Below are 70740 nucleotides of genomic sequence, written 5' to 3' on the forward strand. Positions count from 1 at the left end.
TTAGTAATTTGGGGGATAAAATTACTTTATGCTCAACACCTTAAAACAGCCCTTTCAATCCAGGTTGCATCCAAAACCACCACAGAACTCTTTCAATGGATTATTGACTTGTTCCTCAGGAGATGGGTCTGTCACAGGAGTGGATGAGTGAGGTTCTGTGGCCTGCCATGTGCAGGAGGTCAGATGAGATGATCATGATGGTCCCTTCTGCCCTTAAAGTCTGAGCTTTGCTTAACAGCATTGTGTTACTTCCTTTCCAGGAATATTCCTGGGGCCTGTGGACAGACTGTCACTGAGCAATGACTGATCAGATAAGTATTATTCAGTCACTCACCTCTTACTCAGAAACTCTCTAATCCCAGCCTTGGTTCTCTGTAACATACTATTGATTCTTTAGAGGATCTTTCTGTTCTCTTCCCTTAGGTTCAGCTCAAGAGACCAGCTCATCAGTTGTCCCAGGAAATGACAATCAGTTTGACTAATGTGGAGGATTAGGCTGCCCATCATCTGCTGGGATATCTGATAGCTAGGAAGGGTTCAGGAATCTCAGAACCAGACATGAATCAGGTGAGTGGCTTCTCTTCTGAATGACCCTTGGGGTTTCAGGCCTGGCTGCTCTGGGTGAAGGTTGCAAACCAGTTTACTTTGTAGCTGCCCCGTCCTTGATGCTCCTGAGTTTGTCAATTGCTCAGAGCTGGGAGGGAGCAAGTTCCAGGTCCTCAAAGGTATTCAGGTGTCTAACCCAAAATCTGGAGGCCTGTTTTAGTTTGATCCCATGCATGTGCCTGCCTAATAGATGGAGAGGGGCCTTCTAGTTGGAAGGAGGTTGTCTGGCTGTGGGTTCCTCTCTCTATAAGTAGGTGTGCGCATGATGTGATTTTTGTGAAGCAACGGCTGGTTTTATAGTTTGTGCTCTCAGCCTAGGAGGGTTGTGAACGGCTGTCAAACAGTTGCATTTGTACTACCTGAAGTGAGTGGGGTCCAAGCTAGACGGTAGGTCTTGAGGGTTGGGGGCCCTGGTATGGAAAAAGTTACAAACCTGTCATGGTTATAACCATGCATCTCTCTATGTAATAAGAGCTCAGGAGCGAGTCTATTTGTGAGTGGGGATTGATCGGGGCCAGATTAAGGCATAAACATCCTGACTAGGGCCCTGGCTCCTGGAGTCATGTCAGGACCTGAGAGTGGTGTGTGTTGAAAATTGAGGAGAAAAGATTGGAACTGTGACTTTAAGCAATCAGAAGCATCTGCCTGTGTCTGCAGAGAGCCTGAGACCATTCTCTGAAATGTGGGGTGCTGCCCCATGCATCTCAATGAAGTGTTAATCCCAAAGTCTGCTGTTGTTGTGGAGGACATGTGTCAAAATCCCTGGAGTAAAGGACTCTCTGCATGTGGCAGGAGGGGAAGAGTGGATGTGTCCAGCTCTTGCGCCCCCCACCTAAGTGAAAACACTCGTCCTCAGGGTGGATTTGATTTAAATCTCACATTTATCTCCAGCCTTCTTCTCCTTGTCCAGATCTATTCCACCCCAACAATCTTCTGTTCATTGAACTTTTTGAAACTTTGCACCTTTTAGAGAGCGGTAAGGGATTGACTCTGTACACAAATTTGCAGAGGGACAATAGGTTTGGGGTCTGTTATTTCTTACCTCTGTATAGTTAACATTTTTGCTGTTAACAAGCATGTTGTCTCTGGAGAAACAAATCCACAGTTTGAGAAATGCAAAACTAAGCATCTCTGATAGTATCTTCTAGATTGATCACTGAGTCCCATTGGGTAGATGGAAAGATTAACCTAAATATTCTATACAGAAGCCTCTGAAACCTCATAAGATTGGATCCCTAATCATGAACTATTGGAACTCATTTACAAAACTTTTCTTAACCATTACATGAATATATTGTCATACTATAGAATTAGAATTTATAATCCCTATTTCATGAGAATATATCTTTGAGCTATAATCTATCTAAAGATCTGTTTTTCTGCCAAGCATTTGATCAAAAACTGTTTTTAAAAAACAACCCCCGCCCCTGAGTTTTATCCACTCTGCCCATCCTGCACCATCTCCTTTGCCCCTTCATTCCCCTGCATCTTGGGAAGAAGATGGTGCATAGACCTTGGAGTGGGAATCATGGATTCTGTGAACCCTACAATCAAGGGGAGATGCTGCGAAGAGGACTGTGGCCCAGGAAGGATGAGGCGGGGGCTTGAGTTGTTTCGTTTGGATTCTCACTCTACCCTGGAGGAGGGAGGCCACTTGTTGGCATGGCGACTGGAAAGCTACACTGAATTTACTACCCAACTGCTATGGGGAAACTGAGGTAAATTGAGGCACAGACTCACCGGATGCCAGGCCAGGTAAGGGCCACTAACACAACCCATTCTTTGGTAACTTGTGGCTGTTTGGAGTTTCTGAAAGTTTTATTCTGCTTTGGAAAGTGATGGTGTTTTTTGTTACCAAAAGCTATTTGTAACATCAAGCTGCAATTTCATATGTAGTTCAGGTTTATACCACACCATCCCTGTGGTGTCCAGTTGAGCTCTAGTGGTGTGACTAGCACCTGCAATGTGTAGTTTTGTGTTAGGATTTTGTATTGCTGCCCCACAGTAACTGAGTGTCCTCTATGTAAACCAGACTGTTTTCCTATGTCTCTATTTCTCTCCTCAGAAGGATAACTGCCTGTTTTACTTCAGTGTTTCTATACTGATGCTTTTCACAGTGGTATTTGGGCACCTTCCATGTAAAATCAATAGCTAAGTCCCTAGTGGTCTTCCTGGAGTCCCTGGCACGTCTTCCTTTTATAGGGTAAAAGCTCTGCTTGGAATAGGGTGTTTGGGGGCTGGTTGGCTAACTTGAGTCATCTTGCATTAGGGTAGATGGAGGTGTTAATGCTGAGAGCCATTCTTGTAATGGTGGAAAGGCTTTCTTGGAAAGGAAGGTTTGGCCCCATGTAAAATCATAAGTATTGTGAAATCCCTAGTGGTCTTCATGGAGTCTCCAGCACTTACCTTTTTGAGATAACCTGGGGTAGGTTGTTTTGGCTTGTTTGAACTGGTTGGTTGAAGTTCTGTTGAGTGTCACCCTTGTTACAGTGGAAAGATGTTTTTGAAAAGCTTTTCTGCATTTCCTGAAATGTGTGGTGGGTTTTTTTTTTCCCTTTTGGTTCATGGGTGTGTCCATACTGTGCTGTCTGTGTATATTATTGAGGGCAGGTTGAAAGTGGTGATTGTGCTGCTTTTTTACATCCTTTTGGTGCCTTGAGACAGAGCCTTCTTGGAGTTTTGGTCTTTGTACAGCTCTATCCTTGGGAGAGAAAGTTCTGCTGTGCTTAAGGAGCAAAGTTGAGTGGTATCTTAGAGGTCTCTTGGGCCCAGGCTGTTAAGTACCTTGAAGATGAGAGCTCAGATCTTGAACTTGGTGTGATGTCCTCTAGGATGCTAGTGTAGTGAGTTGAGAACATGTATCACATACTCAGTAGCCTGTGTTGCGCAAAGCCCCGCAGCTACGCTTCCTCACCAAGTTGTGGTTACTCAGGGCTGACGGTTAATGCACATGGCTACTGCTTATTCCACTCAGATCAGCTGGCTTGTTTAAAATACTGGGGAAACAAAGGCTCCCAATCCTGATCACGCTTTACTCACAGGAATCACATTAAGGATCTGCATAAAAGTAGATCACATGTGTCTGCACAAGTGGGGCCTAAATGCGAATGTAAAACTGTTGCCTGGTCCTCAGTTTGGATGGAGGAGAGATCTGGACAAACTTCTGATTCAGTGACTGTTATACATAACCAGAAAGCCTAGTCTTATGATTTTATCTGCTTCTACAACAGACACATTCTCACTATTGGCCATTTTATTTAAAAGTGACTGACTGCTTCTTGGCAGTGATTCCAGTATTTCCTGTTCTGTACTGTGTGTGTTCGTTCTCCTCCTTCCCCCCTCCCCCCCCCCCCCCCCCCCCGATCTTATCATACACAACCTCGACTGCTTTAGCTACCTCCCTATGCTTACAGCAGTACAATCCTTCCCCCAGCCTCGATGTGGTTACTGTGGTATCAAAGGCACTTCCCGTGCTGTAGCAGAAATCCAACCACAGGAATCATTTACAGACACAAATTTCACAAGAAGCGGCTCGGGGGGGGGGGGTCAGAGTGCAAGGCGCTTACAGAGTGAACATGTAAATGAACAGCTAGCTCAATTCTCAGAAACCCAACCCCCACGGTCACCTGCATTTCCTGTGCTGTGTGCTCTAAGCCTGAGTGCACTTTTGTGTGCACGAGGCCAGGCTTCACTGCCTCCTGGGGCACTCCACCCCTGTGCTGAGCAGCCTGGTGCAGAGGGGGTTGCTGAGGGGCTCTGTGATAAGGTGAGGGGTGATATTGGGGGCTCAGTCTGGGGTCCTGTAAGCAGAGTGACAGCTTTTACACAATACCAGCTCCCTCTCACACTATCTGTAGGAATTGGCTACATCAGAGTTTCACAGTAGCAGTTTTCTACCATCCATTACATACGAGTAACTGCTACAGGTAGCACATCCTAGACATAGCAGTTTCTTAGGCTACGTCTACACTAGAAAGTTCCAAGTGCTGCCACAGGAGTGCGGCCGCGCTTTGTGTGAGTGAGCAGCACTCCTGCTAATCCACCTTCAAAGCACTCAAACTTGCTGTGCTGGGGGGTTGGGGTGACTTTTCACACCCCAGAGCCAGCAAGCTAGAGCACTATCAAATGTAAGTGTAGACAGGCCCACACGCTGCAGCCATTCCAGTTCCCCACTGTGTGACTCTGCCCCTGCATCAGACTCCACTTCCTCAGCAGTGAAGGACGGTTCAAGGGGTGTGTACAGGGTGTCTCAGCCAATCCCCGTCCCATGACTGAACGCAATTCGCATGTGATTGAATCAACAAAAACAGAAGTTCGTGTCACTCTAGAAGTTGCTCTGCAGGAGAACAAAGCACTACCCTGGCTGCGCAGCCACCGACTGTGCACCACACAGTCCCCAGCCAGGCCCGGCTCCGCACCCCAGTCAGTAGTGCTGGAGCTGGGGACCCAGCAGGGCCGCAGCAGCCGACTGGTGAGTGTCTGATCCCTGGGGCCAGTGAGGAGAGGGGAGAGACCCAGTCCCATAGACCAGCAGGAGAAGGGGGATAGTGTGAGGAGGGGATGGGGGGGGGGAAGAGGGGTGGGACTTAGAGGCCTAGCCTAGGGTGCAGGGGAAATGGGGGAGAGAAGGCAGGGGGGGTAACAAGGGGAGGGCTGCATCATCCCAATACATGGGGGGGATCCCAGGGTAACTTCTGGCTGTTTTGCTTCTAGTGAGTAGTAGGAGAACCATATGTGGAATTGGGGGGTGGAGGGGGACAAGGACACAGGCCCCTGGGCTGCGTGTGGCTTGCAGGTTGTTGTGGCTGATCAGCTGAGTGCACTCTACCTGTCCTGAAATGGCATCCATTTCTCTCCGGACGGGTTTGCAATGCTCAGGGTCAGCCTGGCTCTCCTAGAGCTGTGTAAGTGTCCAGCTCGCCTGTGGCATGGGCTGGGGATAGATTCAGAGTAAATAACAGCACCCTTGGGTGAGTTAGGGCTTGTTTACATTAAAATGCTGCAGCACCACAGGAGAACGACCGCACTTCCCTGTCTCTTCACGGACAATCCCTGTCTGGTCTGCTCTTGCTGCAGACATGCCTCACCTCCTGCACCTCTGCCAGAGGAACAGCCCCCTTCATGGAGAAAAGCCACTGGACAGGAAGAGATCAGAGCTTGGAATTAAACCCAGTTTTCCTTCTGGGAAAGGGGGGGATTTAATCCAAAATTCACCCCATTAATTAATTAAGCCGTATGTAGCTATAGCCCTGTGCTTTAATGCTAGGGTGGGGGAGCCCTACTTTCCCCCACCAATGTTCCCTCTAATCTTTGACAGGCCGTGTGCACACAAAATTTCTTCTGTGCAAATTGTTGTGCGTGCAGTGTTTCGCCAAGTGCCTGGGGTTTAGGATCTGTGTGCACACACGCACAGCTTAGAGGGGACACTGTCCCCCACCGCCAAAACTGATGTAAGTGTAGCCTTGGAAGGATTAGATCTTTATTGGTAAATGTCAGTAGATGGGGACTTCACCCTGCCAGCGCATAGACACCCAGGGAAAATATTTCTGCCCATAATTGAAACTTACAGATAAGCAGCTGTTTGGTTTTTTCTTTGCCTGAGAACTCATTGGAGCTTGATTTAAGGCTATGGAGTGTCTATTTTGGCAAGTGATGTTGACTGTGTTTTAATGGTTTCTGAACTTTTTGAATCTCAATGTCTGTCATTAAATAATTGTGAACCCCCCACACCCATAACTGGCCATTTAAGTTATTTTATTGATTTAACAAAATCTCCATCCTGCTTGCTCCAGATACTCCCCCTGGGCCTTAGAACAAACAGATCAGAGCCACACTAGCCCTAGGAATGTAAACCTTGATTCCCTCCGAGTATGTTACACGTCCTCCACTGTGCTGATCCACAGATGATAAGTTGTTACTGTGGCCTCTCTCTCTATCACTTGGAAAAAAAATAAAAATTGATATTTAAAAAACTTAAGGTTTTTTTCTTCTACCTTCTGGTTTCTGAGCCTTTCAGGGTGGAATCGGGTCATATTTTCAAACTTTTCTCTGCCCCCACAAGGGCTGAACACTTAGCTTTGGTTTTTTTAAACAAAACCTGAGATGCTTCTCTACTTGCTTGACCTGGGCTTTTGACTTGTAACATCGAGAGTTGGCAACACGCTTTGTGACTTTCTAAATCCCCTAGAGGGCTGTGGAACATAATTATCTCTATTGCAGTGGTGCCTGGATGACTCATTGGAGGTTAAGGTCCTGCTATGCACTCACTCATCTTCCTTTAATTTTAATGGAACATCTGTCCGAATCTCAGTGTAACAGCTGTGCCCTCCCCCCCCCCCCACTATATACTGAAAAATGTTTGGAGGAGGCAGGGAGGATCTCCAGACCTGCATCTTTCTCTATTATGTTTCTTATTAGTGTAAAACCATCCCTACTCAACCCTCCCTCCCCTTTTTTATGGCATTTACCTGTCTGGTAATGAAATTTCTTTGAAATCTAATTTAATAGTCTCATAAAAGATTAGGGTAGGAAGAGACCTCAGGAGGTCATCTCGGCCAACCCCCTGCTCAAAACAGGACCAACCCAACTAAATCATCCCAGCCAGGGCTCTGTCAAGCTGAGCCTTGGAAACATCTAATGCTGGAGATTCTACCACCTCCCTAGGTAACCCATTCCAGTGCTTCACCACCCTCCTAGTGTGAAAGTTTCCTAATATCCAACCTAGACCTCTCCCACTGCAACTTGAGACCATTACTCCTTGTTCTGTCATCTGCCAGCACTGAGAACAGTCGAGCTCCATCCTCTTTGGAACCCCCTTGGGATGTCATGGAAGAAAAAACAGGAAGGAGCAGTGTGTTTCTCTCCCTAGCCCTCAGGTGAAGGGATTAAGGGCTCACTAGGGTCTGGAGAGCAAATAAACGATTTGATTACTACAGTAGTTGCTGGTTTGTACATTGCAGAGGGAGAGTTACTGATCCACTTTGTGCCTAAAAAGGCTGGTCCTCAGGAATCCAGAGTTCTTTTCCCAGGGCTGGGGGAGAGAAGAGTGGCCAGAGCACACATTTTAAACCCAGCTCTGGGAGAAAGCTGTAAAAGGTTAAAATGCAGGACTGTTGGGATGCCTGGGTTCTATTCCTAGGTCTGCTACTGACTGATTATGTGAACGCAGCAGGGTGTAGGTTACTGCCTCTGCCTTAATTTCATCCTCTGAGATGGATGCAAGCAGGCTCATCCTGCTCTGGAAAGCACCTTGGGATCTGTGGATAATTGGTTCTGTATAAGTGCAAAGAATTCATAATCCATTAGTGTTTGCAGAGTCCTTGGTATTCCTTAGATCAGGGGTCTCAAACGCAATTTATCTTAGGGCCAGTGCCAGTCCTCAAATCCTCCCAGCAGGCCAATAGTGTCACTGAAGCTGGTGTTCAGAAAAGAAAACATTTATATTTTTATTATTTCTAAGAAAAGCAAAATAAAAAATACAGCATACAACTTTATACAATTCTTTGCCTCCCAGCGTTTTTAGTGTTGGCCAGACACCTGGCAATGCTTCAGTTCTGTCAGTTTGTTGATGTTTGGCTGCTGACTGAGCAGTTGAAACCTTCAGGATTGCACAAAGGGTGTGCATCGGATAGTTGTGGTCCGTATTTTGACTTGTATTCATTGGGGGGGGGGGAGGCGAAGTGATGCTGCCTCCATCGCTGACTCTGCCCGGCAACTAATAAAGGTATCTCTGTCCCTCTCCCCCAGCCAATGGGAGCTGCAGGGGGCGGTGCCTGTAGTTGAGATTGCTGGCAGCGTGTCTGCCTGCGTTCTCCTCCGTGGGCTGTGGTGGGGAGGTTCTCCGGCCGCAGATGGCCCATGGGCCGGGACTTTGAGACCTTAGATGGAGGGGGTTGTGCTGTTTAATTCTGACACCTAGTGGAACTCGGCACTGAAGCAGAATGGTGATGCCTGAAGCAATGCAGACGTTTGCTGCATTACACTAGTAACTGACCATCAAGAAAAGCTGTGTGGAGAGGCAATAATGGGGGAATAACAAGGCTCCAGTATGGCTGGTGGGCTGTGCTGGCTGCCTGTAGGCCCTGGGAGTGGAGCTAGGGTTGCAGATGCCATGCAGAGCTCCACCTGTCCTTCAGGCAAGCTCCTGCTGCCAGTGTAACTGTTGGCTCAGTATTGCCCATGAGCTCATCCTACAGACTAACCAATGGAGCTTGCAGGGAAGGCATGAAAAGGAGAGTAAGGGCCACAGAGTACGGCAGCAGCAGCAGGGACTGAAGCAGCAGACTTCTGAATTTTAGTTTCCATTTAACTACTTCAGCATAAAAGGGACAAATGTTAGTGTCCTTCAACAGATCTCCACAGAACCAATACTTAACACACACACCCTCCTCAGTGCGACATGCCTCAAAACTAGGCCGCTGGGCGATTGCTTCCACCCCTCTGGCAGTGGAACTCTTCCGTTCTCAAGTCTCAAAGAAGCCGCCTATGATCCTCCTACCCCATGGGCAGCTTCTCTCAATGGATATCAAAGGGCATTAAACCCATCCTAGATGTTAAGGCCCATAGGCACCATTGTGTTAGTCTTGTTTGACCTTGTGCATAAACACAGACCTGAGAATTTTACCCAGTGACTTTAGCTTTCAATCTTACATGAGAATGGCATACTGGGTCAGACCAAAAGTCCGTCTAGTCCAGTATCCGGTCTTCCTTCAGTGGCCAGTGCCAGGTGCCCCAGAGGGAATAAACAGAACAGGGAATCAAGTGATCCATCCCCGGTCGCTCATTCCTAGCTTCTGGCAAATGGAGACTAGAGACACCATCTATGCCCATCCTGGCTAATAGCCATCGATGGACCTATCCTCCATGAATTTATCTAGTTCTTTTTTGAACCCTGTTATAGTCTTGGCCCTCACAGCATCCTCTGGCAAGGAGTTCCACAGGTTGACTGCATTGTGTGAATTTTTGTGGTTGTTGTAAAACTGCTGCCTATTGATTTCATTAGGTGACCCCTAATTCTTGTGTAGAAGTAGTAAACACTTTCTCTACACCAGTCATGATTTTATAGACCTCAATCATATCTCCCCTTAGTCATTTCTATTTCAAGCTGAAAAGTCCCAGTCTTATTAATCTCTATTCATAGGGAAGCCGTTCCATACCCCTAATCATTTTTGTTTCCCTTTTCTGAACCTTTTCCAATTCAATACATCTTTTTTGAGATGGGGCGACCACATCTGCACACAGCATTCAATATGTGGGCATCCCATGGATTTATATAGACTTGATTTTAAAGTGATGGAAAATCTGTTGCATCCCTTTGGAAACTGTTCTAACGGTTAACTCCCCTCACTTAATTTGCATCTTATTTCCAGTTTGTATTTTTCTAGCATCAATTCTTAGCCACTGCATCTTGTTCTGCCTTTATCTGCTGGATTCAGCAGCCCTCTAGCATTAGATGGTTTCTTCCCCTGTGGGGGAAGATGTTTTCTTTCCATGTATGGGCCTTGAGCAAGTGGCAGCAGACCAGGTTGGGGCAGGATTTGGGCCTTGTGGTTGGAGCAGGAATCCAAGCCAAGGGTCAGGACTGAAGTTTGAGCCGAGGGTCGGAACTGGATTACCAGGAGTTAGGGAAGGCAGGAGCAGGGATGTTTCTGAGACAGCAGCAAGGCTGGAACTGGATGGGAACAAGGCTGGGCGCAGGGCAGGATCTGAGCTGGAGCTGCAGAGGAGCAGGGCTTGCAGAGAGGAGGACAGGGAGCCAGAGTGTCTGTGGGCGTGTGCGCTGAGCTGCTGCGGCTAGGTTTAAGAACCAGCCACCTAGCTTCCTGTGCTCTCAGGCAGCCTGCCTGGCTTGTTGGGACATCAGAAGTACCAAGTAGGTGCAGCTGTGAGGGCCTTACTCCTGACAGAACCTCTCTCCCCTCGGTTGAGGGAGCTCTCCGGGTGCCCCTGGGCCTGGTTTCTTAGTGTGGTCTCTGAAATGCCTGCAACAGATGCAGGGCTTGGATGTAGGTTACTGGTTCTCAGGACCTCTTGTCTGGGCCATAATCCTCCCAGTCAACCAAGTATTGGAGCTGCCCTCTGACTCCTCAGGAGCCGATTTACTGACCCATGTACTCCTATGGCAAGGTTGGGGGCAGCCTGGCGATCCCCATCAGAATGATGGTTATACGGTTCTTTGGCTGCTTGTAAGTGTTCTTTGAGTTCCCAGTGTACCTGGTGGAGATGGGTCGTTAGATCTATGATGGAGGATACTGGGGAGTTTGTGGGGACATCCAGAAGAAAGTAATGGTGAAAATTGTAGTGTTCCCTCCCCCCCAATGGGGTTTGCTGGGTAGAGTCCCTTAATTCTTATGATGGGATTAGTTCGTGGTTCCTGAAGTATTGCTCTGGAGATAATCCTGGATGAGCACGGTAAGTTTTTATAAAACCTGTACATCCTACACTCAAGGCATCTCCACACTGACGCAGGACATTTTTTAGTCTGTTCAGATCTGGTGGTGTAGGGTGTTTTACCAGTACACCAGGTGATACCAACATACACTGAAGGGGTGTAGAGGGTCCATGAAATTTTAGGGACCTAGGCCATGTGAATGATTGCCCAAATGCCAATAATTGTCCACCCAAAGGGGCTGGATTTTCTGATTTATATGGTGCCAATGTAACATTAGGTGGAGAAGCAGGAATTGCATCCCTTGGTGGTTGTATCTCTCTCTGATGTAACTTGGAGATTACTACATCGCAGGCAGTAGCTACCAGTGTCACTTGTAACACCACATCTTTAGTCCTTGAACAATTACAGTTTCTAAAGGCAGTTCTTCTTTCCTATCGGGGCGGACACTAATAGAGGAGAGGCTATTTCCTACCCCTTTGCTCTGCTCATCTCATCCTTTACGTTACATGTCGCCGCCTCTGATGCTCAACTTCCTCTTTTTATTTGCAGACTGCTAGTATGGGCTGCACTGCTAACTTCCTCTTTTGACTCTCCCTCAGTGTGGCTCCTCGGTCTCCGTTTCCAGCTCTGCTACTAAAGATACTGTATTAACCTGAGCGAATTCTCTTACCCTACTTCTAGTAACTGACCCTGCAGATTTGTTTTGTCTCCATTGGTTCCATCATGCCAATAGGGAGGGGAACCGATTTTGTTCTAACACATTTTCTAACTTTTTTGATTTTTTTCCCAACACTTTGATTTATAATTGTGCAGCGATTTTAAGATGGCATCCAAAGTTTGCTGGGTTTTTCTGAGTAACTTTAATTTTTTTATTTAGCTGTTTCCTTTACCAGTTTAGCCTTCCTTTTTTCTGCTCTGTTTCTACATTAAATACATTACTCACAAAACCCCATGGGTTACAATGCTTGGAGATTATCTTGTTGTTCCTCGGATGTTCTAAACCTTTTTCGTGTTCCTGAATCTGTTTTCTAAAACCGTACTGCAGGAAACTTCAACAGACTTTACTTTTGCCCTTGCTCCACTCACCTTAACATGTAATATAGAACTCATTTGAATTCTAAAACTAGTTTATGTAATAAACTATAATGAACACTCTGCTGTTTTTACTCTGTAACTGAAGGCGTTCCTTCACAGAAACAGGAAACAATACCCCAAACCAGTTTTTTACACCTAGTTCAATAAGTCCCAAGTAAATGATAGAGGGGTGGGGGCACGTTCCCCTCTCTTCTCTTGATGGCTCATAGCTGATCAAGAGGTCTTCTTTTTTTCTCTGTCAGGACCTGCCAAACAGCTGGGGATACTGAGGCAGACAGATTAGAGGTGGAGCCCAGGAGAGTTGTGGGGACTGAAGAACTGTACAAGTTCTGAGTTAGAGGCCTTTTGGTGGCAATTAATACATAGATTTATCAACTCCCCCGCCACCACTACTGTGGGTCATCAGGCCCGATGCTGCTGCTTATATCTTATTGGTACCATTCGTTATAACTTCAACCTTTAACAAAGCCCCTTACATGCGTGTATCACTTTTTAAATAACGTTACTATTACTTTACTTATCTTGCAAGATTAAATTTAAAACCTCCAAGTTAAAACTTTAAGCCACAATACTGAACAGGCAACTTCTGGGACTGCTGCCAAGCTACAGTCACAGGAAGGCAAGTTCCTGTTTTTGCGTCAGTTAGCAAGACACAATTTTTGCTCTGTGTCAGAGGGGTAGTTGTTAGTCTGGAGCAGTAAAAAGCAACAGTCCTGTGGCACCTTATAGACTAACAGACATATTGGAACATAAGCTTTCGTGGGTGAATACCCACTTTGTTGGATGCATGTAGTGGAAATTTCCAGAGGCAGGTATAAATATGCAGGCAAGAATCAGTCTAGAGATAACGAGGTTAGTTCAATCAGGGAGGGTGAGGTGCTCTTCTAGCAGTTGAGGTGTGAACACCAAGGGAGGAGAAACGGCTTTTGTAGTTGGATAGCCATTCACAGTCTTTGTTTAATCCTGAGCTGATGGTGTCAAATTTGCAAATGAACTGAAGTTCAGCAGTTTCTCTTTGGAGTCTGGTCCTGAAGTTTGTTTTTTGTTTTGTTTTTGTTTTTGTTTTTCTTGCTGTAAGATGGCTACCTTTACATCCTGCTATTGTGTGGCCAGAGGTTGAAGTGTTCTCCTACAGGTTTTTGTATATTGCCATTCCTAATATCTGATTTGTGTCCATTTATCCTTTTATGTAGGGACTGTCCAGTTTGGCCGATGTACATAGCAGAGGGGCATTGCTGGCACATGATGGGGGTATATTACATTGGTGGATGTGCAGGTGAATGAACCGGTGATGTTGTGGCTGATCTGGTTAGGTCCTGTGATGGTGTTGCTGGTGTAGATATGTGGGCAGAGTTGGCATCGAGGTTTGTTGCATGGATTGGTTCCTGAGTGAGTCACTATGGTGGGGTATGTGGTTGCTGGCAAGAATATGCTTAAGGTTGGCAGGTTGTCTGTGGGCGAGGACTGGCCTGCCTCCCAAGGCCTGTGAAAGCGAGGGATCATTGTCCAGGATGGGTTGTAGATCACTGATGATTCTTGCTCTGTAACTTTAACTCTTTACTTATGCCTTAGATGAGATTTTCATGAGTCTAAGGATGCCTGGAATCCCTGAAAATTCCTGTCACACTCCTTGAGTCATCTGGCTGGTTCGCCAGTCTGTAGCCTGATTTAGGGTGTACTAATATTCAGTTTATTAATTTAATTATTATTTAATTAAATTAATAATTATTATTAATTTATCTACTATGACTACTAAGAGTAGTAGTCATAGTAGATAAAATAAAATGGAGTGAGTGAGTGAAAGTAAGAATAAAGTGGAGAATACTCTAGCGAGGTGGGCTACCTCTTTTATAGGGCAAGTGCCAGAAATTCTTTCTCTTATGCCCAAATTTTATTCCTTGCCCACAGACATGTTAGGGTACACTTACCCCATTGGCTAGTTTGTTTGTGCGTATGGATGACGTGTACATATGCACATACGTTTCCTTGTGGTGTACCTATTAAGTCTGTGGGTATAACATTGAAACCCCCCCATGCCATTTTTCCATTGTGTATTGGTCTAGATAAAGGTCCTAGACATGTGTGGATACTTATGTTTAGGTAACAAGATGTAGGTCAACTTTGCTTTCTGGGTAAAAGGTCTTAATATAGATATGCTAACTTTGCCTTAGCTTAACATACAAGATATGGCCTGTAGGCCTCTTGCATTACAGCCAAACTTACTTTAATATAAATCTATAAACCTATTACAATACATCAAATACTTAAATGATAAGAAATGATATATATACACACACACACACACACACACACACACACACACACACACACTATTTTTTTTTTTTATATATATATAATACAAAAAAAATGCGCAAGCAAGCTGGTTATTCCTATAGGCTACAGATGTCCTCTTTAGGCTGATGCAGAAATGCTAATGCTGAACAGCCTTGTTCCATTCAGTATCCGCTACCAAGCAGTGGAACTTCATAGCATATTTAGCAACAGACCGATATCCCTGCTGCAATGCCCAAAGGACTGCCTCGGCTGTATGCTCACTCCTAGGATCACTGAAGATCACTGTTGCATCTTCCAAACTCTTCATATACAGTAACTCCTCACTTAACACTGTAGTTATGTTCCTGAAAAATGTGACTTTAAGTGAAACGATGTTAAGCGAATCCAATTTCCACGTGAGAATTAATGTAAATAGGGGGGGTTGGGTTCCAGGGAAACTTTGTCTGGCAAAAAAAAGGCATTATATACATTTTAAACAATTTAAAACAAGCAATTGAATACTACGCTGGGGAGGGGGTAGTGTGCACGTGCTGTGTGTTTACAAACATACTGTACATACAGAACAGTACTCTAGTTGGGAGGTGCCCCCGCCTTACCCCACACAGGCACAGCCCACTGGCACTGGAGACACTGAGGCACGCAAGGAGGCAGAAGGTGCTGTAGGCTAGGAGAAGCATGTTGTGCAGCTCCGGCGGCAGCTTCCCCTACTCTGCAAGCACCAGGGGTGGGGGGCTCAACCCTCGGCCCGCCCGCTCCCCCCCTTCCCCCAAGCCCCCACCCTTAACCCGCCTCTTCTTCTTCCTCCCCTCCTCCCCCTTTACTCCGCAGCCGCTTCCTCGCTCCTCCCCCCTCCCTCCCCTCCTAAATGCTGCCAGCAGGAGGCAAGGGAGGGAGGGGGAGCCTGCACATCCCGAGTCCTCGCTCCTTCCCTCCCCCTCCCCCCCCGCCTGGGGCAATCAGCTGGCTTGCAGAGTTGGGGAGGGAAGGGGAGCCTGTGCGCCGAGTCCTCACTCTTCCCCTCTCCCTCCTGCCCCTGAAACGCTGCAAGCCGGCTGATTGCCGCGGGGGAGGAGGGGGAAGGCGCTGATCCGGGGGGGTCTGCTGGGCGGGAGGCGCTGGGGGGGGGCGCTTAAGGAGGCTGCCAGCTGTGGAGAAAGCAGGCAGCCAAACAACATAAAGCGGAGCATTGCACAACTTTAAATGAGCATGTTCCCTAATTGATCAGCAACAAAACAATGTTAACCAGGACGACTTAAAGTGAGGAGATACTGTACCTAAGGCCATGTCTACCCTACCAGCTTACGTTAACTCAAGTTACGTCGGCATGCAGTCACCGCAGTTGGTCTGTCACTTGTGCGCGTGCCTACTTGGCTCCCTGTGTCGGTGGTGAGTGTACTCACCAGGAGCGCTTGTATTAATTCAGAGTGCAGTGCACCATGGGTAGGAATCCCACTGTGCAACTTGCCACCGTCCACTGCACTGAACCTTGGGAAGTTTTGGCAATGCATGGTGGTTCCCAAATGGATCGCATGGGGAGCATGGGTCAACTTCCCATAATGCAGTGTTCAACATCCCATAATTGTATATGTATCCCATGATTTTTGCACCTTTTTTCCTAAATCCCACAAACCTGCGTGGCTGTCCTTGCTGCCTGCCTTATCTTTGACAGAAGCATGGAATCTGCACAGCTCTGCGCTGTTGTTATGGGCAGTTCTATGGACTCGTGCAAGCTGCCACGGCATGGTCCGAAGAAGAGGAAGTGCCTGTGGGAGAAGGAGGTTGGGCGGTCGTATGAGGGGGATATGGGGGAGAATAGAGGCAGAGACGTCTGTCACCCCACATTCTCCCCTCCCGAGGTGGACGAGGCTTTCTTCCGGCAACTAGCACAAGTTACTAGATCGCAGGCCCTGGTTCTCATGGGAGACTTTAATCACCCTGATATCTGTTGGGAGAGCAATACAGTGGTACACAGACAATCCAGGAAGTTTTTGGAAAGTGTAGGGAACAATTTCCTGGTGCAAGTGCTGGAGAAACCAACTAGGGGCAGAGCTCTTCTAGACCCTGCTGCTCACAAACCGGGAAGAATTAGTAGGGGAAGCAAAAGTGGATGGGAACCTGGGAGGCAGTGACCATGAGATGGTTGAGTTCAGGATCCTGACACAAGGAAGAAAGGAGAGCAGCAGAATACGGACCCTGGACTTTAGAAAAGCAGACTTTGACTCCCTCAGGGAACTGATGGGCAAGATCCCCTGGGAGAATAACATGAGGGGGAAAGGAGTCCAGGAGAGCTGGCTGTATTTTAAAGAATCCTTTTTGAGGTTGCAGGAAAAAAACATCCTGATGTGTAGAAAGAACAGTAAATATGGCAGGCGGCCAGCTTGGCTAAACGGTGAAATCCTTGCTGATCTTAAATGCAAAAAAGAAGCTTACAAGAAGTGGAAGATTGGACAAATGACCAGGGAGGAGTATAAAAATATTGCTCAGGCATGCAGGAGTGAAATCAGGAAGGCCAAATAACACTTGGAGTTGCAGCTAGCAAGAGATGTTACGAGTAACAAGAAGGGCTTCTTCAGGTATGTTAGCAACAAGAAGAAAGTCAAGGAAAGTGTGGGCCCCTTACTGAATGAGGGAGGCAACCTAGTGACCGAGGATATGGAAAAAGCTAATGTACTCAATGATTTTTTTTTTTTTTTTTTTTGGCCTCGGTCTTCACTAACAAGGTCAGCTCCCAGACTGCTGCACTGGGCAGCACAGTATGGGGAGAAGGTGACCAGCCCTCTGTGGAGAAAGAAGTGGTTCGGGACTACTTAGAAAAACTGGACGAGCACAAGTCCATGGGGCCAGATGCGCTGCATCAGAGGGTGCTAAAGGAGTTGGCGTATGTGATTTGCAGAGCCATTGGCAGTTATCTTTGAAAACTCATGGCGATCGGGGGAGGTCCCGGATGACAGGAAAAAGGCTAATGTAGTGCCCATCTTTAAAACAGGGAAGGAGGAGCATCCAGGGAACTACAGGCCAGTAAGCCTCACCTCAGTCCCTGGAAAAATCATGGAGCAGGTCCTCAAGGAATCAATTCTGAAGCACTTAGCGGAGAGGAAAGTTATCAGGAACAGTCAGCATGGATTCACCAAGGGCAAGTCATGCCTGACTAACCTAATTGCCTTCTATGAGGAGATAACTGGGTCTGTGGATGAGGGGAAAGCAGTGGATGTGTTATTCCTTGACTTTAGCAAAGCTTCTGATACAGTCTCCCACAGTATTCTTGCCAGCAAGTTAAAGCATGGGCTGGATGAATGGACTATAAGGTGGATAGAAAGCTGGCTAGATCGTCGGGCTCAACGGGTAGTGATCAACGGCTCCATGTCTAGTTGGCAGCCGGTTTCAAGCGGAGTGCCCCAAGGGTCGGTCCTGGGGCCGGTTTTGTTCAATATCTTCATTAATGATTTGGAGGATGGCGTGGACTGCACTCTCAGCAAGTTTGCAGATGACACTAAACTGGGAGGAGTGGTAGATACGCTGGAGGGTAGGGATAGGATACAGAGGGACCTAGACAAATTAGAGGATTGGGCCAAAAGAAACCTGTTGAGGTTCAACAAGGACAAGTGCAGAGTCCTGCACTTAGGACGGAAGAATCCCATTCATTGTTACAGACTAGGGACCGAGTGGCTAGGCAGCAGTTCTGCAGAAAAGGACCTAGGGGTTACGATGGACAAGAAGCTGGATATGAGTCAACAGTGTGCCCTTGTTGCCAAGAAGGCTAATGGCATTTTGGGCTGTATAAGTAGGCGCATTGCCAGCAGATCAAGGGACGTGATCGTTCCCCTCTATTCGACATTGGTGAGGCCTCACCTGGAGTATTGTGTCCCGTTTTGGGCCCCACACTACAAGAAGGATGTGGAAAAATTGGAAAGAGTCCAGCAGAGGGCAACAAAAATGAATAGGGGACTGGAGCACATGACTTATGAGGAGAGGCTCAGGGAACTGGGATTGTTTAGTCTGCAGAAGAGTGAGGGGGGATTTGATAGCAGCCTTCAACTAACCTGAAAGGGGGTTCCAAAGAGGATGGAGCTCGGCTGTTCTCAGTGGTGGCAGATGACAGAACAAGGAGCAATGGTCTCAAGTTGCAGTGGGGAAGGTCTAGGTTGGATATTAGGAAACACTATTTCACTAGGAGGGTGGTGAAGCACTGGAATGGGTTACCTAGGGAGGTGGTAGAATTTCCTTCCTTAGAGGTTTTAAGGTCAGGCTTGACCAAGCCCTGGCTGGGATCATTTAGTTGGGGTTGGTCCTGCTTTGAGCAGGGGGTTGAACTAGAACCTCCTGAGGTCCCTTCCAACCCTGATATTCTATGATTCTGTGCCAGGATCTGACCGGCCCCGCTCCTTGTAGCCCATGCATGGGGCTAAGACCCCGCTGCTTAGGCCGATGCACTGCACCAGTAGGTACATGTAGGAGGCAAACCAGGGATATTCTGCACATGCACAGCCGGGGTCTGCAGTGAGTGTGGTGCATTGTTTACTGTCAGGACATGCTATATGCACCCCCCCAGACACCCACACACACCCTGGTGTGTTTGGGTTGCAGGGCAATGATGCCCCCCTCTCCCCATGTGCTCTGGTGGGAAACACCTAGTGGTTGGGCATCACAGTCCCCTCCCTCCATCACTTGCCAGGATGCTGCCCCCTTATGATTCTCTGCTCACTCTCTTCCAAGAAGGGGGGGGGGGGGCAGAACTGAGGAGGGGGCTCTTCTCTCCCCCGAATAGGTGGGTAGATCCGGGGGTGGGGGAGAGAGTTTCCATAGCAGATCAGGTCTCTGAAGCCCTGGGGGGTTGAGGGGCCGATGGGGTTTAATCATCATGCCACCGCCTCTGGCAGGGGGTTGAGCTGCTGGGCAGGGAATGAGAAACCACAAATCACCCCCCCTCCACCTCCCACCCCTGACCTGTCCTGCTTGGTCCATCTCAGCTTCCAGATCAGCTGGAGAGTCCAGAGCAGGGAGAGGAGCCAGGGCCTGCAGCGGCGTCTATAGCCTGAGTGTCACTGAGACAATGGAGTCAGCAGCTCAGGACAGTGAGAGCCCACAGGCACTGCGGGGGAGTTTTAATAGCGGTGGACACCAGAAGAGTGGCGGGGAGCCAGGTAATGGGGCGTTGCTGCCTGGGAACAGGCTGGAGAGAGACACTGAGGCTGCCCCACGTGGGGCCATGTTCTCAGTGGTAGCAGCCAGTGCCCAACCCGCGTCTGTGGGCAGCAGGGGCTGGATCTCCCCCAGGGGCTCTCAGGGCACCGATCCCTGGCTCACAGCTGCTGTCTGGCCCACACAGCGGTGGCCGTGGGGCTGTGCAGGGGCCTTTTGGGCTGGGTGTGTCAGACCCCCTGTGACAGCCCTGGCCCATCTCTGCCTGGTTCATTCTCCCCCCTTCTGCTGTGTATGGCCAGTGTGAGACCCCAGTGTGCGGGGACAGGCGCGCTCGGCAGTGTGGGCCCAGCCAGCGCTCGGCAGAGGGGATGGGGGCAGATTGAGCTCCTGTCACCTGAACATGTGGGCCCTTTTTTCTGTGCCCCTGAGTTCACCAGGCCCCATGACAGCCTGGCTGGGGGTGTCCAGGGAGGGCACTGGGTTGAGGGGAAGGAGGGACTGTTCTGCCAGCCCCAGCCTGTCTGAGCCTCCGGGCTCCTCTCCCAGAGTGTCTGACAGGAGGAGCAATTGACAGAACGGTGCATGTTCTAGGGCAGCTCCAGCCCTGGTGCTGCCAGTGAGACGTGTCCTTGCGGCCCTGCCTGACGGGTCTTTGTGTTTCAGAACCTCGTCGTAACGGCAAGAAATGTAACTACTACAAGAAAACTACAGTCACCCTCGCAGTCGTGGTCTTGGGTCTCATAATCGCTGTTATTGTCCTGGCAGGTGAGTTCTCAGCCCTCCCTGCCCCCTCTCTGCACATCCCATTTCCCCTAGAGCCACCTCAGTCACCGTCTCTCCTCCTGGCCAGTCTGGCTTCTGCCCCTGGGACAAAGGATTCCTGGGGGATGTTCCTCCACGACCCTCCTCCTGCTCCCTCCCAGACCCCTGCACCTGGGCGCTCTCTGTGTCGGACGATCTGACTGACATTAGCTTCCTCCAGCCCCGCTCTGAGCACTTTGGGCCCAAGTCACTATTGCCGGGCCCCAGGCACAGTCGCTGGTACCCCCGTGCAGAGTGGGGGTGATTGACAGGAGAAGGTGCAGGGCAGCGATGAGCTGGGCCCTCTGCCTGCAGCATGTCGCCCTGAGGTACCAACCTGGCCTCCCTGCAGCTCCGGGTCGTGCCCAGGGCCGGGCTGGCAGGTGCTGGTGTGTCACTGAAATGAGCTGTAGAACGCAGCACAGACACCTCCATTAACGCCGTGTGAAACCCACCAGTTAGTGACCTCGGCAGTGCAGGGTCCCATAGCGCTATTGACTCCCCCACCTGCACAGACACCGTGTGCTAGTGCAGAGGGCGGCTGTTACTAGTGAACATGAGCCCGGATGTATCCCCGAATAGTCTGGGGGGGGGGGCCTGAGACCGTCAGGGGTGGGATTTATATATTGCCCTTGGATCTGATCACTGGGCCCCAGGAGGGTTTAGCAGTGGGCAGAGGGGGGTGAATCCAGGTCTGTCTGCATTAGGAATCCTCTGTGCCAATGTAACGACACTGATACAGTGCAAACTGCTAATGTAGATGCATTGCAGTGGTGCAGAAAGGGGCTTGCCCTGGAGCTGGGCACTGCAGTAAGTTACCACAGTGGGACATGCTGCTCCAGCACATCTGTGTAATGTGCAACTGCCTCCCCATCCTTCCACCAGTGCCAGCTGCCCTGCTACAGGCAGACCGAGAGTCCCAGCTCCCTGCTGGACTGGCCGGCTATTGCAATGGGCAGCATTGGCTCACCCAGCGTAAGGTGGGATCTGTGAGGTTGGGGTTCCACACCTGTGGGTCAAGGAGCCCCCAGAATGCAGTGGGGTCAGATGGTGGAGATGGCACCAGTCAGGGGCTCCTTGCTGTGCCCTGTCCGTCCTAGGCAATACTGGAAGGGGCCCACAGGCCTGGCAGCTTTTCTCTCATATCCAGCTCTGTACAGGATGTGAAATTGTGCCCCACCCAGCTGCAGTTACTCCCTGAAATGAGACCAGTCATATACAGAGCAGCACCTTATGCACTGACTGCCCTGCTCCGTTCCATGTGTGAGCACTAGTGCGTACGGCACACTGCACCATGACAACTCCAGGGAAATACATGCCTTGTGCATGACCTCCTTATTCTTGATCACCTCTGCCTCAGCTGCTAATGTTCTCCCAAACTTGTGTGTGTCCTAGCCCCAGGGGATGGCTAAGGCTGAGAGCAAGTAGCCGTGACCCGGGGGGGAGGGGGCGGTGAGAGTGGGGGAATCCCTAACTGACATGGTGTTTGTAACAGCTTATTACTCTTCCCCATAGTGACCCTGATAGCCCTGCCTCTGGTTATTCACCTTCTGCACTGACCTTGCCAATAGCTTTGTGGTGCGAGTTATGGGTGACCCCACTGCTGCTCCTCTCTCTGGCACTGAAAGGGTTACACTACAGTGAGAGCATCTAGTACTCCTGAGAATTCTGTGCCAAAAATAAAAATTCTGCACACAATATTTTAAAATTCTGCAAATTTTATTAGTCCATAAATAAATGTGGAGGCCTGGACATAGACTCAGCGGTGAGGATGCACCTGACCCTGTCACAGGGCAAGGGCTGGGCCTGCCCCAGAAACATCTCGGGGCCCTGCCCTTCTGCACCAGGTGTGGGTGAGCAGGCTCGGCCCAGCAGGATCCAAGTGTGGAGGAGCTTAGTGTGGAGCGATCCAGGGGTGGGGTGTTAAGATTCTATGTGGGACAATCTGGGTGTGAGTAGCTTGGTGGGGGTTCCAGGATGCAAGGTTTGTCAGGGTGTGGGTTAGGATTCAGGGGGCTTATTGAGGTTCCTGGTGGAGAGGTGATCTGGGTATGAGGTGGGTCTGGATGCACTGGGGTTGAGTGGACAGGAGAGCTGCTCCCTTAACAGTGATCCCCTCCCTGCCACAGCTGAGGAGCGATGGGGGCAAGAAGCGGGGTGGGAGGAAGGAGTGGTGCATCCTGCAGCCGGAGAGGTTTCTGGGGGTGGGTCTGACCCAGCCCTGGCCACTCCTTGCAGGGGAAGAGGAAGTTCCATCCTCCCCAGCCCAGCTGGGATTAGCAGCTGAGCCTGGTATAGGGTAGGAGCCACTGGTCAGGGCATCTCCAGCCCCACCCTCCCCAGTGATTTCTCTCTCCATTGGCTGCTCCGGGCACCCGAAACAATGCACCTGCGCTGCTGGGGAGGGGCATGTGACCACTTCTGCAGCTTCCCTTTGCCTTCCCGTCAAAAAGTCATTTTTCTGCAGGCAAAGAAATCTGCAGGGAACATAAATTCTGCGCACATGCAGTGATGCAGAATTCCCCTAGGATTAGTCTAGTGAGTTTCCTTCCAGCTGCTGTATTTGGAAGGAGAAATATCTCTACAGAAGAAGTGCATTAAGATGCAACTGGCCATTCAGTGTCACAGGCCCTTTCTATTGCTGGAGTTCTGGCGCCGCCTTGTGGCCATTTCATGTTCCTGACGTGAAGTTACTTCACTTCCCTCTCAGTTGTTCACCTGCCTTTTTATTGCTCTGTTGAACCTCTGGCTGTTTATCCTGTGCTTGGGATGAAATGCTCTGAGCTGTGTTAGTCCCCCCAGGCTGGGAGTGTAACGGGAATCCTTCCTGCCAGGCAAATGTATCACAACAAGCATCTCCATCGCCCTGCATCTGGCTGTGCTGGACGGGCCCGGGCAGCGGGTGTTCAGTCTTCTGAAGGGAAGGGAGTTTGTTCCCATCTTCATCTCAACCTGCTCCCCAGACGCAAAGCACAGAGCAGGGGGAGGGGGGCAGCGGCCCAGGATAGCAGAACTCCTCGGGGTAACAGACCTGGGAAATCCTGCTGAACTCAACTTCTTATCCAGTGTCACTCTTCTTCCCACTGCTGGCCCCTGGTAACTGTCCCCTCCCTCTGCAGCTCCCTGCCCCCTCTCCTCCCCCCCCGCTCTAACACTGAGCTTGGGCCTGGTTCTGTGCTTTAAATCACGAGCTGTTTGTCAGCTGCATCCCTATTGAACGTGAACCCGAGATGGTGGCCCAGTGAGACCAGGCTTAGATAATCCCTCTCTGGGGCTGGATTCCCAGTGTCCTCCTGGCTCCCGAGCCCCCTCCCAGCAGCTGCCAGGGGTCAGGGGAGTCTCAAAGCCTGGGATGTCGGGGCTCATTTCTTCCCACAGACGGGCAGGTCCCCTCTTACACCACGTGTTACTTTCTCATTTCAGTGTTGTCGTCTGAGCGTTCTTCAGCTGCTCTGGGCCCCTGGGGCCCTGCGTGCCCGGACGGCTGGATCGGATACCGAGGGAAATGCTACTATTTCTCCGAGGCCAAAGGGAACTGGAACCACAGCCAGAGCCACTGCTCCTCCCTCAGCGCCTCCCTGGCTGTGATCGACACCCTGCAGGACCTGGTGAGAGACTCTCACTGCAATGGCCTGGCCTTGGCACAGCAGCAGCTGCAGTAGGACCTGGGCTCTGTAAGGAGAGGTTTTCACACACAACCTGGCTTTGCCCCCCACACCCCATGCAGCTTAGACCCAGCAGCACCCAAGAGCTGCCCCAGCCCAGGGCAGATTGGGGTGAGGGGAGCTGGGTTGGGGGTGGGAGGGTTAATACTGAATTACCCAGAGCTGGGCAAGAGGGAGGAGAAAATCCCCAGCCACCCCCTGGAAACACTCAGAGCCCTTCCGTGTACACCTGGGATTCCCTGCCCAGAGCCTGGGGAGCAGCAGGGTCGGGGCTCTGACACCACCTCTCCCGCTGCTGTTTTTAGGATTTCATGCTGCGCTATAAAGGCAAATTTGACCACTGGATCGGCCTCTGGAGGGACCCGGGGCAGCCCTGGAAATGGGCCAATGGCACCGAATTCAACAACCTGTGAGTCTTTTTGACCCAGCTCTTCTGTGCGGTGTTACCGCTGCTCCTTATGCTGACACTCACCTGGAATCTCCCCCTGGGGCAGACTGGGTGGGTTGGGCCTGCAGGGGCCCATCCAAACCCAGCTGGGGGTGTGGGGGGAGCAGGAACTGGGGTTAAAATATCCCCCCGGCATAAATGTTCCATGGAGGCCAGTTGATCTTAGAACCTCTCCTGGCCCTGCTGTCCCGCTGCCCCCTTCTGCTAGGGGGCTGGGGGTGGGGCCTGCGGCTGGTGCAGGATGGGGAATCGTGAGGGGCTGTGAGTGCAGCAGCTCCCTGCACTGTGCGAGTGTCTCCCCCTGTCTGTGACTGATGGGAAACGCCCAACTCCTACCTGACACCAGCTCCCTGGCTTCTGTCTTGCAGGTTTCCGATAGGAGGAGGAGCAGGAGGAGGAGAAGGTGACTGCGTGTATCTGACTGAGAATAGTGTCAGCAGCTTGCGGTGCACTAGTGAGAGGTATTGGATCTGCACCAAACCTCATGCGTGTACAGAGGCGATGGGGGCTGCTAAGAGTATTGTGGAAATTAGCCCTGAAAAAACCTGACTGTGATCTCTGACCATCACATCAGACAAATTCCGGAATAACAGGGATTGCTCTGAGCACCAAGAAAATTATCTATGTAACCTTTTAAAATATTTGCTGGGGGTGCAGCTAGGGGCCCTGCTAATGCTTCTGGAGCGCTTGCCTGGGACCGCCCGAGCAGTGGCCGGTGTGGCTGGCCCCGGGGCTGCCCCAGCTGCTTACGTGGCCCTGGGGTCAGCCGCACCGTGCCGCTGCGGAAGTCACAGAAAGTCACATAATAATGACTTCCATGACCTCTCTGAAAGACTCGCAGTCTTACTCATGGAACACCTAGCGCCTGGTATGTAGGAGAGAGAGGAGAAATGTCTGTGTTCTCACTTCCTGGACCCCAGTGGGTAGAAGGAGCAGGGAGGGGGTAGGTGTGACTCACACAGACCAGGTGCCAGCTGATGCCAAAGTCCCCATGTCTCAGTGGGACACTGACAAATACCCAGCTGGGGTCAGGCTGGCTCACCTGTGTGTCAAAATACATCTTAACATTATAAGAATGTGCTTGGACTTTATTGAATGCTTGTGAGCTGCTGCAGCATTAATCTCACTTCTGACAGACGTATCCCACATTGTAAGTTTGTACTGGGCGCCTCTGACCATGTAACTCACCAGAGGGCAGAGGGGCATTAAGGAGTGTGAAGTGCTGATCTCCAGCAGCTCAGAGCATAAGGGAGGAGGTGGGATGCAAACCCTGAACAAGAAATAATTGTATCTCTATGCTACTTGGACTCCCTGTCATACTGTTTAAATATGGATAGTACTATAGTGAATGAAACAATGGATTCACACTACTGTGGCTCTTTTGGGTACAAATGTTGGTCGCTAATTTGGCTTCTGAATCATTGAGCATCACTGCTATAGATGTTTGTTACCTTGTGAAACTTAAGGTTCTAGCTTAGTTGTGTATATATGTAAATAACTCCTCTCCTTTTTGATACATTGTCCTATAATAAACTTGATACAAACATTGTCTTTGGTCTGATATCTAAGATGTAATTGACCTGGGTAAGTGCTTTTTGGATGGGGAGTAGCCTGAATACTGCTGTGATTCTGGCTGTAAGGAACCATCTGTCACAAAGGCAGGCTCAGCTGAGTACACAAGGGGACTCCATGGTTAGTCTGTTACAGTGCCTGAGTTTACACTAGATCAGTGGTTCTCAAACTCTTTTTCCCGCAGATCACTTGAAAATTGCTGAGGGTCTTGGTGGGCCACTTAATGATCTTTCCAAATATTGTTTGTACCATTAGCTAATTATTGTAAAGCGCTTTGGATAAAAGCACTATATTAAAAAAAAAAACTTAATTAAAATTTTTTTGTTCTACAAATAAAAGCACACAACTCATATTTTAATATCAGTAGTCTTAACCTTTCTAATGCGATGGATGTGCCTGCCGTGGCAGCCCTTGAGCTGGGGCTGGGAAGGAGGGGGGAGGGGCGGGGGGGGGTCTCTTCCCCTGCTGTGGCAGCCCCTGAGCTGGGGCTGGGAAGGAGGGCTGTCTCTCCCTGGAGCTGGGGAAAGTCGCCTCTTTCTCTGGCCACCGGAGCCCTGCACATCCCAAATTCCCCTCACCCCTCCGTCCCCTCCCACCTACCCTGTATTCTCTCCCCCCCCCCCGCCCCCCCCCCAAGGCCACTACCTCAACTTACATGTGCGTCTTCTCCAGGGTCCAGGCACCTAATTAGTGGAGCCAAACCTGTGTGGCTCCACTAATTAGGTGGCTGACCATTTTCTTGTGTGCGGCCATCCAGGCGCACACCTTAGAGGGAACTATCAGTGGACCACCTGAATGGAGCTCGTAGACCTCTGGTGATCCGTGGATCACAGTTTGAGAACCTCTGCACTAGATCGTTGGTTGGTGAAATCTGAGTCTAGAACTCTCAGCCAGTTTGGGGTTTGTGCCTGGTTCCCAGCAGTCTGCCCTGAGGTTGGCGCGCACTCTCAGCACTCTGCAGACAGCTGTATAGCAGGGCCTTGGCTCCAGTTCCCTCCTTACAGGACAGAGGAGCTGAGCCAGCCCAGAGAGGAGGTTTGGGGGCAAGGTGTATGTGACCCAGGGACCCCTTGATGCCAACTGGCAGAGAGTACAGGGGGTGCAGAGGGTTCACAGGGATCCCCTGACGCTGATGGTTACATAATAGTTCACCAAAAGGTGGCACGTGAGAGCCAGTAGCCCACTGGTGGTCATAATCATTGCAAGACGTGTGTATGGATAATACATAGGTAAGGAACTATCTATACTGACAATAAAAATGAGTACTTGTGGCACCTTAGAGACTAACAGATTTATTTGGGCATAAGCTTTCATGGGCTAAAACCCACTTCATCAGATGCATGGAATGGAAAATACAGTAGCAGGTATATCTACACAGTACATTAAAAGATGGGAGTTGCCTTACCAAGTGGGGGGCCAGTGCTAACGAGACAATTCAATTAAAGTGGAATGATGCCCTTAAGGTCTTGCAGTTAAGGCAGGTCACCAGGAGGTGATGTACCTCAACTGTTCTTTTCAGGCAGGTGGTAACTGAGGTTATCTCCCTGTCTAGTCAGCTGTGTACTGTGTGTACCTGTAGCTGGATGCCTATTTGCATAGTGAACCAGGTGCAAATTGAGAGAGTGTTTTTCCTGTAAATTCCCTCTTTTGTGGACTTTGCAAACAGCAGGGCTGTGTCCTGTTTAAGAACAAAGACAAGGGGTTGGCCTGGTCTATCCTGGTGTGCAGAGAGACACACTGGATCCCTCACCTGAGAGGCAAACTGACCGCACGTCTTGTGAAAGAAAGGTCACAGCCAGCCTGGCTGTGAAGCGCTGCAAGGATTTTGAGTGAGCTGTATGTGGTTAGACAGGAGAGTATCTTGTTAAACAAGTCTAGGCTCTAGAACACATGTTATGACTTTATTTTATATGTAACCGGTTCTTTCCAACACTTCTGCTTGACTCTCGGCTTTGTTGAACTGACGCGTGATTTCACTATGAGCATAAGTCAGCGGTGTGTGTTAAGCGGAGCAGAGATCTGAGGTGGAACTGGTAAGCTGGGAGGTGGGGGCGGAGGCATTCCTGTTCCCTTGGAAGCAGCAGATGTGTGATTACTGCCAGTGTCCAGGGGGATGGACGCTCCAGGGGGATGCTCAGAGGGCTTGAGGGCAGAGTGGGCCTATTGCTGACTGCAGTGACTGCAGGCCCAGCAGCGAGCGCGTTTGGCCTGTGGGATTGGGGAGCTGACCCCCGGCAGGCACAGACAAGGGTCCCTCAGGCAAAACGGAGGTCGTGACGAGGTGCCTCCCAGCCCTGGGTACCCTGGGAAGCAGCCCAGGGAGTAACTTACTGCAGGTTTGGGGCAGTTATAAATTATACCCCAAGGCCCCAGCCCAGGGAGAAGGACCGAGGGGAGGAACTGACAGCGAGGGGCACCTGAGTTCCGGCACCTCCCGGGGTTCTGCTCTGCCCCCGGCTTAGAGCTCTGCCTAAAGCCACAATCCAGCCCCGTGAGCCTAAATGCAGGATACTGCATGTTACAGAGATGCAAATACAGAGCCTCCGCTCCACTGTTTATATCACAGCAGCTTCTTTCTGGCAGATCCATTTGAACTCAGCACCACACGTCTCAGACTGAATCCGGCTGTCTCCTATCGAGCCACAGCTGTTCCCTTCAGCAGAGACTGAGACTGAGAAGCTGCAGAATTAAAGAGAGTCAGTGTCATTATGTTCGCCGTAGCGAGGAAGGGCCCAGAGGTGAGTCTTTCCTCCTCCTCCCCCTAATGGGAAGTTTGTCTCTGATGTTGTCCTTCATCTCTGTAACTTTCCTGCAGAGCGTCAGTCAAGAATGTGAGCTGAGTTAGGGGGTCTCTGGCAAGGAACGGAATAGGCTGAATCTCATGGGATTGGTGACCTGATACTTTCTTGTTGGAAGTGGCCACCCTGAGCTCCCACATCTCCGCTTTCCTTTTAAAAACAAAGTCTGAGTCTCAGGGGAGAGAGGAAACCTGCGCCGTGTGACCTTGGGTCATAGATGGCTGCAGACGGCCTGAGGACTTGTCCGGCTGAATGGTTGGGGCTGGGTTCACAAAGGGACTTGAGAGCCTAGCGGCCACTTTAGACACTTACATCCCAGAACCACGTCCCCCTGGGATTCACAAACCTGGAGGCGACTGGACTGCTCGGTGCCTTAATATTCAGAGTAAAAGTTTCCTAGGTACCTGTATCTTTGTCACTCAGCCCATGGGCTGCTGCCTCCCTCGGCTGCTGGCTGCCTACGCCACAGTGTGTGATGCATGAGCCAGCAGCAGACAGGCCCCGAGCCAGTAGGCATGTTCAAAGGCCACTTACGAGCTTGGGTCCCGCAGGTGAACTCCCACAAAATAGCAGGGAGGAGCAAACCCAGGGGTTGGGGCACTCACCTGGAAAGGGGGAGACCCCACTTCAAGTCCCCCTTTTGCCTGCAAGGGGGAGAGATTTTGAATAGGGGCCTCCCACCTCTTAGGAGCAGCCGCTAATACTGAGCTATGGGATAGTCTGAGGTGTGTGTGGTCGCAGGTGTCTCAGTCGCTCATGTGAATAAATAATTTAAAGAGCGATTTGGAGCAGAGGGACTAAATGTCACCTCAGGGCATGATGCAGAGAGATGATTTCTAGCCCCCATCAGTGACAGCTGCTTGGAGCAGCTGTGTCCTGGCACCCGCAAGGGGAGAGGCAATTACTGGTTTAATCCTCAGTGGCGCACAGGATCTGCTCCAAGAGGTGAATGGAGCTGAACTGCCTGGTAACACTGACCACAGAGTAATGACATTTAGCCTGCCGGGAGGACAGAGCCAAGGGGAACCCAGCAGGGCCCAGAGACGGGGCTGTAATAAGACATTTGAGGGCCCTACGCACAACCTCTTCTCAGGGTCCCCCTTGCACAGGCAGGAGCAGTGGCCATATTCTTACCAGTGATTACATGTCACTGCCTCCAGCTGCCAGCCCAGAGGAGCTGATGTGTGACAGAAGAAGGATGGTTGAATTCCCTGCTCTGCCCGTGCTCTTGTGTCACTCTGGGCAAGTCACTTAGGGTAGGATTCACAAAAATACTTGGGCACCTAACTCCCCTTGAAATCAATGAGTGTTAGGCACATAAATATCTTTGTGAATCCCGCTGTTAGTCTTTGTGCCTTGGTTTCCCCACCTGTAGCATGGGGTTAATAGCCCTGTCCTGCCTCACAGGCGTGTGAGAGGATAAATACAGTAGAGGTAGTGAGGTGCTCAGATACTATGGTAATGGGGGGCCAGATCAGCACTTTAAGCCTTGTCTACACTAGGAGGTGTTTCTGGTGCAGTTATACTGGAAACCCTCTAGTGTGGACACAGCTATATCCATTGCTAAGTGTTTCTACCACTACCGCTTATGCTAGTGCCCCCGATCAGCATAAGCTACACTGCTATATGCACAGGCACATTGGTATAATTGCAGCTACACTAGGGCCTTTGCTGGCACCCCTATGTTAGGGGGAAAATCCTTAACCGATGTAGCTACCCTGGTAAAACGTTTAGGCAGACGTTGAACATTTAACATCAGCAAGTTATATAATGGAGTTTTTCCTCAAACATCTCTCAGACAGTAAACCTCAGCCAGCACTTACAGCATTGGATCTAATGGGGAACCGTCCACCCAGGTCCAATTCCTCCCTGGGTGCGTCACTTTAAGTCCAATCCAGATGGGATTTGCATCTTGTACAACATCCTGTATGGAATCCTGTGAGGTGCAAAGCAGAGGGGGAGGGGTGAATGTGCCGTAACAGGCTACAACTCCCTGAGCACTCCTGTTTAATACCTGCTCTTGGCTTCAGTGGCTCTGTCCATGCCAGCTGGAGAACCCCCAGCACCGGAGCTAACTCACCCTCTCCCCTGGGCGAGTGGGGTCCCAGTGCAGGGGAGGGGAAATGTGGCTCTCTCTATGCAGACATGGTAACACCAGTACCCGACCTTGGTGGCACGGGGTGAGCTGGCCCTTTACATAAGTCCTGGGTTCAGCCTCACCTGGGAGTAGGTGCCCCTGGACTGGGAGGTTCAGGTGAGGGAAGCAGGTGACCAGGAGCCAGGCCTGGTGGGGCTACAAGGACAGCCCGAGGTCAGTCTGGGCAGGGCGAGATGTGATGGAGTAGGGGGGTTGTGTGGGTAGCTCTATGCAGAACGGCTCTGCTGAGCTCTCAGACAGGGCTCAGGGGACAGAGCCTGCAGGAGCCAGCTGGGCAGTCTGGGGTGGGAACGCTGTGGGGGTCTTGTTCTGAACTATATGTTAATCAGCCAGATGCCCCGAAGGGGAGAAAACCCCCCAGTGCAGAGTTTGGTTAACTGGGGGAACAGGAGAAATGGGGCAGAGGGGTAGAGCCAGGCTGGATAAACCTGCTGCTCTGGGATTGTAACTAGTGACACACGTCTCTCTCCAGCTGGGGTTTTATGATCCTATATTTTATGTTACCATCTCCTCTTGGTTCTGGATCACGAGCATTTGAGCGTTTTTCCACAAGCAGTCATCACGGCTCCCAGTCCAGTTTTTACGCTCCTTAGACGGCCAGTAGCACTTGTCCCCATGCAGCCGCCAGTCCCTGGGGCAGAGTTTGCACCCGGAGTCCTCTGGAGGGAGAGATGGGAACAGAGGTGTCATCCATTCTGAAAATGCAAACTACGGCTGTCTGAAAACTCCTGTTCAAAGTTCTTTTTTAATGGAAAATGCCATTTTGACCAAAATAAGTGTTTATTGTTGTTGACATTTTTCATTTTTTGATGGGGAAAAGGGACTCAAAATGGAAATACTGATTTTGGGGGGCGGGGGCGTAGGGATGGAGGATTTCATTCAGTTTTGGAGGGGAAATAAACATTTACTCTTAACATTTCCCCCCATTGGGAAAGAGGGGGAGGACTTTCACTTTTTTACTTCCTTCAAAGGACAGCAAGTTGTCATTTCTTTTCCTATTTTTCATGAACTAGGTTTACAATGTATCAGCTCTAGTTTTAGATATTGCTTAACTTTTCCCCTACAGCCATGTAAAAAGCCTTCAGACTCAATGTACTAGTGAGGGCTTTTCTCAAGGTCAGCACTCAAGCAGCCGGGCCTGCTGTAGGTCAGGACAGTAAGGTGCTGGCAGAGCCAAGGGGCCAGAGAGGAGTGAATTCACTTGAAGTCTTTACACAGAGTTGGTCTCTTACTAAAAGACATGCTCTAATTTAGTCACAAGTTCTGGGCTCTATGCAGGAATCACTGGGTGGGATTGTCAGGCTTGGTGCGGTAAAATGTAGTTTCTGGGGATCTGACCATGTCAGATCATAAAAGCTGAACAGAGACAGGCCCAGCCTACACCCCGATGGGAGACTTCAATGGAAACTGAGTGTTGAAACAAATAATATTGATGACTGAGATAGAAGGACACCACCTACTAAGGCAGAACTGAATCCAGTGCCCCAGTCTGGCAGTAGGGGGCGCTGTACCACTGCTAGTGCCATGGTTCAGCTGAGAACTAAAAGCAAGGTCCACTTGGGGTCATTAAGAGCTGCCATATTGGGTCAGACCACTGTCTGTATTGCTCAGTATACTGTCTCTTACAAAGGCCTATACCAGAGCTTCAGGGGAGTGTACAGAACAGGGCAATTATGGAGTGATCCACCCATCTTCCATTCCCAGCTTCTGGTAGTCAGAGGCTCAGCATCCCTCCAATCCTAGCATTGTATCCCTGACCATCTTTGCTAATAGCCTTTGATGGATCTATTTCTGTTTTGAACCCAGTTATACTTTTGATCATCATAACATCCCATGGCAATGAGTTCCACAGGTTAGTTATGCGTTGTGTGAAAAAGTACTTCCTCTCGTCATATTAAACCTGCTGCCTATTAATTTCATTGGGTGACCCCTGGTTTTTGTATTGTGGGCAGGGTAAATAACACTTCTCTATTCACTTTTTCCGCACCATTCATGTCCTATCAGATCCCCCTTTAGTTGTCTCTTTTCTAAGCCAAACAGCCCTAATCTTTTTAGTGTTTCCTTGTATGGAAGCTGTTCCGTACCATTGATCATCTTTGTTGCCCTTCTCTGAACCATTTCCAGTTCCACTACATCCTTTTTGAGATGGGGTGACCAGAACTGGACACAGTAGTCAAGGTGTGGGTGCACCATGGATTTATATAGAGGCACTGTGATATTTTCTGTCTTATTTTCTATCCCTTTCCTAATAGTTCCTAACATACTGTTAGCCTTATTGATCATGCCTGCATATTGAGAAGAAGCTTCCATTGAACTATCCACCGTGACTCCAAGATCTCTTTTTTGGGTGGTAATAGCTAATGTAGAGCCCATCTTTGCGTGCGTATAGTTGGGATTATTTTTTTCCCCACTGTGCATTACCTTGCACTTATCAATGTTGAATTTCATCTGCCCTTTGTTGCCAGGTCACACAGTTGTGAGAGATCCCTCGGTAACTTCTCACAGTCAGCTTTGGACTTAACAATCTTGAATACTTTTGTATCATCTACAAACTTTGCCACTTCATTGTTCACCTCCTTTTTCCAAATCATTAATGAATACGTTCAACAGTTCTGGTCCCAGTACAGATCCTTGGGGGACCCCATTATTTATCTCTCTCCACTGTGAAAATGGACCATTTATTCCTACCCTTTGTTTCCTATATTTCACCCAGTTACTGATCCATGAGAGGACCTCCCCTTTTATCCTTGGCTACTTAGTTATCTTAAGAGCCTTTGGTGAGGGACCTTGTCAAAGGCTTTCAGAAAATCCAAGTGCGCTATAGCCACTGGTATCAGAGGGGTAGCCGTGTTAGTCTGGATCTGTAAAAAGCAACAGAGAGTCCTGTGGCACCTTTAAGACTAACAGATGTATTGGAGCATAAGTTTTCGTGGGTGAATGCCCACTTCGAAAGCTTATGCTCCAATACATCTGTTAGTCTTAAAGGGCCACAGGACTCTCTGTTGCTTTTTATAGCCACTGGATCACCCTTATCCACATGCTTGTTGACTCCCTTGAAGAACTCCCTTGACAAAAGCCATGTTGACTCTTCCCCAACAAATCGTGTTTATCTATGTGTCTGATCATTCTGTTCTTGGTAGAAACTATAGTGAATTTGCCCAGTACTCAAGTCAGGTTCACCAGCCTGTAATTGCCAGGATCATCTCTGGAGCTCTTTTTAAAAATGGGCATTACATTAGCTACCTTCCAGTCATCTGACTCTTCTTGAATACCGGGGGGTCTGAACCTGTTCAAATTCCAGCGTGGGGTGACTTCAATTTGCCTCCCTAAAACACCTCCTGCATTTCCTGCGATTCTTCTTCAGTCGTTTCCCTTATACATTGTAAAGCAGTGTTGTGTGCTGCTGAACAGCTGTTGAGTTTCACCCCAGAGGTGGCTGCATTTCAGTAGTGGGGGAAATGATTCCTGTGAGTCCTACAGAGTTTGTAAAACACTTTGTGATCCAACCTCTATAGCAGTTGTATTACATTATTATTAAAACTACCTGTGCTCTAGCAATGGGAATTACTCTGACCTCTAGATGTCACTGCTGCTCCTCTGCATAAACTGCTGAGAATTATTATTTACTGTACTTAAATTGTAAGCTCTTTGGGTCAGGGACTGTCTTTTTATGATTTTTTTTTTAACGGCATCTGGCACAATGGGGTCCTGATCCATAACTGGGCCTTTGGGCACTGCTGCAATACAAATCAATTATTAGTATTACAGTAGAACAGAGGCCACAAAAATGAATACAGGCCCCATTGTGCTAGGTGCTGCACATACCCACAGTAAGACAATCTCTGCCCCAAAGAGCTACCAATCCAAACATAGGGTGAAAACAGATGGAGGTACACAAAGAGGAGCAGGATGAGAGGGAGAATGAAATAACCATATTGGTACAGAAAGAGGCAGTCACTGTTTTTACCTTGCACCCACCTATTGGGATTGATGAAAAGAAAGAAGACAGGGGAGCTTGGGGTGTATAGTACATCACTACCACACCTAGAGCATATTAAAAAGCACCTTATCTACTTAAAAATCACCCTGAACATTGTTTTCCTGCTGCAGTTATGAGGAGAGTTGATTGACAAAATATTGCCTTTTTTCAAAATGAAAATCTTCACAGAAAACGTGTTGTATTTGAACTTTTCTAGTTGTTGTTGAAATAGCCTTCTGCCTCCTGAACTCTTTGACTAAAAAAAATGAAAGTTTACTCCCATGGTTAGCTCCCTTTACACTGTCACTTTGGCAATGTTGCCATCGCTCATATTTTTATCACACGTCTTGTGAAGTTTGGTGTTTTCTTTTAAGCCCCAGCTCCTGGAGTCAGGGGATTATGTGAGAATCTCAGTTTCATTAAAGAAAGTTTGTAGCCTCATAATTGCAGAGAAAAGCCTGACAGCAGGATTCAAGTGCAACCCAAGGCTCAGAAACCACAAGGGAAACATAAAGAACCCAAAATGTATAATTTTCCTAAAATAAGCCAATCTCATGATTTTTAGGGCCTGACTCATGGTTTTTGAATGCTTGGGGATCACAACACTGGAATAATGTATATAAAGGGGCCTCAGTATGAATGAGAAACTGGTCCATTGTATTTCAAGCAGACAGTGTCCCATTAACATGGTGACTGGGTTTTCAGTCACAGCGAGAGTGCTGCAAACTCTTTAAGGGAGTTTGACTCATGGCTCTGGGACAGTAGGAGCCGGGGTTACCTGCCAAGCTGCCATTGTGGGGTTCACATAGAATTGGTTTCAAGCGAGACCGGAAATCCTCCAGGCAGGAGCTGCATTCCAAGCTACTGACAATTCTGGTATCATTATTCTCCGATGTATTCAGAGTTCCTCTGGTCTGTCCTTCACAAGAGACATGCAACTGGAAAACTTCAAAAGAGCATCAGCATCAATAAAAAAAATCACTTCTATTGCAGCTATTTAGGAATTAAAAAAACAATTATGGAGGGTGTAAAATCATCCGTGTAGTAAGCAACAGAGGGTCCTGTGGCACCTTTAAGACTAACAGAAGTATTTGAGCGTAAGCTTTCGTGGGTGAATGCCCACCGTGTAGTGTCCATCACAGCTAGGGTAGGGACAGAGGAAGAGAAAATCCTATTCACTACTCAACATTGGTGCATTTCTGTCCTCCACCCACATGTAACAGTGAACCTGTCTTCGTTGGTTCACACAAGTTTCATGCATCCAGCTTTTAAATGCACCTTGTTCTGGTAATATTTTGACCTGGGTGGTGATGTAATGCCTAGGATTTCACTCATAAACAGACTGGAATCAGGAATGGAATATCAGTGGGATTTGGAAATGAGAAGAGAATTCATGGAGCACCATTAAGCTCAAATGTTTAAATAGATTGGCTCTACTTACCCCAAACCCCCAGAACTATCACAACTATTGTCAGGACGATGTTCCCAGCCCATCCGCCCCCTACAGCGATGCGATGCCACCGGGGATATGGAGGGGAACCTGTAAGAGACAATGTTTGGAGAAACCCCATCAGCCCCCAGTGTGAGAAATAACAGTGAAAGTGGTTCTTCTCTGGAGCCTGTCCCAGCCTCCTTACCTGGGAGTTCCACTCCTCTTCAGATAACACTGGGGCGGCTTTACCAATGGCAGCTTCTTTCACCCATTTCTCCCAGAAACACCGTCACAGCTTTTCCCCACACTGTCCCTTATGCAGGGATGCCCCCCCCCGGAAATCAATCTACACAGCCACTGCTCTGCCCTGCTTCAGATCCTGTCTTACGGTCCCCCTGTAACCCGACTTGCCTAGTAATAACAGCCAGGCAAGTGACCTGCTCATTACTATAGCTTACTTCATTAAAAAAACCAAACTATGCGAAGCCTCCGAATTGTTCACCTAGCTAATATATATCGCCTTGTGTTCCCATGAGCATCCCTCTTGTCTTCCCTCTCCCCTGTCCCTCCCTTCACGTGTTTTGACCCCAATTAGACCCCCAATCCTATAAATACTGTTATCTCAGGAGTCACCAGGTGGTGCTGTTACACACAGTCATATACATTCTTTTTCCTAGTGTGTGTGAGCACTGGTCAGTCTTTGAAGAAATGTTATATTATTGTTTATTTTGTGGTATACAGTAGTTTCTTTGTGGGGGAGCTGTTGCACCAGCAGGGGAGTTTGCTCTCTGCCTTAATTTCTGTAACTAGAGTCACATCTTGGGGCAGAGGTGCTCCCTGGGAACCAGGCATGGTTTTTGGGCTGAGACTCCTGAAAGAGGGGTTTGTTTGCATGCCAGTTGTGACCACCTCTGTACCAGGACTGCTGTATACATTGTAAATAAACAAATTACACTAAGAAAATACCCAGCCTCCATGTCACTACATTCTTCTCCAATGTGAAAACAGGCCAGGCTCCAGTGTCTACTAACACTAAAAACAGGGTGACAATACTTGTGCCTGCACTTAACTTTAAGCATGCGAGTAGTCCCACTGACTTCAAAAGGACCCCTTATATGAGAAAAGCAAAGCATGTGTGTAAAGTGTTAGCAGAGTGGGGCCTTAGTTTGTAAAAGATTTGGTTGAGAAACCAAATATGTTTCTGCAGTGCCTAGCACAATGAGGCCTCAGTCATGACGGGGGCTAAGTTCTAGGTGCTTTTGTAATACAAATAATAATAAATCTGTCGGTCAGAGGCCAAGTCACCTCTAGGACACCCCTGCAAATCAAATAATTTCTGAACGTTGAAGAAGGCACTAATAATTAGAGGGGGGAGAGAATTAATAACATTTCAAAAGGCGTTCCCAATTTTTTTTTAATTAAAATTTTTGCCTAGTTCTGTAGTTGGAAGAAAAACACACACACACACACCCCAGATCGGAAAGTTTGCAAATATTTTGTTGAACATTTCTCCCAATTTTATTTCTCAAATTTTGAAATTTCAGTGAAATTTCAACATTCTTAAAATTATAACCATTTTTACTAATGATATTATTTACTACCAGTTATTAACTACGGTAGATAAATTATCAATGCTATTTGACGATATGGCTGCATGGTAAATCTCTTGTGTTGATGAATCAGCACTGTTCGCATAGAAAGGAGTAAGGCAATGGAGAACTAGACTCTACATTGGAGAAGGTTACTACTCACCTTGTGCAGTAATTGGGGTTCTTCGAGATGTGTGTCCCAGTTGGTGCTCCTCTTTAGGTGTTGGTGCGTCCCTGCATCTTTGATCGGAGAATTTCAGCAGCAGTGCTTGTTTGGGTCATGCATACACAGTCTCCATCTTGCAGCACCATTGGAGCCTCCTCTAGTGCACAGGTGACCCGACCCCCTCAGTTCCTTCTCTACCGCAGAGTCCAGAAATTGAACTCCGAAGTAGAGGGGAGGAGAGTGGGTAGTGGAGCACCCACAGGGACACATATCTTGAAGAACCTGTTACTGCACAGGTAACGTATGTTCAGAGGCTCAGGTGGGACCTCTACATATGTCTATGAGTGATACGTTGTTTAGAAAGGCTACTGAGGTAGCAATGGATCTAGTAGAGTAAATTCTGATCCCGGATGGGGATTGTTAGTTCTTTCGTTGGTAACAGAGGTGAATACACCCTGAGATCCATTTTTAGAGTCTGTGTGTGGAGATCGTGGCTTCTTTAGAATGTTCGGTAGTGGAGACGAAGAGCCTTGGGGATTTTCTGAACGGTTTAGTTCTATCAAGATAAAAGCTAGTGCACGTCTGACGTTCAGGGTATGTAGTACTGAGTCCTGTTTGCTCTCGTGAGGTTTGTGAAAAAATACAGGAAGATGGATTGATTGATTGATTGATGTGAAAGGATGAAGATATTTTAGGTATGACCACTCGGATGTGGTCTTAGGGTGACCATGTCCTTGGGAATGAAAGGCATAAGGTGGGTGAGCCACAAAAGCCCCTAACTCACCCACATGGTGGGCTGATGTAATAGCGACTAAAAATGCTTCCTTCATTGATAGATGTATCAGAGAGCATGTCACTAAGGGTTCGAATGGGGCCCCACTGAGGCAGCACAGTACCATATTCAAGTCCCACGGCGGTGTGGGAGCATATAATTCAGGATAAGTGCTCTGAATGCCTGTAAGGAAGCGTTTGGTAATCGGGTGCGCAAACAGTGACGTCCCATCAATCTTGTGATGGAAGACATTAATAGCTGCCAGATGTACCTTGATCAAAGTAGTGGATAGTCCTGAGTTTTTTAGCTCCAAAATGGAGCTCCAAAATCAATGGTAGAGGTGAGGAAACCAAAGTGAATTGCTTGGCTTGGCACTATATGGCGAACCTCTTCCATTTTTGAAGGTAAGTCTTGTGCGTCGTTGACCTCCTACTGTTTAGTAATACGTGTTTAACCTGTTCAGAACAGGCTAGATCCTCATGATGGAACCATGTAGGAGCCACGCCCTCAGGTGAAGTCTCTCCAGGTTTGCATGGTGGACCTGTCTGTCCTTCTGTGATAGAAGGTCCGGTTAGAGTGGGAGAGTGCGTGGAGTACATAGCAACATCCGTATCAGGTAAGACTACCAAGTCTGTCTGGGCCATGTTGGGGCTATCAGAATGACTTTCGCTTTGTCCATATGTATCTTGTTTATCACTGTCAATAGTAGTGGTATCAGTGGGAACACGTACAGAAGTGGTGCTTCCCATCTGAGGAGGAAGGCATCCCCCAGTGATTGGGGTTCCCAGACCTGCTCTCGGACAGAATTGTGGGCACTTGTAGTTCTGTGATGTCGGAAAGAGCTCAATAGATGGGTGGCCCCATTGTTGAAATATGTTCTGCAGGACCGTGTTGTTTAGTTCCCATTCGTGATCGTGAGAAAATTCTCTGCTTAATGTGTCAGCTGTAGTATTCTGACAGGCTGGAAGAAAGGAGGCTTAGATGTTGATATTGTGTTGGATGCACCAATTCCACAGTTTCATGGCTTCGGTGCACAGGGAGTAGGATCTGGTATTATCTGGTGCTGGTATTATCGCTGGTATTATCATGCTGGTATTATCGTTGCTAGTGTGACCCTGAACAGTTGGACCCTCACAAATTTGTTGAGCTTTCTAGGACTCACTAGTCGGTGGTGATGGAAGACCACGTTGAATAAAAGGGAGTCAGACAGACAGAGTGAGCAAGATTGTTAAGACCCTTGACCAAGCCCTCAAAATTGTTGCTTGGAGGAGGAATATTGAGACGCTGGTGATGGTGGTTGGCATCTCTGTGGTCTCTGCCTCTGTGGATCGTGCCGCCATTGATGCTGGATATATGAGGCATACCTGTTGCACTGGTAGGGCTGGTATCTGTTTTGTCTACTCTTTGTGGCAGGTGTATAAATTCCCAACGTTCGGAGGGTCGTTCGTGAGTCTGTCATCATGTGGAGGACTTTGTCCGTGTTGGCGCTGAAGAGTTTTCTGGCAGTCAAACGGGAGGTCCTCCACCATGGACTGTATTTCCCTGGGAAATCCCAAGGAGTGCAGCCAGAAAGCCTGGTACATGACTACCGTGGTGGTCATGGATCTTGCTGCTGTGTCAGCCATGTCTAAAGACACCTGTAAGGCAGTTTTGGCCACAAGTGGGCCTTTGGACATGAGAGCTTTAAATTGATCCCTTTTGTCCTTCGGAATATCATTAATAAATTAATAAATCCATTAATTTTGAATAGTTGTCGCAATCATATTTGGCTAGTAATACCACATAGTTGGCAACACAGAATTGTAGGGTTGATGAAGAATAGACCTTGTAGCCAAAAAGGTCTAGCCATTTCCAGCCTTTGTCAGTGGGGGTGTACCTGTACTGTTGCTGTCTACCTCACTGGTTGATGGCACTGACAATGAGTGAATTTGGTACAGGATGGGAAAAAAGGAAGTCCATATCTTGGAAGGGACAGAATATTTTTTGTCAGCCCTCTTGCAGGTGAGTGGTATATTGGCTGGGGTGTGTCAACTGTTTTGGCCGGCTCCATTAGCGCATCATTAATCGGGAGCGCTATTTTGGAAGCTGAGGAGGCTTGTAGGATGTCCACCAGTTTATGTTGGGCCTCCTGGACCTCCTCAAGAGGGATCTCTAATCTGTCAGCCACACGTTTAAAAAGTTCTTGAAATTGCTTAAAGTTGGCAGCACTGTAGGTGGCGGAGGTATTATGTCGGGGGAAGAGGAGGAATTATTAACATGTAACATGATGTCTTGCTCTAGGCTTTCCTCCTGTTCTGCGACAGTTTCCTTGTGGGGCTCTGACGTTACAGGCACCGAGGGTGGCAGCGGCAATCTGATCCCCTCCTTATAGGGACTGGGGGGCCTGCTGCAATGCCTTCTGTAGGAAGCCCAGGGGTTCCAATATGTCCATTGTGTGAGGAAGGGTACAGGTGGGGCCACCCATGGGTGCCCATACCATGGCTGTATGTCTTGCCGAAAGTGGGAACTCAATCATAGTGATCGAGAGGTTAGGTCTGGTCGGACGGGAGAGGAGTTGTGTGAGGAAAAAACACCCTCTTCCTCCTCGCTGGAAAAAGGAGGGACTATTGGTGAGACAGGTTGTTCTGGCATTGTGCGCACCAGGGAGCCATCGGTGCCAAAAAGTGGTGAGTCCAGCATCGACAATACTAATAGGTCCTTCTGAGGAAGGAAGTGGTGTGGTGCCAGTGGCTTCGGCGCCGAGGAGGTTGGTGCAGAGAGTTTCAGCGTCGCAGTAGACAATGCTGATGGTTTTGGCAGTAGAGTTGTCGGTGCCGATAGCGTTGTTGATGCGGTTGTCAGCGCCAGTGAAGCGGGAGGAACAGGCGAAGGTGGCATAGCCTGTGTTGGAGGTCTTGGTGCCATCTCCGTGGAAGAGGAGGTAGGCTTGCTGTTGCCTCTCGACTCCGCACCAGAGCACTGGGGATTGGCAGAGGCCACTGTGCAGGTGGTGCTGAAGGGTTCTCGTGCCTCATAAGTACTTACCCAGGGTGTGGTTGGTACCAAGGAGAGAGACTGAGTGCTTCTTTTTGGCCAGTTCTTTCTGAGGAGAAGTCGCTGCTCGTTTCCTCGTTGATTTTTTTCGAGGAATGAGCCTTCCTCTGAGAAGAGGGTGAGGTCTCTGGAGATCTTTGTCCAGAGGGAATCTGCTGGCTGGGGTCTGAAGCCAGTCACAGAGACGTCTCCATTAAGATGAGTTTGAGGCGCAGATCCCTGTCCCTTCAAGCTCAAGCCTTTAGGTTGCTGCAGTGAGCACATTTCTGAGGGATGTGCAACTCACCCAAGCAGCTGACACACTGTGAGTATCTGCACAACACTAGCATGGTGTCTCGACATGAAAGGCAGCACTTAAAGCCTGGTGAACCAGGCATAACTGAAAAGATGGTGGTTCACTGCAGGGGTGAACTTAACTAGTCTATGAAAAATAAAAGGTTTTGTTTTTTTAAACTAGGAAGAAAAACGGGGAAAGGGTAAGTAACTGAACTGACTGGTAAACTGAAACTATGCTAACTAAACTATTTAAACACTAAACGAGCTAACTTCACGACACTGCTGGGAGCGCCGCCTCAGGCCGAGGACGGGTGAGAAGGAACTGAGGGGGTCAGGTCACATGTGTGCTAAAGGAGGTGCCAGTGCCACTGCAAGACAGGGACTGCACATGCACAACCTGGACAGGCACTGCTGCTGAAATTCTCCAATCAAAGGCACAGAGATGTATCAACGCCTAAAGTGGAGCATCCACAGGGACATCAGTCAAAGAAGAACAATCAGTTACACACATACTGCTTCATTGTAGGCAATGGGTTTGCCCATATGTCAGTGACGGCATACATTAAATACAATGGATATGGCTGGTTAAATTTTCCATCCAAATTGTTTTTGCCTTCTGTGTGATAAGAGTCTGGCTTAGACGGCCAAGATTGTACATTTTGCAACACCGCTGACCAGAAAAAGACAACTAGCCATAATGTCCTAAACAGCCCGATGCTGGTACAAGTTTGCCAGGACTCTGAGCGGCTGATATGATTGTGTGCCATGCTTGTGTTTCTGCAGCAGTGAGGTTACAACTGAGAGTTAACATCAAAAACAGAAGTTGCATTTTCTATCTTTGCTGTTCTTTTCTCTCCACTTTTGTTTGTCTGGTTTTCTCTTTTAGAGAATCAGGATCAGACTTGAAACAGCAACAGCTCCAGCCCATCTCTATTAACCTTTTCTCTTTTCCCTAAAAAGGACAGTTATTACCATCTTTAATACAATAAAGACTGTCAAATAGGGTTTTTTTCTCTCCAGATAAAGGGAAAGGAAATAAGGAATGCTGTTAAAATGAAAGCCTTATTGAATACTTTATATTTCAAATGCTTCAACTGCTTTTCTTTGTTTTTTTTTGGTATCTTTAATAAAAGGTTAAAATGATTTTAATGATGTATGGGTCTAAGCAAGCTGAGGTACTTGTATGTCAAACCCTTAACCTTGTTTAACACTGTTCAATGCTACTCAGTGACGGGGTTTGTTAACCCCTTTGACCTTTTGGGCCTGTTTATTCCATCAAAATTAACACAACAGTGCCATAAATGGACTGCCCCTCCCCTGCCAAGAGGGGAGACCATGATGCATCATGGGAGATGTATTCCAAACAGGAAGTCCAGCCCACGGAGGAAAATGGAGACACGAGGCACCCAAATTACAAATCCCATGAGACACCGTGGCAGCATTTCAGAACTGAACTATTTCAGTTTTCAGGTGAAATATTTCAGCTTACACTTTTTGTTTTGCCAAAAAGTAAAAAATTTCTGTGGGGCTAGGGGGAGGAAAACACCCTCCAACAAGCTCTAAATGGATTTGTACAGATGATACTCAGAGAATTTGCCCTGCAGAACGTGTGTTGGTGGTGATAGTACATGAAATGGAAATAGGCCAGCTGGGGCCTTAGATTTTCAAGTAATTGATAGGTTCATAGATTTTTAGGGCCAGAAAGGACCATGATGATCACCTTGTCTGGCCTCCACCATCACACTGACCAGAGATTTTAATACATGTTACATTGTTTTTCACAAAGCTGTTGTCTTATTTGATTGTTCATTTTTGTATTCAGTCTTCAATGAAATCGACTAGCTAGTATTTGGCATCCACTTGAACACCATACATGTGGATTATCATTTCCCTAAGTGGTGTGGGGCCCTGGGCAATTGCCCTGCGTGCCAGCCCCTAACGCCGGCCCTGAGAATTGTTAATAAATTACTTAATAATATTTAAGGTAAGAGATCGCAATTTTTTCAAGTCTTGGTACGGAGTCACAATTATTTTTTTTTAAGTCCAAAGGGGGTTTCCAGCGCAAAAAGATTGCGAAACACTGGACTAAGGTAACATCCAAATGTACACAGAAGTGACAGTGCTGTTACAATGGCTCAGTGTCTTAATTTTCATCCTTAAGTTTTCTGTAAACAGAAACATCATTAAACCAAACTCACACTACATTTTCAAACTGCGTTCACTAGGGAAAGCATTAGAAACTAACTTTTTTGCTACAGATGAAGCTTGTGACACTCTTAAGGCTACTCACAGAGTTTATAATCACTACAGAGTTTATAATCACTACAGAAGACTTAAATTTCTTCCTGTTGTAACCACTGTTAATTCTGGGTCAGTTCAAAAATGGCACCCTTCTGTTCATAAAAGTGGATCTTTATGTGAGGATTTTCACAGACATCTAATTCAGATCACTACTGTGAACTTTACAGAACTAATTGTTCTGGAATTATAAGTGGGAAAAAATAGTGGAAATAATTTCTGAAAAGTGAAAAATTATTGTCTGATATATATGTACCATCACAATCAGGCCCTTGCTCCTAACTAGAACCTCTTAGCACCATCATCTGGCAAATTTCATATTAATTAATGCTGGGGGTGGTTGTGTTTTCTGTCTTCATTTTAAAATGGCTTGTTGAATTTACTTTAAAATTTCTCAGGAAAATTATCTTGTAGCTTCAGACTAACACGAATTATTTCAGGCTAAAAGGAGATGGGGTTTTAGGAAAAGGAAGTGGGAAAGTCAAGATCTTCTGTATATTGGAACCTATCTTCCAATTTTAACTACTATATGAAGTCAGTACTGTGACTTCATGATTTTACCAACAACTTATGAGACAAGTTAATTTTAATTTCAGCATTAGACCCTGATCCTGCGAAGATTTCACCTCTGCTGAAACATATGAGTTATTGCTTCAGTGGGATGATTCATTTGAGTAAAGTTAAATATGCACATAAGCGTCTGCAGGTTCAGGCCTTGGGACAACCCACAGCACAAAGCTCTACACCCTGGCTGCAAGCATTTGGAGGATCAGGCCCTTAGTTGTAAGACAGCAAATACATTATGGCCAAGGGTCATGGTGGAGTCCTCATCACTGACAATTTTAAAATCAACATTGGATTTTTTTCTAAAAGATACTCTAGGAATTATTTTGGGGGAAATTCTACTGCCTGTGTCATACAGGACATCAGACTAGATGATCACAATGGCCCCTTCTGGCCTTGGACTCTGTGAATTAAGGCCCCACTCCTGCACTTGGATCCATGTGGGTGGACCCTTGTGCCTATTGACTTCAATGGGATTCTGTACAGGTGTAACTGAAGGTCCACCCATAAGGATCAGATCAGATCACAGAATTGAGGCCTAAGTTTCCAGTCATTAACATAGTGTCAGTCTTCATCTTGACAAAATTATATAGCTGCAGCTAGAGAAACAATTTAAAAAATAAATTCAGCTCTTGGATACACTTGTGTATATTTGGAGTAACTTCACTGACTTCTGTGGCATCACTCTGATGTAACAAGCAGAATCTAAGTCCTAAAATATTTTTTAAGAGTAGATCAGATCCTGTCTGAAAATACCAAAAAATGCATGGAAACAATTTAATGACAGTTCACAAGAATTAAATTTGACTATACAGCCACATATTATGCTAAGCATTACTGTGATGTAAATAGATACGAAAGCAAGATCTGTTGAAAAATATCAACTGTTAATAAAATTGTATCAGGTATTTCTGTAAGAAATGGTTTCAGAAGATGTACAATAATTCAGTTATGTTCACAAGGTCTAAGTATACAGCGATAAATTTTTTTTAAGTACAATACATTTGTAGCTATACTTAGAGGAAAACTTATGAGATAAAGGAAGCCAGAAATATTGGCAATATTCAAGTATAATTGAAGGTAGTAAACATATAATATGTTTGACTATAGCATGTTAAACTAGATATACAGCTTGATTAAATATTTGGGCTATTAGAGTGGGATTCTTAGAAACATCTAAATCACTTAGGCACTTTTGAAAATTTTACTTTTTATGTAAATCTGTAGCCTTACTGTACTTATGGAAAATACACCCTAAAAACAGCTATTTAATATTTAAATGATTTCCCCCCCCCCCCAAACAGCCTCCAAAGTATCAAGATTTTTAACTTGTTTAATATTATTTTTCAGGGGAATCACAAATAATTTCTGATACTCAGTTTACATCCTTTAAGTTAAATTGTAACACATGGTTCCTTGTATTTTAAATATTCCTAAAACACTGATAACCCTTCATTGTTCTCAGCTCTGCCACTGTCTTCTCCTTTGACAGTCTCCCCTGGCTGTCCATGCTTCAGCTGAGCTACAGTGCAATAACTCACTGTCTCTCCTGCGCTCAGAAACAGAACGCAGCATCTCTGTCTTTGGAAACCTTCCCTGGTTTTGTGTCCATTTCAGCATCCAGTAGAAAAATCACCTCCCCTTTGGCTAGGTTCTTCTCTGGTTCCATTCCTCAGATACCAGGCTTCTCTCTCCCTACTTACATCGCTCACCCACCCCGCTACCCCCCAGTACCTACCATCTGCCAGTCTCCATGACCCTCTGCACATAATTGGCTCCCTACCTAATTTCACATTCCACCTCTTCTCTCAGAAGTGTGGATTTTAACCTTCTCTCTAACAAAACAATTAAATTCTATGAGCCCCCCACATTCCTTGTGCTCAATCATTCTTTCTCAGACTCACCCAATGTACTGCTCTCTGCCCCCCAACTATAACCCACTATAGTATGTACTGTTACCTCAATAGTTTGCTGGTATGCCCCAAATATGTATGTATGTCATACCAAGTACAGCAATATTGCATTGCACTTGTATTTGCATGTTTAGACTGTCAGAGGCTATGAAGTTTTCTGTGACACATTGTACCAACTAACTAACGTGCACTATATTACCTTAACGGAATTAAGTTGCCAAATGCTGAGAGTGGTAAAGAATTTCACATTAGCTAAGTCCCACCACACATAAAACACAGAGATGCTTGTTGGCTCTGGACACAGTTTCTCTAAGCTGTCTCTGCTGCAAGCCAAACAAAAAATATCTTAGAAAAATGGAATCCTAACCAAAGACTAACCACCTTGGTGCAAAAATAAGAAACTAAATCAACTTACTGAAGTGCTGAGATCGTTGTGGTGGCCTTGAAGAGGAATTGGCTCCAGGAATGTTTAAATCAGCATAGACTATTTCTCCAGCCATGGCAAGTACAGAGGAAGGTGTGAGCGTACAGAAGAGGATCTGTGTCTAAGAGCAGTCTCCTGTGTATGTCTGCCCTCTTCTGAGCAGTAACATATTTCTATTCTGTTCTATGCAGGATCTTACACCACACTCATCGTCATAGTATCTGTAAGACTTCTAGTAGTGCATTAAGCAATGTGACTAACATCTGTTACATGTTTGTTCTTCTTCGAGTGATTGCTCATGTGTATTCCACAATAGGGGTGCGTGCTCGCCACGTGCACCAGTGCCGGAAATTTTTCCCCTAGCAGTACCCGTAGGGGAGCGCCTCTAGTGACCCCTGGAGTGGTGCCCCCATGGCACGGTGTGACGTTGTGCAGTCTACATGGTTTTATAAAAACATGACAATAAGTGAATATAATGTAACTGGGATAGTTTTATAAAAAATTTGATAATAAGTGACTATAATGCAAATGGGATATGCTTTGTGCAAAAGGTCTCTTGTAAGGTATCATTACAAAGCTCATAATCTACTGGGTGTGATCAACCTATTTGTAGAAATGTACCACTCTTGTATCTAAAACTAGAAATATAAAATGTAACTCTGAGGGCCTACTGTAATTATGTAAAGTGTGGGCCATTAATGATGGTTTGGAATCTTGATGACTCCCATTGTCTGCAGATGGCTGTTTACCTGTGAGTCTCCCTGTATATGTGTGTGCCGGCAAGTGAGTAATGAAGTCTTGCAGTGACATGTGATCATGTCACCTGAACTGGAAACCATCTTTAACCTGGTGCTTTTGCAGTGAGGGGAGGGGGTGGAAACCCAGAGGGACAAAGGGTTCCCGCCTTATGCAAAAGATATATAAAAGGGTGGAAGAGAACAGAGAGGGAGAGAAGCCATCATGAAGAATCCCCTAGCTATCACCTGAGCTGGAACAAGAGCTGTACCAGGGGAAAGAATTGTGCCCAGGCCTGGAAGGAGTCCAGTCTGAGAAAAAGCTTACTGAAGCATCTCTGAGGGTGAGATTATCTGTATTCAGTTTGATTAGGCATAGATTTGCGCATTTTATTTTATTTTGCTTGTGACTTACTTTGTTCTGTCTGTTACTACTTGGAACCACTTAAATCCTACTGTCTGTATTTAATAAAATCACTTTTTATTTAGTAATTTACTCAGAGTATGTATTAATACCTGGGGGAGCAAACAACTGTGCATATCTCTCTATCAGTGTTATAGAGGGCGAACAATTTATGAGTTTGCCCTGCATAAGCTTTATGCAGGGTAAAATGGAGTTATCTGGGTTTAGACCCCATTGGGAGTTGGGCATCTGAGTGCTAAAGACAAGCACACTCCTGTGAGCTGTTTTTAGGTAAACTTGCAGCTTTGGGACAAGTGATTCAGACCCTGGGTCTGTGTTGGAGCAGACGGGAGTGTCTCGCTCAGCAAGACAGGGTGCTGGAGTCCTGAGCTGGCAGGGAAAACAGAAGCAGGGGTAGTCTTTGCACATCAGGTGGCAGCTCCCAAGGGGGTTTCTGTGATCCAACATCTGTTACATGTTTGTTCTTCTTCGAGTGATTGCTCATGTGTATTCCACAATAGGGGTGCGTGCTCGCCACGTGCACCAGTGCCGGAAATTTTTCCCCTAGCAGTACCCGTAGGGGAGCGCCTCTAGTGACCCCTGGAGTGGTGCCCCCATGGCACGGAATAAGGGGCACCGCGCGCTCCTCCCACCCTCAGTTCCTTCTTGCCGCCAGTGAAGGTGCGTCGGAACTGCTCTGCTCCAGCCTTGTTGTAGCTTCCCCCTTGGACTTCGTTAGTTCATATCTAGTAGTACCTGTAGTTGAAGTAGTTTTTAGTTAGTTTAGAGTTAGTTAGTGTGCCCGGGTCGGGGCATGCCACGTGTCCCATGATTTAAGTCGTGTGACACTTGCAAGCGGCCAATGCCAGTGAGTGATCTGCATACGGACTGTTTAAGCTGTCTGGGAGAGACCCATCTCAGCGATCGCTGCAAGATTTGCAGATCCTTCAAGCCTCGGACCAAGAGGGAGCAGGACATTCGGCTCCGAGCCATTTTGATGGAGTCGGGCTTGACCCCGGCACCATTGTGCTGCTCCGAGTCGGCGCTGAGCACCGTGGCGTCGGTGCATGGTGATCCTTCAGTGCCCTCCACCAGCCAGCACTGCTCCCTGTCCACGGGGCACTCCAAGAAGGCTAAGAAGAGGTCTTCTCCGCCGAGACACCGGAGCAAGACCGGGGGAGAGACTAGACCCGCGTTGGGCAGTTCTCGGTCCCCATCGGCCTCCTGGCCTCCAATTCAAGTTGAGCGGAGTAGCCCAGCCCTCTCCGAGCCTGCCTCCCCGGACATCCGGATGCCCTCCACGCTGGAGGCCCTGCAGGCAGCCCGGGACATTATGTGTCTGCTGGTACCAGGGGCACTGCCACTGTTCGCTCCCCGGTCTAGAGGCAAGCTGCCGCTTGGATTCCCGCACTTGCCACTGGATGGTACCGGTCACGGTCTAGGGAAGGTTCCTAACGCTGTTCCCCGCTCTGTGACCGCCCCATGCGCAGTCCACGCTGGTCACCGTAGACCCCCACCAGGTTGTCTGGCTGGGTACCAACTGGCAGGGGTTCAAGGCATCGCTCCACCTTGAGAGACCGTACAGGTATCGATCGCTGGCACCTCGCCATCATGGATTCGCCTGTTGGAGCCAATCGCGGAGCAGCTGCTATTGGCGGCACTCCTGCTCCTCCACACCGGGATCACAGTCTTGTGGTCGGCACCGTTCCTGATGCCACCGCTCCTCCTGGTCCCGGGATAGCAGCAGGTCATATGCCAGCCTGGCCTCCCTTCGCAGTCAGTCATTGGGTCAGGCTAGTCAGGCTGAACAGTCTGCTCCCCTGGTGCCACAGCAGGTGCAGTGGCACCGGACTCCTTGGCCGGCACCGTGGTACCAATGGGGCCTGTGTCCCCCGACGCAGCCCCCGGTAATGGCTCGCTCACTTGCCAGTGCCTAGGAGAGACCGTCGGCCTCTCTATCTCAGCCTCCGAGGAAGAAGTCAGTGGGGCACTCATCCCCGGTCCCGTGCCCGGAGGGGGACCCAGTGGTGGAACCTACAGCACTGGTGGGTACGCAGAGTACCGCACCCCCATCCTAGTCCTCCCCGGATGAGGCAATCACGGCCCCTCCTCCACCTGTCCCACAGGAGGACTCTAAAGCCCACCAAGAACTGCTGAAAAGGGTGGCATCAAGTCTCAACCTTCAAGCCGAGGAGGTGGAGGAGCCCTCGGACTCTCTCTTCAACATCCTCTCGGCTTCGGCACCGAGCAGGGTGGCTCTCCCACACCATGAAGGGGTGGCAAAGATTTCCAATGCCTTGTGGCAAACCCCGGCTTCTCTGCCCCCCATTTCTAAGAGGGCAGAATGGAAATACTTTGTACCCGCCAAGGGGCACGAATTCCTGTACACCCACCCTGCCCTCAACTCCCTAGTGGTGGAGTCGGTCAACCACAGGGAGAAGCAAGGTCAACCAGCCCCTACTCCTAAAAATAAGGACTCACGGCAGCTGGATCTATTTGGTAGAAAAGTTCATTCATCCTCCAGTTTCCAACTAAGTTTCCTGGGGAGTTCTGAGTTCAATTTGTGGGGCTCTCTACCCAAATTCGAGGACTCCCTCCAAGAGCGTGACAAAAAGGAGTTCAAGGATCTGGTGGAGGAGGGTAGGGCTGCTGCCAGGGCAGCCCTTCAGGCAGCCTTAGATGCCACAGATACGGCTGCAAGGTCTATGGCCTCCGCAGTGTCCATGAGGATGGCGTTGTGACTCCTGCTGTCTGGATTGTCCAGCGAGGTGGAGAACTTGTTACAGGACCTTCCGTTCGATGGCAAGGCCCTGTTTGCGGAACAGACGGATGTGAAATTGCATGGCCTGAAAGATTCCCATACAACGCTAAAGACCCTCGGCTTCTATGTCCCGGCCAGGACCAAGTTTAAGCCGCAGCAGGCTCCCACCCAGGCCACCCACTCTAAATATGAGCCCCCTTATAAAAAGTCAAGGGACTATAAGAAACGCCTGCAGAGGCAACCCCGGTCTGCGCCCCAACCTGGGCCCTCGAAGAGCAAACAGGCAGGAAAGCGTCAGTTTTGACAAAACGCTTGGGGGCGACCTACCAGTTCATTCCAGGGATCCACCCGCAATAAAGCTTCCCTTCTCCAACCAGATGTGTGCTTTTCTCCCGGAGTGGTTGTGACTGACCTCGGACCAATGGATCTTCAACACTGTCTCCCGGGGTTAACCAAGCAGAGATAGTAGAAAGCATTACTCACAGATGCTGCTATGTGAGTGTTCAGTATCAGCAAGAAATCCAAGAGTACTCCTACATTACAGACTGAATTGACCATGGTGGGGATGTACCTTCAACCAATGGAAACAGCACCACGGCTGTAAGTTCTTCAAAATACTTTCCTCTGCCCACCAGCATCGCCTCCTTCTTATTCAGGTTTAGCTTCAGCCGGGTGTTCTTCTCCTTGGAGTGACTGGACGCATTACACTGTAGGTAACTCACCTGCAGTTTCCTTAAAGGTGGTGGGACTTTGGATTACTTGAAGAGAGACAGCAGCACTGACTTGCTGAAGGTGGCATCATCTCAGGAAGCTTGAGCACTAACATAGTGTCTGGAAAAATATAGTACAGATGACCACATTGCCGCTATGTGAATGGCCACTATCAGTATGCATCTGAAGAAGTGGGTTTTTTTACCCACGAAAGCTGATGCCCAAATAAATCTGTTAGTCTTTAAGGTGCCACCGGACTCCTTGTTGTTTTTGTGGATACAGACTAACACGGCTACCCACTGATACTTGACACTATCAGTATGTTGCTCAAGAAGGCTGATAAAGTGGAATGTGCTCTAGGGGAATGGGCTGTTATAGCAAAGGTTCCTCACCTCAGAGGCTATTATAGCAGAGCTTGATACAGTCAGAAATCCAATGTGATACACCCTGGGCTGTAACTGGTTGCCCTTTAATCCTTCAGAGAAGATCACAGAACGTCTAGGCAATGACCTGAAAGACTTTGTGACCACCAGGTAAAAGGACAGAGCACTCCGAACACATCCAAAGTATAACATTTCTCCCCAGCTTTGCTAGAATGAGGTTTAGGGAAGAAATCTGGAAGATGAATGGTCTGATTGAAGCAGAATGCAGGTACAACCTTAGACATGAACTTAGGGTGCAATCAAAGGGAGACGTAGTCCTTGTGAAAGGGTGATCAGCTAGTGGTACCCTTCTCGCAGAAGTAGTTGCTACCAAAAAGGCAGTTTTCATTGATAGCAATGATAAGGAAGTTGTTAAAAGGTTTGAAGGGGAACCATTAAACAAGGCAAAACTTAATTCAAGTCCCATGAAGGTACGGAATCAGACACAGATGGGTACACATGAATGAGGCCCTTTAAAAATCTAGATACCCAGAGATGTGAAAAGACAGTAACTCATCTACTGGTAGCTGTATCACAAAGATGGAAGGTAAATGGACTCTCACAGTACTGATGGAGAGAACAGAAGATTTCAAATGCAGCAGGTAGTCCTTGGGTTGGAAAAGGAGGGTTTCAGATGGAGACTATGGACAGAAATCTGTCCATCAGCATATAAGCCATAGTGGTAATAGAGTCTAGATCCACTCCTACAAAGATTATTCTTTTGTTGGTTGTAATGTCGATTTGTCTACTTTCAATTTTAGACCAAGACGAGAAAACAGATGTCTGATGACCAGGATGTTGTTCTAGACATGGGAACTTGATCTTCCCCAAACTAGCCAATCATCTAGGTAAGGAAATATCTGAATTCCTGAATGGTGCAGAAGGGCTGCTACCACTGCTATATGCTTGGTGAACGCCCTCAGGGCTGACAGACACTACCATGTACTGGTAGTACATGTTCCCTACCATAAATCAAAGATAATTTCTGTGGCCGGGATGTGTTAAGAAAAATATATTTGGCCAATAATGACTGATAATTTGACATCTTAATTTGAAGGCTCACAGTGATCTAGACCTTTGTCCCATACAAGTCCATTCTCTTAAACTCCTTGTCTTTTGGGAGAGTCTTTGGGTGCAACTGCCTCGATCGTTCATTTGCCGCCACGACTACTAGAGAATCTGGGACAGGGTGGGTGGAGAAATAATCATATTCTTGCTGGGGAGCTTGATATTGTCTAATCCACCTCTTTAGCAGTGGGTGCAATAGAGGCTTTTATCTGCCAAAGAGTCTTAGCATGTTCCCACAGAGCTCCATTAATGGCAAGGGCAGGACTCAAGAACATAAGAACGTAAGAACAGCCGTACTGGGTCAGACCAAAGGTCCATCTAGTCCAGTATCCTGTCTACCGACAGCGGCCAATGCCAGGTGCCCCAGAGGGAGTGAACCTAACAGGTAATGATCAAGTGATCTCTCTCCTGCCATCCATCTCCACCCTCAGACAAACAGAGGCTAGGGACACTATTCCTTACCCATCCCAGCTAATAGCCATTAATGGACTTAACCTCCATGAATTTATCCAGTTCTCTTTTAAACGCTGTTATAGTCCTAGCCTTCACAACTTCCTCAGGCAAGGAGTTCCACAGGTTGACTGTGCGCTGTGTGAAGAAGAACTTCCTTTTATTTGTTATAAACCTGCTGCCTATTAAACCTGCTACAGGATAGCCAATCGTTTGTGTGTTTTGTTTTGCACAAGTTCTGTGTGCAGTCCCAGAGAAGCAGCCACTCTCCTCATGAGGTCTTGAAAGACATTAAAGTCTTCATGAGGAAGTGATATTGACTCCAGTGTGATAGTCCCATTCAGAGAAGAGGAACAAATAGCTGCCTTCTGCTCTGTGGGCTCCAGTGAGACGGGACATTGAGATTCTAAAGAAGAATGCTCTCTGGGAGCTACAGGACCTGGAGAAGGGCCTGGGAGCAGGTCAGGAGGCCCAGTACTGCCCATGGTGGCGGGCACTGTACCGGGGCATCTTTATAAGAATACTGGCCTTGCTCAATGTTTTGAGCAACTGTAGAGAATGATCTATAGGGAGACCTGAAAGACCTTGGAGGAGATCGAAGTCAATCATGTGCAGAGTCTGAAGATGAGGAGGAAATAAAACTCTCCTCTGTGAATGGGGGAGCACTTCCCATGGGCTTTGGTGGAGGTCTCAGCACTGGTGACATGTTTTGGTGCCCCAAAGGTACAGACACTGAAGTATCCAACAGTGCCAGTGGAAGTGGATGAGGCAGTCAGAATGCCAAAAGGTGAGTTGATGTTGAATGCCAGAGGAGCCAATGTGAGATGCATCAAGGAGGCAGAAGAAACTGATGGTGCCTTAGTGGTACACGATGACAGCAGTGCCAACATAGTTGAGGCTGCTGTGACTGGTATCAGACAATGCACTTGCAGCAAAGATGAGACTGGCAGAGGGAGACACAAATGCTTGTGGAGTTGATGGCACTGACAGCAGAGGTGAGTGCACACAGCTGCCAACACTGGTACCAGACCTGACAGTGCTGGGGTCGAAGTTCTCTCCAGTAAAGGTGAAGGCACCAGTCTTGACGGTGCCTCCTGAGGTGTCGGTGCTTACAACCAGACCTCAGCTCGGCACTGGAGGACTTGAAAATTGCCTTTTTGTGAGGTGAAGAGCAAGATTTTGACAGTTTATCAATCTGAGATGGATCTGAGTGCTTTCAGGAGACCACAGGAGAGGAAGTTGGGTGATATTGCTCATCCAAACCCTGTTTCAGAGCCAGGGCAGCCTGAGGGGCATTCCCCATAGAGGAGCTCTCTACTCTCCAATGGTCAGGGTCAGGCTCCAAAGAGGGAGACATCACCTTTTTGAGAAGATGAAGTTTAAGGTGGAAATCCCTCTGCTTCTTTGTCCTCATTGGAAATGAGGTGCACATAGGACATTTGTCCCTCCATGTCCCTTCACCTAAGCAAATTAGGCAACTTTTGTGTCTGTCGCTGACAGGGATATTGGCCCTGAATGTGGCACCTTGTTGAAATCTTGGTGATTTCTGCATGGCAAACTCCCCAGCCCCCAAAGAGCTAACTGACTAACTAAACTAGTTCTAATGCTAGAACTAACACTAAACTATATGCAATAAGAGAAACTCTCTTTCTTAAAGCCAGCTAACCAAAGCTTATGAGCGACAGAGAGCTCCAACTCTCACGGGGGGTGGTAAGAAGAATGGAAAGGGAGGTGATGGCTGTGCCTCTGTATACCATTGGCTCTGTGCACAAGGATAGCAGAGGCACATGCACTGACTAGTGGTACTGCTGGCAAAAGTCTCCGACCAAAGTGCATTGGGTGCACATACACCACTGACTCAAAGTAGAACTAACTCTTTCAATGGAGAGTTCCATTCAGAGTGCTTATATGTAACCAACTCATAACGTGTATGACATTAGCACCTTTTCAATAACAATTCCAAAATGCTACCACAAAATATGTGTTCCTGTTTGATTTTATGTATCAGGAGAGATGCTACTGTAGGAGGAATGACTGCAGGCAGAAGAGTTGTCCCAAAAAGTGATTTAGTCTGTGAAGATGTATTTTGTGAACATGAACAGAGCAGTTAGTGAAAAACATTGGTCTGCTGGCTTTGCAAAAACATGCAGCAAACAAGGGTGCTATAGTATTGGTTAACAAGTGGTAACAGGTCTATGCAGTTAACAGATAGCAAAGGCCTGTCTGCAAATAACAAGGCCCTAAACCCAACGACAAAGTGTTAGGATGTCCTTCGGAAAACTTGGTTTTTCTCCACTAGGTTTTGAAGCTTACTCTGTGTATTGTAAAAAATGCAGTTGGGCTGATGAGCTGAGGGACCTGAGGTGTGAGAGTTTTGAAATGAACAGTTTAATTGTTGAAACCTTCCATTTCCTCTCTCTGAAACCAAGCAAACAACAGAATACTTTGCAAGTCTATATTTAACTCAGTGTGGGCTGTAACACTCTCTAATGGAAAATACTGACTGAAAGAACAGGAATAGAGGGACAAAGTCAAGAAGTTCAGGCAGAAGATCAGGGGTTGAAGTTTTCGTAGTCAGCTAAAGAATTTTAAATGTCAATCAAATAAATATCCTGTTCTAAATTACCTTTAAAAAGTGGCATTACTGGAAGAAGGTAGGACCTACCTTATCTTGTTGTCTGATTAGCACTGGAACAAAAACAAACTCCACCTATCTCTAGCACTGTGGTTATAGTATTCTTCTTTAGGGCATGGCTACACTTGCAGCCCTCGGAGACCACAGCAGGGAAAGCGCTGCAGTGTGTTCACACTGTCAGTGCAAGCGCAGTGGCGTGGCCACATTTGTGGCACTTGCAGCGGCATTGGGAGCAGTGCATTATGGGCAGCTATCCCACAGAGCACTTCTTCCCATTCTGGCACTGTGGCCTGTGGGAAAGGGGAGTGGGGGTGCCAGGCCTTCTTGGGTCCTGCCCCAATGCCCCGTGATGCATCGCTTCGCATCCCAGCAATCCCTGTGCTTCCATCCACATTTGGCGCCATCTTTCAATGGTGGTGGGAACACATCGTCATGCAAGTCTGGGATGACGAGCAGTGGCTGCAGAACTTTCAGATGAGGAAAGCCACTGTCATGGGACTATGTGCTGAGCTCTCCCCCACCCTGCGGTGCAAGGACACGAGATTGAGAGCTGCCCTGCTGTTGGAGAAGCGGGTGGCTATTACAATCTGGAAGCTGGCAACTCCAGACAGCTACCGATCGGTCGCTAACCAGTTCAGAGTGGGAAAGTCGACAGTTGGAATTGTGTTGATGCAAGTGTGCAGGGCCATTAATCCCATCCTGCTCAGAAGAACTGTGACTCTGCGCAACGTGCGTGACATTGTGGCTGGCTTTGCACAAATGGGTTTCCCTATCTGCGGACGGGCTATAGATGGGAAGCATATTCCTATTCTGGCACCAGACCAACTAGCCTCCGAGTACATAAATTGCAAGGGGTATTTCTCAATTGTTCTCCAGGCACTTGTGGATCGCCGTGGGCATTTCATGGACATTAATGCAGGCTTTTCCAGAAAGGTGCATGACGCATGCATCTTTTGGAACACAGGCCTATTCAGGAAGCTGCAAGCCAGGACTTTCTTCTCAGATCAGAAGAGCACCGTAGGGGAAGTCGAAATGCCCATTGTGATCCTTGGAGATCCCACTTACCCTTTAATGCCCTGGCTCATGAAACCCTACACAGGGAGCCTTGACAGCAGCAAGGAGCAGTTCAGCAACAGGCTGAGTCGGTGCAGAATGACTGTTGTGTGCTTTTGGCCATTTAAAGGGCCGCTGGCGCTGTCTGTATGAAGCTGGACCTGGCCGATGACAACATCCCCACGGTTATAGCTATGTGCTGTACCCTCCATAACATTTGTGAAGGGAAGGGTGAAAGCTTCACTCAGGCATGGACCACGGAGGTTCAACACCTGGAGGCTGAATTTGAATGCCAGAGACCAGGGCTATTAGAGGGGCCCAGCACGGGACTGTAAGGATTAGGGATGCCTTGAGGGACCAATTTGATGCTGAAAGCCACCAGTAATGTTTGGTGCCCTGCACAGGAGTGAAGTGCAGTGATTCCAATGCTAGTAGGCATCTGTGTTTGCTATGTATAATACACTGACTTGCAGTGCCTGTTGCTTTCCTGGGCTACACTATCTTTTACTTAATGCAATAAAGAATGTTTGCAAAGCCAAAAATTCATTTATTGAAAAGAAACAGAACCACTGGGGAAACACACATGGCATGACATATCTGTGCTGTGGGAGGAGGGAAGGGGGCGGGGTGGGGAACGGGACAATCACAGATTTGCGTATGTCCTGTTATCATATTCAGCCTTCCTGTCTGGAGTGCCGTGCAGTGAGTGCTGCACTTCAGGCTGGCTAAAATGCATGGTGATGGGGGTTGAGTGCAGTGGGTAAGGGTCGTAGTGGTGAAGCCATAGGTGTTGGAGGCAGCTGGTGGTGATAAGAAACTGTATGTTGGGGAAAGTGGGTTGAAGGTTACATGGGGGCACAAGGGAAAGAGTTTTGGGACAAGGGCTACAGGGGCCGGGCACAGATCTGCTCCATCTGCAGTACTATGAGTGCCTGCATCGTGTCCACTTGGTGCTCCATAATGCTTACGAGTCGCTCCACAGTTTGTTGACCGCGATCCACATTCTCCTGGCGGAGCCTCTTTTCAGTCTCCCACCACTCCTGTACTTTTTGATTTTCAGTAAGGGACTGCTGCATGACTTCATGCAGAAGGTCCTCCTTGCTTCTTCATGGCCGCTTCCTGATTCTTTGCAGCCTTTTGGCCGTTGATAACAAGGACAGCTGGGATCTCAAGGTTGCATCTGTAAAGCCAAAATGCAGCATTTAACAGAGGCAGCATTGTTCACGCCAGACAGAGGAATGATTCAGCCGTACTTAAAGAGAAGCACGGTGCACACAATAGCAGAAAGTGCCCATCCCAAAGCGAAGGCACATAACCCACAAGAGCCCCGAAATGGTGAGTAACCACAGGGGCAAGGGGGATTGATTCTTTCATGGCCGTACTCTCCTCTGGGGTTCTGTGCCTTGGGGAGAGCCAACAGCTGCAGGGGGGCCCATTACTGAACACTGTCCCCACATTTTCCACCGGGTGAGTTCGTCCTGGAAGATATCTCGCTGCTGAGGGTGACCTGGGAAGTAAGGGAGGGTCTTCTACTACAATGCGGCTTCCGCCCTGGCCCATATGCAGCTTGCCTGTGTGCAGCAATGGTCCCCCCGCCCCTCACGGCACAGTGGTGTGGACATATTAGCCTTTCTGGGACAAGGAGCACAGTAGCTCTGCCAAGGAACTTGCGCAAGCAGATTGCCCAGCTTCTGCATGAGACCTTTGATGAGATCACTGAGGCAGATTACCGCGACGTGAGAGAGCACATCAACGCCCTATTCTGCATCTAGGCATGCACGCAGCCCTCACCCTTCTTTCTGCAACCCTCCTCGCCCCAAAGCCCGCACCGAACAACTCCCTTCCCAAAATAAAAGCCACTTACCGGGCACCTCCTCTGGTGTTTGTTCTTCCACAAGCACTGTCCGCTGCGACTGGCTACCTTCCTCCTGGCTTGAAAACAGCTCCTGGCTGCATGCATCTAGGGATGCTGGGCCATCCTCTGGCTCTGGGCCCCCCTCCTTCTCAGCACCCTCAATCCCGCTTTCCTCCTCCTGCCTTGTTGCACTCTGGGTAGGGTGACCAGACAGCAAGTGTGAAAAATCGGGACAGGGGGTGGGGGGGTAATAGGAGCCTATATAAGAAAAAGACCCAAAAATCGGGACTGTCCCTATAAAATCGGGACATCTGGTCACCCTAACTCTGGGCTGCCACGGCCTCTGAAGTGTCCATGGTGCTCTTCGGAGTGGAGGTGGGGTCACTCCCAAGTATCTCGTTCAGCTCTTTGTAGAAACGGCAGGTCATGGGTGCAGCACCGGAGCGGCCGTTTGCCTCCTGCGTTTTGTGGTAGGCATTCTGCAGCCTCTTCACTTTAACCCTGCACTGCACTGTGTCCTGGTCATGGCCCCTTTCTATCATGTCCCTTGATATCTGCCCACAGATATCGTAATTCCTATGGCTGGAGCGCAGTTGGGACTGGACAGTTTCCTCCCCCCAAACACTGATGAGGTCCAGCAACTCGCCATTGCTCCATACTGGGGATCGCCTGGTGTGTGGAGGCATGGTCACCTGGAAAGATGCGCTGAGAGCACTCCACACCTTGCTGAGCACACAGGAAGGGGGATTTCAAAATTCCCAGAGAATTTAAAGGGCGGTCGGTCACCTGAGGGCAGTGCAGTAGAGTTCAAAGTGATGACCAGAGTGGCTAGACCAGGCATTGTGGAACATTTAATGGAGGCCGATCAGAGCGCATTAATAGGCCAGGGCGTCCACACTGGCACCGGGGCGCAGCAAGCGTTATGCTTCTCGTGGAGGTGGATTACCAGGGGCACTCCAGCCGTGAGGTGCTCTACGTGCCTTGCCAGTGTGGACACTCAGGACTTAGGGCGCCCGGGGCTGATTTAATGCGCTCTAACTCGCAAGTGTAGCCAAGGCCTTAGTTCTTGTTCTAAAGTGTTGCTGTTAAACAGCCGATATGGTTCATCTCAGAACAGCTGCATTTCAGTGGCAGATGAAACAATAGACCAGAGGGCCTGAACCTGCCATAATTATTCAGATAAAACTCATAGAAAAATAAATGTAGAGCCACTATTTCGAACTTCTAAACTTACTTTTTTATATGCAACTATTTATGCACAAGAAATACATAGTGTGCAAAAGGCTTTTCAAGTTATTAACAAATATACAATGTACAAAATGGCTGTACACATAGATGTGGCTTTTAATTATAAAACAACACTTCCGGATGGCTGGTTGATAGGAGGAACTGAACCTACAACTTCTTGATCTAAATACATGAGCTGATTTCAATTATCCCCATATTGACTGGGAACATTTCACTTCAGGACGAAATGCAGAGATAAAATTTCTCGATACTTTAAATGACTGCTTCATGGAGCAGCTGGTACGGGAACCCACAAGGGGAGAGGTGACTCTAGATTTAATCCTGAGTGGAGCGCAGGAGCTGGTCCAAGAGGTAACTATAGCGGGACCGCTTGGAAATAGTGACCATAATACAATAGCATTCAACATGCCTGTGGTGGGAAGAACACCTCAACTGCCCAACACTGTGGCCTTTAATTTCAAAAGGGGGAACTATACAAAAATGAGGGGGTTAGTTAGACAAAAGTTAAAAGGTTCAGTGACTAAAGTGAAATCCCTGCAAGTTGCGTGGGCCCTTTTTAAAGACACCATAATAGAGGCTCAACTTCAATGTATACCCCAAATTAAGAAAAACAGTAAAAGAACTAAAAAAGAGCCACCGTGGCTTAACAACCATGTAAAAGAAGCAGTGAGAGATAAAAAGACTTCCTTTAAAAAGTGGAAGTCAAATCCTAGTGAGGCAAATAGAAAGGAGCACAAACACTGCCAACTTAAGTGCAAGAGTGTAATAAGAAAAGCCAAAGAGGAGTTTGAAGAACGGCTAGCCAAAAACTCCAAAGGTAATAACAAAATGTTTTTTAAGTACATCAGAAGCAGGAAGCCTGCTAAACAACCAGTGGGGCCCCTTGACGATGAAAATACAAAAGGAGCGCTTAAAGATGATAAAGTCATTGCGGAGAAACTAAATGGATTCTTTGCTTCAGTCTTCACGGCTGAGGATGTTAGGGAGATTCCCAAACCTGAGCTGGCTTTTGTAGGTGACAAATCTGAGGAACTGTCACAGATTGAAGTATCACTAGAGGAGGTTTTGGAATTAATTGATAAACTCAACATTAACAAGTCACCGGGACCAGATGGCATTCACCCAAGAGTTCTGAAAGAACTCAAATGTGAAGTTGCGGAACTATTAACTAAGGTTTGTAACCTGTCCTTTAAATCGGCTTCGGTACCCAATGACTGGAAGTTAGCTAATGTAACGCCAATATTTAAAAAGGGCTCTAGGGGTGATCCCGGCAATTACAGACCGGTAAGTCTAACGTCGGTACCGGGCAAATTAGTTGAAACAATAGTAAAGAACAAAATTGTCAGACACATAGAAAAACATAAACTCTTGAGCAATAGTCAACATGGTTTCTGTAAAGGGAAATCGTGTCTTACTAATCTATTAGAGTTCTTTGAAGGGGTCAACAAACATGTGGACAAGGGGGATCCGGTGGACATAGTGTACTTAGATTTCCAGAAAGCCTTTGACAAGGTCCCTCACCAAAGGCTCTTACGTAAATTAAGCTGTCATGGGATAAAAGGGAAGGTCCTTTCATGGATTGAGAACTGGTTAAAGGACAGGGAACAAAGGGTAGGAATTAATGGTAAATTCTCAGAATGGAGAGGGGTAACTAGTGGTGTTCCCCAAGGGTCAGTCCTAGGACCTATCCTATTCAATTTATTCATAAATGATCTGGAGAAAGGGGTAAACAGTGAGGTGGCAAAGTTTGCAGATGATACTAAACTACTCAAGATAGTTAAGACCAAAGCAGATTGCGAAGAACTTCAAAAAGATCTCACAAAACTAAGTGATTGGGCAACAAAATGGCAAATGAAATTTAATGTGGATAAATGTAAAGTAATGCACATTGGAAAAAATAACCCCAACTATACATACAACATGATGGGGGCTAATTTAGCTACAACGAGTCAGGAAAAAGATCTTGGCGTCATCGTGGATAGTTCTCTAAAGATGTCCACGCAGTGTGCAGAGGCGGTCAAAAAAGCAAACAGGATGTTAGGAATCATTAAAAAGGGGATAGAGAATAAGACTGAGAATATATTATTGCCCTTATATAAATCCATGGTTCGCCCACATCTCGAATACTGTGTACAGATGTGGTCTCCTCACCTCAAAAAAGATATTCTAGCACTAGAAAAGGTTCAGAAAAGAGCAACTAAAATGATTAAGGGTTTAGAGAGGGTCCCATATGAGGAAAGATTAAAGAGGCTAGGACTCTTCAGTTTGGAAAAGAGAAGACTAAGGGGGGACATGATAGAGGTGTATAAAATCATGAGTGATGTTGAGAAAGTGGATAAGGAAAAGTTATTTACTTATTCCCATAATACAAGAACTAGGGGTCACCAAAAGAAATTAATAGGCAGCAGGTTTAAAACAAATAAAAGGAAGTTCTTCTTCACGCAGCGCACAGTCAACTTGTGGAACTCCTTACCTGAGGAGGTTGTGAAGGCTAGGACTATAACAATGTTTAAAAGGGGACTGGATAAATTCATGGTGGCTAAGTCCATAAATGGCTATTAGCCAGGATGGGTAAGAATGGTGTCCCTAGCCTCTGTTCGTCAGAGGATGGAGATGGATGGCAGGAGAGAGATCACTTGATCATTGCCTGTTAGGTTCACTCCCTCTGGGGCACCTGGCATTGGCCACTGTCGGTAGACAGATACTGGGCTAGATGGACCTTTGGTCTGACCCAGTACGGCCTTTCTTATGTTCTTATGTTCTTACTGCCTGAGCTAAAAGAACCTTCTCTGCCAGTTCAGAGGTGATGGACTCAAACTTCTGTGGTGCAGCCACTAGTGGGTTCAGCATGCTGCCGTGTAAGGGTGGGTCACTTCTGCACATTTAAAAGTGAATAAACGATGGGGCCATAGTTTGTTTCAGCACATGGTCTGCATCTATGATTCTTCGGTTTTTGTTTTCTGTTCACGCAATATCATCTTAAAGTTATGAGGTGTCCCAGCTAATTAACACTTCAACTATTGTCCTTCTGTTTGTGTCAGTGTATGTATCTAAGCTTCCTGTGTGGTTTCTCAGTGCAGACACCTGAGGAGGTGTCATCATTTCTGCTGTGGGCCTATGCCCTAACTTGGACCATCTCAGTACAGGTGCGGCTAGCACTGCTCTTATCGTCTAATCATTTGCTAGGAGACAAAACCCGAAACAGAAGGTGCAGGCTGAAGATGATCACACAGTACTAAACCTCCAGCTGCAGAGGAGAAACACCAGGCGCCCACCTCAGGTGGGATCCAAGATAGAATAATTATTGCACTTTGCACTTAACATTTTTCAAAGGACTTAGTACCAATTAGGGGTGGGATTTTCATAAGTGCATCAGTGTCCCATAATAAGGCCTGTTCTACACAGTTTTTGTATCAGACTCATCAAGCCCTCGGATCGCTACCCCTTCCTGCTTCTCCATGTGGGCACCAATGATACTGCCAAGAATGACCTTGAGCGGATCACTGCAGACTACGTGGCTCTGGGAAGAAGGATAAAGGAGTTTGAGGCGCAAGTGGTGTTCTCGTCCATCCTCCCTGTGCAAGGAAAAGGCCTGGGTAGAGACCGTCGAATCGTGGAAGTCAATGAATGGCTACGCAGGTGGTGTCGGAGAGAAGGCTTTGGATTCTTCGACCATGGGATGGTGTTCCAAGAAGGAGGAGTGCTGGGCAGAGACGGGCTCCACCTAACGAAGAGAGGGAAGAGCATCTTCGCCAGCAGGCTGGCTAACCTAGTGAGGAGGGCTTTAAACTAGGTTCACCGGGGGAAGGAGACCAAAGCCCTGAGGTAAGTGGGGAAATGGGATCCTGGGAGGAAGCACAAGCAGGAGAGCGCAAGAGGGGAGGACTCCTGTCTCATGCTGAGAAAGAGGGACGATCGATGAGTTATCTTAAGTGCCTATACACAAATGCAAGAAGCCTGGGAAACAAGCAGGGAGAACTGGAAGTCCTGGCACAATCAGGGAACTATGATGCGATTGGAATAACAGAGACTTGGTGGGATAACTCACATGACTGGAGTACTGTCATGGATGGATATAAACTGTTCAGGAAGGACAGGCAGGGCAGAAAAGGTGGGGGAGTTGCGTTGTATGTAAGAGAGGAGTATGACTGCTCAGAGCTCCAATATGAAACTGCAGAAAAACCTGAGAGTCTCTGGATAAAGTTGAGAAGTGTGAGCAACAAGGGTGATGTCGTGGTTGGAGTCTGCTATAGACCACCAGACCAGGGGGATGAGGTGGATGAGGCTTTCTTCTGGCAACTAGCAGAAGTTGCTAGATCGCAGGCCCTGGTTCTCATGGGAGACTTTAATCACCCTGATATCTGCTGGGAGAGCAATACAGCGGTGCACAGACAATCCAGGAAGTTTTTGGAAAGTGTAGGGGACAATTTCCTGGTGCAAGTGCTGGAGGAACCAACTAGGGGCAGAGCTTTTCTTGACCTGCTGCTCACAAACAGGGAAGAATTAGTAGGGGAAGCAAAAGTGGATGGGAACCTGGGAGGCAGTGACCATGAGATGGTCGAGTTCAGGATCCTGACACAAGGAAGAAAGGAGAGCAGCAGAATACGGACCCTGGACTTCAGAAAAGCAGACTTTGACTCCCTCAGGGAACAGATGGGCAGGATCCCCTGGGAGAATAACATGAAGGGCAAAGGGGTCCAGGAGAGCTGGCTGTATTTTAAAGAATCCTTATTGCGGTTGCAGGAAAAAAACATCCCGATGTGTAGAAAGAATAGTAAATATGGCAGGCGACCAGCTTGGCTAAACAGTGAAATCCTTGCTGAACTTAAACGCAAAAAAGAAGCTTACAAGAAGTGGAAGATTGGACAAATGACCAGGGAGGAGTATAAAACTATTGCTCAGGCATGCAGGAATGAAATCAGGAAGGCCAAATCACACTTGGAGTTGCAGCTAGCAAGAGATGTTAAGAGTAACAAGAAAGGTTTCTTCAGGTATGTTAGCAACAAGAAGAAAGTCAAGGAAAGTGTGGGCCCCTTACTGAATGTGGGAGGCAACCTAGTGACCGAGGATGTGGAAAAAGCTAATGTACTCAATGATTTTTTTGCCTCTGTCTTCACAAACAAGGTCAGCTCCCAGACTGCTGCACTGGGCAGCACAATATGGGGAGAAGGTGACCAGCCCTATGTGGAGAAAGAAGTGGTTCGGGACTATTTAGAAAAACTGGATGTGCACAAGTCCATGGGGCCGGATGCGCTGCATCCGAGGGTGCTAAAGGAGTTGGCGGATGAGATTGCAGAGCCATTAGCCATTATTTTTGAAAACTCATGGCGAACGGGGGAGGTCCCGGATGACTGGAAAAAGGCTAATGTAGTGCCCATCTTTAAAAAAGGGAAGAAGGAGGATCCGGGGAACTACAGGCCAGTCAGCCTCACCTCAGTCCCTGGAAAAATCATGGAACAGGTCCTCAAGGAATCAATTATGAAACACTTAGAGGAGAGGAAAGTGATCAGGAACAGTCAGCATGGATTCACCAAAGGGAAGTCGTGCCTGACTAACCTAATTGCCTTCTATGATGAGATAACTGGCTCTGTGGATGAGGGGAAAGCAGTGGATGTGTTATTCCTTGACTTTAGCAAAGCTTTTGATACAGTCTCCCACAGTATTCTTGCCGCCAAGTTAAAGAAATATGGGCTGGATGAATGGACTGTAAGGTGGATAGAAAGCTGGCTAGATCGTCGGGCTCAACGGGTAGTGATCAATGGCTCCATGTCTAGTTGGCAGCCGGTTTCAAGCGGAGTGCCCCAAGGGTCGGTCCTGGGGCCGGTTTTGTTTAATATCTTTATTAATGATCTGGAGGATGGTGTGGACTGCACTCTCAGCAAGTTTGCAGATGACACTAAACTAGGAGGCGTGGTAGATACACTAGAGGGTAGGGATCGGATACAGAGGGACCTAGACAAATTAGAGGATTGGGCCAAAAAAAACCTGATGAGGTTCAACAAGGATAAGTGCAGAGTCCTGCACTTAGGACGGAAGAATCCCATGCACTGCTACAGACTAGGGACCGAATGGCTAGGTAGCAGTTCTGCAGAAAAGGACCTAGGGGTCACAGTGGACGAGAAGCTGGATATGAGTCAACAGTGTGCTCTTGTTGCCAAGAAGGCTAACGGCATTTTGGGCTGTATAAGTAGGGGCATTGCCAGCAGATCGAGGAACGTGATCGTTCCCCTTTATTCGACATTGGTGAGGCCTCATCTGGAATACTGTGTCCAATTTTGGGCCCCACACTACAAGAAGGATGTGGAAAAATTGGAAAGAGTCCAGCGGAGGGCAACAAAAATGATTAGGGGTCTGGAGCACATGACTTATGAGGAGAGGCTGAGGGAACTGGGATTGTTTAGTCTCCAGAAGAGAAGAATGAGGGGGGATTTGATAGCAGCCTTCAACTACCTGAAGGGAGGTTCCAAAGAGGATGGAGCTCGGCTGTTCTCAGTGGTGGCAGATGACAGAACAAGGAGCAATGGTCTCAAGTTGCAGTGGGGGAGGTCCAGGTTGGATATTAGGAAACACTATTTCACTAGGAGGGTGGTGAAGCACTGGAATGCGTTACCTAGGGAGGTGGTGGAGTCTCCTTCCTTGGAGGTTTTTAAGGCCCGGCTTGACAAAGCCCTGGCTGGGATGATTTAGTTGGGAATTGGTCCTGCTTTGAGCAGGGGGTTGGACTAGATGACCTCTTGAGGTCCCTTCCAACCCTGATATTCTATGATTCTATGATTCTATGATCAGTATAACTATTTCAGTTTGGGGTATATTTTTTAACCAATATAGTTATACCAGTATAACCCTAGTGTGGATGCCGTATTACCAGAAAAAAGGTGCCTCACAATGGCATAGCTTATTGCCCTTCATGTACAAGAATAACCTATATGTGCATTGTGACCTGGGGTGCCTGGGGCAGCCCTCACTGGCAGTGCCAAGGTCAGGGCAGGCTGAAAAAGGGAGAGCAGATCCTCCCAAGACTGGTAGATAACACTGAAGTTAAACTCCTCAACCAGTCACAAACTGTGCTTCTGATCCCCCACACTGGTTATCAAGAAGCAAAAGAGAAATCACACAGCCCCCTTTATTGCATTCCAGTTCTCTGGCTCCCGCCTGGGGCTGGTGTGTAATTGTCCAGGTCAGTGAGTGGGGGCTCGAGCCGCTTGTTGAAAGGGAACCCCTAGACACTGAATCCGGCCCTTGTGGCTGCTAACTCTGATGGCAGAAGTGTTACACATATAATGTTGCAACACACATTTCACGGTGATATTAGTGACCAGCAAATTATTAGTTTTCAAACGATGCCTTACAAGGTTTATTTGGTATAAAGATTATGAAAATAGAAGGTAGGGTGTGAATACAGGGGGACATGCTGTCACAGGGTGGCCCCTCTCTGGAGTTGTTTAGTGACTCACCTCACTCAACCCCCACTGTTTGTAGCTCCTGAGGAACTGTGGTCGCCCTCCCCATGGAGCAGAACACAAGCTTACAGAAGCCATTCAGACATTTAACACACTGGTCCCCAAAAACACTGCAGGGGGTTGCAATTTCCCAGATTCTCAGACCCTCTCACTGCTGGGGATCGTCTCCTCAGCACCAACCTGAAACTTTCCCCCTTGCTCAATTCATCCCATTGGCTCCAGTTGCTCCCTGGTGCCTTTAATGATTTCTTGCCCTTCCGGGGTTTGCACCCTTCAGACTGGGTCACGGCTCCTTGCTGTATCCACAAACTGCAACACATTCCTTTCTGCAGACAGCCTCTCTGCAACCCCTCGGGTGCCATAGGTTGGCTTGGGCCTTGGGCCCTCCGTGTTGGTTTCCACGTGGTGTTGGCCCTTCCAAGCCCTGTCCACCTCCGCTAGCTATAGCCAGCAATGCAGCTGTGCTGCCCTGTGAGATATAGACTGTGGGGGTCTTCATGCAAACCCAGCCTTGAATTTGTGCCTGGGAGACTCCTTGTGAAAATGTGGCCCTAGAGACGGCTTGACACGCATTTATTTTTTTTCAGGAGGCGCCTCTGTTTCCCCTCCCTGCCTCAACTTTTGTGCTGCCCCTGGTCACTGACTGCTGATTTTCACATCCGCAGGCTGCACTTCAGGGATAGATTTCTTTAAGGCACTTTTTAAATGTAAAATATTTTCTTATGTGTCTTTTATAAAGAAACTGCAGTGCAAAAATGTGCAGTCCTGGAAAGTCCAGGCTCAGGCTGCTAATTAACAAACGCTAATTATTCCAGATTTCAGAGGGTAGATTGTTGCTGCTTGACTTATGTGCCTTCTCTGCAGCTCTTTAGGTTCTTGAAGGTGTCTGATCTCCACTGTGTAACCTTGCTCTGAAATATATTTGTCGTACTCAGACATGATTCTTAGGTATGTTGATCTCTTTCCTGGGAATGGATTCTGTTGCTGACAGAAAACAGTCTTAAAATAGCACGACCACGTCTAGATGTATATGGTTAATCTATTCGCACTGTTCCAGAGCAGGGATTCAAACCTGGTGCATTAACCATTTGGCTATTGTGTGGGGTTAGCTGCTGTCTCCTCCTCCAGTCCTCCCGTGAGCCTACCCTGAATTTTATTTATTTGTTTTTGTTTTGGCTGAAACTATTCAGTGAATTCAACACCAGTTTGTGAATAGTCTTGTTCAGCCCAAAACTGCATTTTTTGGCAAATAAACTATATATTGGAAAATTTTCCCCTAGCTCTACCTGTGATGTCTTTTCACTGGTTCTCCCTTCACTATAATCGTCCAGCCTAGACAGGACCTGAATTTCAAATGCAAGAAAAGCAGGGAGGGGAAAAGGGCATAAGTCCATTTTTTCCCTTTGAAGCTCACCTACATTATTCATCATTCACGTGACAGACTGACACTACAGAGGATTTGTCCTTCACACACACAAGGGCAGAGCACTAATGTCACTGTCTAGATCAGGAGAGCGTCTTTTTCACAAATCCATTTCGATACAGCACCGCAGGCTTCAAAATGAATCTGATCTGCTTTTATCACCCCACAGCTGTTCCCTTCTGCAGGAGCCACTACCTTGAACCTGGGAAACAAAAGAAGTAAAATCACTGTTTAGTTTTTGAACAAGATTTATAGCAGCTTCTCCTCATTCTGACACCTCTCACAAATTTCTTCCTTAACACCTGAATTGTTCCTACAGAGCCCTGGTTGATAAGACTTCCTAGCCCATGATCCTGTAGCTGGCTGGTGTTTTCCACAACTTGTTCACATTACAAAACCCAACCCTCAGGATTAGCCGCACTGTCGATGTCAATCAGTTATTGAGGGTTAGGACTGATCTCCTCTCTGTGCAGAGTGTCGTGCCTAGCACTGAACATCCCTTGCGCCCATATGGAGCCTCTGCTCACAGCAACCTGGAAAGCCAACAACCCCCTGCTCCCTGCTGGGCAGCTTACATGGACTCCAAGGAGAACAACACTCACAGTGTTTGATTGAACAGGGAGCCGTCCATCCAAATCCTTTTCCTTGCAGGGAATGTAAGGGTGAGTCCAAGCCAGAGCTGGTTTGTATCTTTGGAAGTAGTTTGTATGAAGGCCTGTAAATGACATGGAACAATAAACTGACAGGGAGAAAGGAGGTTATAGTGGTTCAGGTGCTAGCCAGAGACTCAGGACCGCTGGATTTTATTCCCCTTTCCAGCACAGACTCCTGTGTGACCTTGGCTCAGTCACTTAGCCTCTGTCCCTGCTGGGACAGAGTTAAGGTTGTGGTACGTTCTTTGTGGTCTATGTTGTGCTACTAGTGAAGTGTCCACTGCCAGGTTGTAGAGCATAGGTTATGCATTTAATGTTTCAAATCCTTTGCTTTTTAGCTTGTGTAGGTACCTTGTGTATAGAATAACCTTAACTGACACACAACAGCGGTTTTGTGTATTAATTATTACTAATGATGCTCATCTCCCCAGAAGTTTTATTTACCATC

At 47.8% G+C, this 70740-nt stretch overlaps 3 protein-coding genes across 3 annotated transcripts in view; 1 reads left to right on the forward strand and 2 right to left on the reverse strand.

Annotated features, from left to right (window-relative positions):
• Positions 1-19436: 19436 nt before the first annotated feature.
• LOC135887316 (C-type lectin domain family 2 member D-like) lies at positions 19437-25045 on the forward strand. Its single transcript, XM_065415077.1, has 6 exons — positions 19437-19527; positions 20192-20293; positions 22977-22991; positions 23753-23937; positions 24300-24403; positions 24811-25045. The coding sequence occupies exons 1-6, from the start codon at positions 19437-19439 to the stop codon at positions 24989-24991; spliced, it is 678 nt and encodes a 225-aa protein (XP_065271149.1). The 3' UTR covers positions 24992-25045.
• A 3524-nt stretch (positions 25046-28569) lies between these two features.
• LOC135887336 (killer cell lectin-like receptor subfamily B member 1B allele C) lies at positions 28570-47528 on the reverse strand. Its single transcript, XM_065415099.1, has 6 exons — positions 47408-47528; positions 36391-36489; positions 35728-35895; positions 31475-31629; positions 30636-30748; positions 28570-28693 (listed from the first exon to the last, which is right to left on the reverse strand). Exons 1-6 carry the CDS (start codon positions 47490-47492, stop codon positions 28570-28572), a joined length of 744 nt encoding a protein of 247 aa, XP_065271171.1. The 5' UTR covers positions 47493-47528.
• A 22189-nt stretch (positions 47529-69717) lies between these two features.
• The window catches only part of LOC135887324 (killer cell lectin-like receptor subfamily B member 1B allele B), a 12175-nt gene continuing 11152 nt past the window's right edge, over positions 69718-70740 (reverse strand). Inside the window, exons 3-5 of the mRNA XM_065415087.1 lie at positions 70737-70740; positions 70242-70354; positions 69718-69841 (exon numbers count right to left, since the gene is read on the reverse strand). The exon at positions 70737-70740 is cut by the window's right edge and continues 151 nt beyond it. Coding sequence (XP_065271159.1) covers positions 69718-69841; positions 70242-70354; positions 70737-70740 — 241 coding nt within the window. The remainder of the gene's footprint in view (positions 69842-70241; positions 70355-70736) is intronic.

The sequence above is a fragment of the Emys orbicularis genome, chromosome 13 (genome assembly GCF_028017835.1).
Source record: "Emys orbicularis isolate rEmyOrb1 chromosome 13, rEmyOrb1.hap1, whole genome shotgun sequence".
Taxonomy (NCBI): domain Eukaryota; kingdom Metazoa; phylum Chordata; order Testudines; family Emydidae; genus Emys; species Emys orbicularis.

Bases quoted from the DNA above. Each gene is read 5' to 3' on its own strand.
- LOC135887316 (XM_065415077.1), top strand. From the start codon at position 19,437: ATGGAGTCAGCAGCTCAGGACAGTGAGAGCCCACAGGCACTGCGGGGG. The intron at 23,938-24,299 runs GTGAGAGACTCT...TGCTGTTTTTAG, and splicing joins TCGACACCCTGCAGGACCTG to GATTTCATGCTGCGCTATAA. The intron at 24,404-24,810 runs GTGAGTCTTTTT...TCTGTCTTGCAG, and splicing joins GGCACCGAATTCAACAACCT to GTTTCCGATAGGAGGAGGAG.
- LOC135887336 (XM_065415099.1), bottom strand. From the start codon at position 47,492: ATGGCTGGAGAAATAGTCTATGCTGATTTAAACATTCCTGGAGCCAAT. The intron at 36,490-47,407 runs GTAAGTTGATTT...TGTCTCTTACAG, and splicing joins ACAACGATCTCAGCACTTCA to GTTCCCCTCCATATCCCCGG. The intron at 30,749-31,474 runs GTAACATAAAAT...TGCACCTCACAG, and splicing joins TCCAGAACCAAGAGGAGATG to GATTCCATACAGGATGTTGT.